At 39.1% G+C, this 71,186-nt stretch overlaps 2 protein-coding genes and 1 non-coding gene across 7 annotated transcripts in view; 1 reads left to right on the top strand and 2 right to left on the bottom strand.

Annotated features, from left to right (window-relative positions):
• Window positions 1–34,802: 34,802 nt before the first annotated feature.
• On the bottom strand, window positions 34,803–42,963 carry LOC141626350 (putative methyltransferase PMT5). 4 transcript variants are annotated; one of them, XM_074440212.1, is made up of 10 exons: window positions 42,495–42,963; window positions 40,827–41,455; window positions 40,489–40,624; window positions 40,158–40,398; window positions 39,070–39,295; window positions 38,515–38,676; window positions 38,098–38,401; window positions 37,511–37,643; window positions 35,458–35,660; window positions 34,803–35,000 (listed from the first exon to the last, which is right to left on the bottom strand). In XM_074440212.1, exons 2-7 carry the CDS (start codon window positions 41,351–41,353, stop codon window positions 38,377–38,379), a joined length of 1,317 nt encoding a protein of 438 aa, XP_074296313.1. In that variant the 5' UTR covers window positions 41,354–41,455; window positions 42,495–42,963; the 3' UTR covers window positions 34,803–35,000; window positions 35,458–35,660; window positions 37,511–37,643; window positions 38,098–38,376. The 4 variants fall into 4 exon arrangements, with proteins under 4 accessions (XP_074296313.1, XP_074296315.1, XP_074296314.1 ...); XM_074440214.1 differs by having other exon boundaries at window positions 40,827–41,452; window positions 42,495–42,954; XM_074440213.1 differs by lacking the exon at window positions 42,495–42,963 and adding an exon at window positions 41,564–41,658.
• Window positions 42,964–67,368: 24,405 nt separating this feature from the next.
• On the bottom strand, window positions 67,369–67,475 carry LOC141635227 (small nucleolar RNA R71). The gene has a single exon (XR_012539927.1). It is a non-coding gene; the product is annotated as a small nucleolar RNA R71 (small nucleolar RNA).
• A 2,445-nt stretch (window positions 67,476–69,920) lies between these two features.
• Window positions 69,921–71,186, top strand: part of LOC141626887 (uncharacterized) — a 5,646-nt gene continuing 4,380 nt past the window's right edge. The window contains exons 1-2 of one of the 2 annotated variants that reach the window (XM_074440480.1): window positions 69,921–70,178; window positions 70,955–71,186. The exon at window positions 70,955–71,186 is cut by the window's right edge and continues 146 nt beyond it. In XM_074440480.1, the coding sequence (XP_074296581.1) occupies window positions 70,996–71,186 (191 nt within the window). In that variant the 5' untranslated portion in view covers window positions 69,921–70,178; window positions 70,955–70,995. Of the gene's footprint in view, window positions 70,179–70,885 lie in introns of those variants that run through there. The other variant, XM_074440481.1, reaches the window with a different exon arrangement.

The raw sequence follows: 71,186 nt of genomic DNA, 5'->3' as shown, positions 1-71,186 counted from the left end.
TAAAGCGTGCTTAAATAGCAAAGTAAAAGAGTTTAGCGAAATAAACATTCACACGGGCTGATTAAAGCCCATAACCATCAAAACCACTCGATCGAGTGGATTAAAACCACTCGATCGACCAAATCCTCAGCCAAATCTACTCGATCGACCAGAAAGTCACTCGATCGAGTAGATGGTCTTTCTGCAAGTTAAGGGTCGAGTACAAAGTGCTCGATCGACCACTCTGGGATGTAGAAACCACTCATCGAGTGGTAAAACAGCTCGATCGAGTACTTTGACTTCATTTCAGCTCAAGTCCTCACCTAAATGCCTCGTAATGCGTGCCACGACGCTTCCAAATGCAGTATCTCACTCAGGAAAATCCCGTCTCCTCTAAATGCATGCAAAAAGGACGAAAAAGGGTACGATTCCACTACTTTCGCGTTCATTTCTACAAAATGGACAAAACGAACCAAAGTAGCCAATTCGGGGCAAAATACTATAAAAACAGTATAAAAATGCATAGAAATACGTGCTGAAATAGGCTAAAAAGACTATATAATAGGCACGTATCACCAGTCACTCCGAGCCGACCTTAGCTTCTATCCCACAAGGATTTAAGCTGCCCACTACTACCAATGGAACTTTTGAGATTCGGCCATCTTACATCAATTTGGTGGAACGAAAGATGTTTGGAGGGACAGCTGCTGAGGATCCTGCGACACATATGGAGAAATTCGACACCTACTGCTGTTCTATTCCATTAACAGTTGGAGTGACACAAGATCAGGTTAAGCAGGTGCTCTTCCCTTTTTCTCTGAAAGATGGAGCTGCTGAGTGGTTGAGAGATCTGGATATGGATACTGAAGGAGTTACATACTGGAATTCCTTGGCTCTTGCTTTCTACAAGAGGTACTTCCCACCTCAAAAGACTAATGCTTTGAGAAATCAAATTACCAGTTTCAAGCAAGGAGCTATTGAAGATTTGAATGAAGCTTGGACTCGCTTCAAACGTTTAGTCCGATCAATTCCCCATCATGGTTTCCCAAAGTGGTTTCTTTGCAACCAGTTTTATAACGGGTTGTATGACGATCATCGTGCCCTTTTGGATTCTTCTGCTAATGGGAGGTTTCAGGATAACACCAATGATGGTGACGCGTGGAAGTTAATTGATCAGATTTCTACCCATACCGCCAGGTATGGAAATCCTAGAGGAAGCACACGAGGTACTGGTGTTGATAGTGCCCTGGCGGCACACCGAGACTATTTCGCCTTCTTGCCGAGATAAAGACTACCCAATCATTGGGTAGTAAGGAGAGAGTTCATGCCATGAGTCAGCAAGTAGAGGAGTCTTGTACTAGATGTGGTTTAGACGGTCATGGTGCAGCTGATTGCATGATTACATTGGAGTAGGTTAATGCTTTTCAGGCCTACAGACAGGGTGCACAGGTTACACCCTTCTCCAATTTTTACAATGAAAGAACGAAGGAACACCCATTCCTTCAATGGTCCAGACAGAATGTACAAAACCCGCAGCAGGCACAGAAGAATATTTATGTCCCTCCCAACAATCGTGGTAATCAACCACCAAGGGGATATCAGAGGCAAAATCAAGGAGGCTTGCAGTTTAACAATCAATATCAACAGCCTCCTCAGCAAATTCCTCAACAAATTCCTCAGCAAGCTCCAAATAATGAGATGGTAGAGTTGCGCAATCTTTTACAACAAACTTTGTCGATGCAGGAGAAGCAGACGGCTCAAATTTCTGAGCTGATTGCCTATAACAAGATGCTAGATAATCAAGTGGCTCAAATGGCACTTCAAAATCCATCAAAATAGGCCGTAGGTCTTCCTCCTCAAGGTAAACAAGCTCATGAGCAAGCTAATGTTATTCAGCTGAGGAGTGGTACTTCTTATGCGAATCCCGACCTGCAAAGCCTTGAGAATCACATGCCCATTACTGTTGATGAGGTTCCTTATATGCATCCCAAAGGATTGGGTAATTTGAAGCTTAGTGACAATGAAAAAGAACCTGACGAAGTTGAAACACGAGCTGACGATAAAAGCAAAAAAGACGAAGGAGCTGAACCTGCACAGGATCCTCGATTGAGTCAGCCCCAGCTCGATCGAGGAACCAGCCAGCTCGATCGAGTCACCTCTCGACTCGATCGAGGCACTTCTTCGACAACTGACGGTGTTTCAAAAGTTATTTCTAAGGTCAAGCAAGCCGAGCCCATAACTATTGCACTACCTTTTCCTCATCGACAACAAAAATCCAAGCTGGATAAGCAGTTCGGTAAGTTTATGGAGGTCGTGAAGAATCTACAGGTAAGTGACCCTTTCACTGAATTAATTACTCAAGTGCCGGCTTATGCAAAATTCATGAAGGAGATTTTGACAAGGAAGAGATCCTTTGACGCGGTGGAAACTATTGCTTACACTCAGAAGTGCAGTGCCATATTGCCAATCAATTCACCACCTAAATTAAAGGATCCATGAAGTTTTTCTATCCCTTGTCATATTGGTCACCTTGCTATTAGTAAGGCTCTTTGTGATTTAGGAGCTAGTGTCAGCGTTATGCCTTATTCTGTCTGTAAGAAATTAAACATGGGTCCGTTGACGGTTACTAATATGACATTACAGATGGACGATAGATCAGTTAAACACCCATTGGGGGTGTTGGAGGATGTTCCCGTTCGTATTGGGAAATTCTTTATCCATGTTGATTTTGTTGTCTTAGACATGGCTGAGGACAACCAAATCCCTATCATTTTGGGCAGACCGTTCCTTCACACTGCGGGGGCGGTTATAGATGTTAGGCAAGGGATATTGACTCTAGCTGTAGGGGATGATACGATTGTTTTTAACTTGTAAAAAGCATTAAAACATCCCATGATAGAAGAAACTTGTCATAGTATAGATATTGTTGATTTTATTATTGATGAGTATCTTCCTATGTGCTTGGACAGGGATCCTCTGGAGATTGCCATGGTTTCGGATCCAGCTGATCAGACGGGTTCATGGAGTCCAGAAGTTCATCGGATTGAGAGGCTTCTAAGTGGAGAGGAATGCCCACATCAAAGGGTATATAGTTTGGGTACTACACCTAAGGTAACTGAGGTAAAGAAACCTGAATTAAAACCTCTTCCCTCTCATCATAAGTATGAGTTTCTTGATGACTGTGAAATGAACCCAGTGATTGTCAATGCTAGCCTAACTGAAGGTCAACTATCTGCTTTGTTGACTGTTTTGAGAACTCATAAAAAGGCAATTGGGTATAGCATTGATGATCTCAAAGGTATTAGTCCTGATTTTTTTATGCACCGTATTCATTTGGAAGAAGGCCACAAGCCTAGTGCACAGGTCGAGATTTACTAAATCCTCCAATGCAGGAGGTGGTAAGAAAAGAGGTACGAAAATTACTTGATGCCGGTATAATTTTCTCTATATCCGATTCTAAATGGGCCATCTGTCCAAGTTGTACCTAAGAAGGGAGGTACTACAGTAGTAAAAAATGATAAGAATGAATTGATTGCTACTAGACTTGTTACAGGGTGGAGGATGTGCATTGACTATAGGAAGTTGAACACGGCCACTAAAAAGGACCATTTCCCACTTCCTTACATTGACCAAATGTTAGAGAGATTATCGTGTCATAGTTATTTTTGTTACCTAGATGGCTACTCCGGTTTCTTTCAGATACCCATACATCCTGACAATCAGGAAAAGACCACTTTCACATGTCCATATGGTGTATTTGCATATAGGAGGATGCCCTTTGGTTTATGTAACGCTCCTACTACCTTTCAGCGTTGTATGATGGCCATATTTTTTGATTACATAGAGTCTATCATGGAGGTCTTTATGAATGATTTCAGTGTATATGGTACTGATTTTGATATTTGTTTGAGAAACTTGACTAAGGTTTTGCAGCGCTGTGAGGAGAGCAACCTAGTTCACAACTGGGAGAAGTGCCACTTCATGGTTATTGAAGGGGTGGTACTCAGTCACTTGGTGTCAGGTAAGGGTATTCAAGTGGACAAAGCTAAGGTTGAGGTAATTGAGCAACTCCCGTACCCGATTAATGTTAAAAGTGTGCGTAGTTTTCTTGGTCATGCAGGGTTCTATCGCCGCTTTATTAAGGATTTTTCTAAAATTGCTCAACCTCTAACCCGGCTACTCCATAAAGATACACCTTTTGTGTTTACTGACGAGTGTGTTAAGTCCTTTGACAGGATTAAACAAGCTCTTATCTCAGCTCCCATTATCCGATCTCCGGATTGGAGCCTTCCTTTTGATATTATATATGTGCGACGCCAGTGATTATGCAGTTGGAGCTGTTTTGGGGCAGCGAAAGGACAAGGTGTTATATGCCATTTACTATGAAAGCAAGACTCTTGATGATGCACAAATTAACTATGCTACTACGGAGAAGGAGCTTCTTGCAGTTGTCTATTCTTTAGACAAATTTAGAGCTTATCTTGTTGGTTCTAAAGTTATTGTTCATACTGACCATGTAGCTTTGAAATATCTTTTAACCAAACAAGAGGCTAAACCTAGACTTATTAGATGGATTTACTGTTACAGGAATTTGATTTAGAAATCCGTGATAAGTCTGGTGCTGAAAATGTTGTTGCAGATCACTTGTCTAGGCTGAGATTTGCAGGAAGAGAGATCTTGCCCATTGATGACTCTTTTCCAGATGACCAACTGTTAGCTGTAGCTGCAAATACTCCATGGTTTGCAGATTATGCCAATTATTTGGTAGGAGGTATGCTTCCTCCTGATCTATCCTATCAGTAGAAGAAGAGGTTTTTGCATGACGTGAAGCGATATTTCTGGGACGACCCATATCTGTTCCGGGAGTGCGCAGACGGTATCTATAGACGATGTATTCCAGAGGGTGAGGTACGTGCCATCCTTTCTCATTGTCACTCTTCTTCTTATGGAGGTCATCATGGTCCTTCCAGGACATTTGCTAAGGTAATGCAATCGGGTTTTTATTGGCCTACTATCTTGAAGGATGCTAATACTTTTGTCCGTTCTTGTGATGCATGTCAAAGGACGGGCAATATCTCGCAAAGGCATGAGATGCCTCAAACTGGAATCTTCTAAGTGGAGATTTTTGATGTTTGGGGCATTGATTACCAAGGGCCATTCCCTACTTCTCATGGGAATCAGTATATTTTAGTAGCTGTAGATTATGTTTCTAAATGGGTGGAGGCAATTGCCACCCCCACTTGTGATGCTAAATCTGTTGTTAAGATGTTTCAGAAGATTATCTTTCCACGGTTTGGAGTGCCTCGCGTAGTGATCAGTGATGGAGGCAAGCATTTCAATGAGCGTCATCTTAATTCTCTTTTGAAGAAATATGGGGTTACACACCGCAGAGGATTGGCATATCATCCTCAAACCAGTGGACAAGTAGAGATTTCCAACAGAGAGCTGAAACAAATCTTGGAAAAGGTAGTAAGCAAGAACAGAAAGGATTGGAGTCGGAAGCTCAATGACACTTTGTGGGCTTACCGTACTGCATTCAAGACACTGATTGGAGCATCACCGTACCGTCTAGTCTATGGCAAATCTTGCCATTTACCTGTGGAGCTCAAGTACAAGGCTATGTGGGCCATAAAGGAGCTGAATATGGATCCCTCACTGGCGGGTGAGAAACGACTGATGCAGTTGAATGAGCTTGATGAGTTTCGACTGCATGCCTATGATAGTGCTCGAGTGTACAAGGAGCGAACGAAGAAATGGCATGACAAGCATATTTTGCCAAGGGAATTTCATGTTGGTGAGAAAGTTCTCTTATTTAACTCTCGTTTGCGTTTTTTTCCAGGTAAGCTGAAGAGTAGATGGTCTGGACCGTTCACTGTAGCTGATGTGAACAAGTTTGGGTCAGTTACACTGCAAAGTGACAAAGGGGAAATCTTCAAAGTGAATGGGCAACGATTGAAGATCTACCATGAAGGAGCGTATGTCGGGGTAATAGAGGTTGTGGACCTCTTTGCCATTGATTCTTCTCACTGATGAAGAATTACGGTCGTGCGGGACCGCAAAAACCAGCGCTACCGAGAGGCAGCTCGGATTTTGTAACTTATTAGTTTGTAATTAGGATTTCAATTTATGTTTTTGTAATTGCTTTTACGTTTTTCTTGGATTTCGAGAGATGAGCGGAGGTAATTTCACGTATTCCCCAAGTTTTATGTGCAGGATTGACGGAATTTGGAGCTAAGAATGACGAAGAACGAAAAAGGGAGCCATCAGGTGGTTCCTCGATCGAGCCATAGGTGACTCGATCGAGGAACCTATGAGCTCGATCAAGTGAAAGTGTGGCTCGATCTAGGCACCAATGCAGGAATTAAAAAAGCTTAAAACGAAAGTCAGCAAGTCAGGGTTCTTCCTGCATTATTCCACTTATATTGCTCTTCCTCTCTTCATTCATCATCAATCATCATCAAATCTCTCTTATAAATTGGGTTTAATTGCTTATTAAGTGTTTGCATCAATCTCTTGTGCTTATTTTCGCAATTTCATTGCTATATTTGCTAAGGTAAGTCCCGATTTGTTCTATTTTGTCCCGGAAAATTCTGAAATTTCTTGCTTAAAACTTAAGTTTATTGCATTGAATCTTCCATTGCTAGTATACAATTGCTATTTCCTTGCTTTCTAGCCCCTTATTTGTTGAAATTCATGCCTAATTTGCTAATTTCGGAATTAGGGTTCTTCAAAATCCGGGTAGAAATTATGCATTAAATTGGTTAGAAATTGTGTTCTTATGCTTGGAATCTTCATTATTTGATACATACTCATGTTCCCCTAACTTTTTAGATGATTTAATTATGATTTTGAGTCTTAAAAATTGATTTTTTGACCCATATATTTGCCAAAAAACGGGACTGTTTTGTCCTATGGTTGGAGTATGATTGTATACTTGTCTATTTTGCAGACAATGTCAACTTCTAGGCAAGGAAACAAGAGGACTCGTGAAAGGAGAGCCCCGGTCCAGCAACCCGAGGTGATTCCCGAAGAAGTGGTGTCTTCCGAGGAGGACTTATCTCCTTTGGATGATTACCCTTTCATTGAATTCCATGACAAGGCACAAAAGGACAGGTTCGAGTATTTGTTAACTAAATCCATGAGTACTACTCGATGCGTGGATAGGAAAATTTTACGGACTTTGAAGATAGTTGAGATTATGCATGGCATGTATGTTGAGATCGGGTTACAGGGTCTTTTTCTACTCCATGAACTATCTTACCCTGCTTTGACCCTTGAGTTTCTAAGCTCATTTACTTACTTTCCCAGTGACCACCTTATCAAGTTTCGATTGCTTAACGTAGAACGGTCCTTAACCTTTGACCGTCTGTCAGAAATTCTGGGAATTGATAAGCATACAGACGGAGATTTATACACTGTTGGTGGGTTGTCCGCCATTCGATACTTTCCATTGTTTACCGGTTATGCGGATGCGGATGTCAGTGCTATGTCTTTGTTGGATGTCCAACATGTTTGTCTTCGATTATTTTTTCGGTATTTGAGCTATTTACTGTATGGGCGGCACGACAAGAGCAAGACCTCCACCATTGAGGTCTTGATTCTTGCTAGTTATCTGAACCCTTATCGGGAGGAGCCATTCCAGTTATCTCCCTCTGCTCTTGTGTGCTCGGCCTTTTACAGGATGATTGGGAGGTATGGGGATCTTGATTGTGGTGCTCTTGTCACCAAGATATCCCGGGCTGTTTGTGATTTTGAGGGTGATGACCCCTACGAGCCCATGGATGACCATGAGCCACTTGTCGATGATGACCACCTACGTTATGACATCTCTTATATTGACATCAAGAATGGGAAGGACCATTACTGGAAGGTCCAGGGCAAGTCTTACATGCTTCTACCTTGTGACCGTTTACCTGTTGTAGACCCCCTTGAGGAGAGTACGGATGTGGTGCGACCCCCACCCGTTACTTATCTGATTCCTCAGGACCTTCTGATCACTTTTCCAGGTTCTAATACTACTACCACTACCGGTGGGCGCCGGAGACGTCGTCGGCCCACCACCCATCTGCCTGGCTCATTCCAGCCTGCTCCTCCTCCACCTCCTATAGCCTATCCGACTCAGGGCTACCATTTTGATCCGGTTATTGCACGAGAGGTGAGATTACATGAGGGCATCAATACCGCCTTGACAGAGCGGCGGATGTGGGAACAGATGGAGGCCATGTCTCTTGCTTCGGGGGGACAGTATCGGGGTGTGACACCTAGCTACTACACTACTCCTGGTGACGACAGCCGTGTGTTCCATCTCTATGGAGTGACTTCTACGGAGTTCGGACAGTTTAGTACTGACTATGGTGCCTTGGGCCGTCCCTTTTACACTCTAGTCCGCCCCACTTAGCCTACCTCTGTTTTTCCTGAGGATGTCGGTGTCCCTTGCTCCCAGAGGGGACCGTTTGGTCAGTTTAGCGCTTCTACTTCCGCTGCTGCTATTCCAGGATTCGGCTGTAGTAGGAGAGTCGGCCGTGGTAGAGGCCGCAGTGCCCCAGTTCCTGATCCTGAGCTGATGTCCCTGTATGCCGAGATTGATGATTTTGATGATGATCATGGAGCCCAGTAGTGACAGATGGTCACTACATCCCTCTCTTTCCACCGATGATTTAATAAATGACATTGCCACACATCATTATGACATGAGTGTGTTAGAGATTTAAAATCTCTTTCCGTAAGGTTAAAATGAGACCTCTTCGAAATAGGTATTTTGAAGGGATATGATGGGAACATATATGGTTTTATCTTAATAACTTGTCAATGAAATTTATATTTCAATTCTTGAAAAGTTTCGATTGAGAAGTCAATTTCGAAATATGTGGAATTGAGTGGGAGTTAGGAAATTATCATGTGAAGACATGGAATTTAGTGGGAGCTATCATCCTTTGAATGTTTACAACTCACCACTCATTGAAGAATGACGAGCTAATACCTTCCTTCATAAAAGAAGTATTTGAGTTTTCAATTCTGGATGAAAATGGACTATGATGAATCCAATTACATCAAGGGATGTTGGATAAGTATTGGGAGATACACATCGGATCAAAGGAAACATAGGTTATTCATCTAAATGAAATGGAATTGCCATTAGCAGTCATGGTCGTTCCTTGAACCTAAATATAGTTGATGACATGATTATAAGTTACTAATGTTTCCACCATTAGAATGATCATGCACATGTCCAATGGTGAATCATATGCATAAGAGCATGATGATTCATTGGTAAGCCACAATAGAAACGTCATGAATTCTCAAGTAGAATCCGATGAGCGATTTCGGTGTTTGTCAGAATGCTCTTATATGTGTCAAGAGGTTGCGCATATTAATGAAAATCCGAGCACATGTAAGGATTTATGAGAATCCTAAATCTTTCAAGCCTAGAAAGAGAAATAAGAAGTTTTGGAAAGATACTTAGTTGAATAAGAAGTTACTCAAAACTAATCTTTCCTAACTATGCTAGGACTTGTGAGAAGTGCTAGGCTAATCATCTTGTCAAATTGTTGCAAGATTCTGCAAAACATATACCTAGTGCATTATGTGTGGATGGAGTACTTGATCAGTACAAGTTATATCATTCACCACAAATTCGTTCGTTATGTGATAATCGATAAGGAAGTTCTTTCAAGATAAAGAACCAAAACCGAGGTCGGGAACCTTAATGTGTACTTGGTAAGATTCATGCTATGAGAGAGAACATGAATGTAAAGGAAAACGATTATAAGAAGTTTGAACACATGGACACATGGCATGTTAAACTTCTATTGCAATCAATAAGTGTTTACACTTACGATTTGCATCACAAGGTTGTAATATGGTATTGACTACCCGAGTGTGATGTGGACATTTGTCGTTTGAGTTATTATTAACTCACCTTGTACATTGTTATATCCAAACGGGTTGTGGAGACAATTGAACCCCGTTAAAGTGAACATGGATTAACATTGTATTTGCCCATAGTTACTTACATGAGGTGACGTCTCGAAGTGACTAGAGTGTGATGCGATTGATGGCAAGTTCAAGTGCCATAGAGTCATGTGAGATGACTAGTCGATCACATAGGCAGACTGTTAGGAACATTTTATCGGGCCTAATGACCGCTTATAGAGTTCTGGCAAATTTATATAGCCTGGTCGTGGCGAGGGCTACTATAGTATTCGAATGAGTCGATTCTTTTGACTAAAGACTATTCACCTAAGATGGCACGATTTCAGATTAACTTTGATTTGTGTTACTACGACCTTCGTAAATGGGGTCAAATGGGCATATTTTGGGTTATGATGGCTGTGGCTAGTCGAAGGGAATGAGTGCGATAGGAATTGTCCATCCCTAGTAAGGGTTATAACAATATCTCAGGGCCACTCGAGGAGTAATGAACTGGAAATGCGTGGCCACGCTCGGAAGGTATCTATGATAGATAAATCCGGTCAATCAGTTATTCTCCAGATCGAGGAAACCACTCTCGATATGATCACTTGCAAGTACGGCCTGAAAGACACCTTGCATTGAGTGGGAGATAGTAATAGGACAAGAGAATTGGTGACGCACACTTGTCGAGGACAAGTGGGAGATTGTTGGAATATGTGTCCTCCGACAATAAGGCAATCACGACTGTTGATCATGATGATCACATGTTTAAATCTCATTGTAAAGAATACAATTGGGAAGTAATTTTCTTTCGGTCAACATATATCGGTAATGATTGGTGACTAGAGTTTGACATTACGCTCGTGCGACGGTGGTGATCGATTGACCCCTAGGTCATACCTATAGGGCAACACTCTTAATTGATCATTTAATTAATCGTATAACGTTACGAGTTAATTAAATTACTTGAAAATTGACGGACGATTTTGGAAGTAAAATTTACGTATCACATTGAAATTTGATTAAATAAGATACGGTCTGAGTAATCGAATTGTATCATTGCTCAGATGAAATTATTGTTTAAGGAAACAATTAAATTGAATGAATTATTATAAATACAATTTATTGTGATTTATAATTGGAGAAATATTTTGGTACAAGTAATTATGAATTACTAAGTTGATTTTTGTATATGACGTATTTTTATTAATACGTTGATTTTTAACATGTTAAAAATACATAACAAATTTATGTAACATATGACATGTGACATAAGACAAATTGACAAAAATAAAATGGACTCCATTTTATGAAAGTGCCGAAATTAGGAGGAGGTTTAGGCTAAATATTGTGTTGTTTAAATTAGTGGAAAACACAATCATTTGCTTTACAGACTAGCCTCGCAACCTATTGCTTATTGTAAAGAACAACACAAGCATGCATTGGCTCCCCTAAATCCCCCCCTTCCACCCGGTTTTTGAGATGGAAAAACCATTATGGTTTTTCATCTTATTTACCTAATAACATACTAAATGTTGTAGTGTATCATTCATTCTTTACTCATCCAAAATAAGAATTCTAGAGAGACAAAAAGCTCTCTTCTTCTTCTCTCCCAAAACCGAAAATATTAAGTGTTTTATAATATTTTTGGGTCATTTTTCTACAAGATTAATATTGTATTAGTAACTATAATATTAATTTTAATTAAGAGAAAGCTTTGGGTATAAATCCTTGGGAGAGATCCTACATTTGGGTCTTAGTTCATCCAAAAGGGAAAGCTCAAGAACAAGAGAGAAAGGTGATCTCTCTTGTGCCCATTAAACCGAAAATCACAATGTAAGAACCATGTTTCTTCCTTATTTTGTTTTAATGTTTGCATGCATAAGATCAATCATTAATTTTATGACAAATTAAATTATAACATATATGAATATGTAAGTATATAGATCTACTTTTCCTTCAATTGGTATCAGAGCCATGGTTGTTTGCATGTAAATCGGTTAAAATTTTTTCCGAGTTATAAAGATTAACATATAAAACTTGTAAAATTTGTGTTATTATGATATATCATGAAATTAATTCATGCATGTTAAAATTTCTGGTCCTAAAATATTTTAGGATATTTTGGTTAATTTACGGATTTTTATTGTTCATATTATACAATAATGGCATTTAAATATGATTTTATGAGTAAAAATGTCATTTTCGGTCTAAAATTAGCTATACTTCGAATTTTCCAGTGATTTTTGGATATGTTGTCACATATAGTATTTTGAGATAACCTGTAAAATTTTCATAATTTTTGGACTTGTTATGCTCGAAAATGGATTTTTCATTATTAAATTCGGATTTAGAGGAAAAATAGGTTAATATGAGATAAATTTCGAATCTGGTCATAGAAATTTAATATGTTGTCACATGCAATTTTACAAGATGTGTGTAAAATAATGGGCTATAGTGAAGTCATTTTGCATGATTTATGGATTTTTGAAGAAAAATGGCATGAATAGTGACATAATTAATGAAAAATTAATAAAACATAATCTATGACTAAGGAAAAACGTTCAATGTTGCATTTTATTATCTTTTTCAGATCTAAAATTGAAAATTTAATGAATATAATTTTTCCCATGTTTTTATGATTATTTTGTTAAAAACCGATAAACCGCAACATTGTTTTTCCGGAAAATTTTTGACATTTTTAACCTAAGTTTTTTAACATTATGAGTGTCATGGTATTTTTTCCAGAATGTTCATGAGTTTAAATTTCAAATTTTGAATTTATTTGAAATTTTGTGATTTATTTGAAGTTTATAGCTTATTTTTGTAATTTTTGGTCCTATAATGAACAATTTTAGAAATATGAGTTAATTATGGTCATATTATTAGTGAAGACTAAATTTTGAGTCCTAAATGGTTAGGGTAATTAACTTATGCATAAATATGAATTTATGTAATTTTTGTGATTATAAAATGTTGAAATCACGCAAATCCGTAAAAACCGAGTAATATACGATATTGGCTAATTAAAGGCGATTTAGCATAAAATTGGGCATGTTCATACATATTATAATGCTGCATTTTTCCTTTATGATTGTCATAATTTTATTTATGTAATTTTGAATTATGTAATTTTACTTAGTATGGCCTTAGTTTTAATTGGTATTTCCCGAAATGTATGGGAATATCGATTCGGTTGTAATTTTATTGTGATCTCGTATCACCGTTTTGTAATTTAATAGGTTTATTTTATTTATTTTAGTTACAAATGTATAATAGGAAATTATGTAATTTGTTATGTAATTTAATTTATCTCGGAGTTCCCAAAGACGGATTTCTTCAAGATGGCGATACATAAAGACGATGTTACCTCGAGATGCGTGCCACAACCGAAGTTCAAGGGACCAATGGAATTGGTTTCCGAATATGTAATAGTTAAATAGTTTTTCTATTTTAGGAAAGCCATACTAGGATTTATTTATTTTATGCTTGCATTATTCCACTTATATTGCTCTTCCTCTCTTCATTCATCATCAATCATCATCAAATCTCTCTTATAAATTGGGTTTAATTGCTTATTAAGTGTTTGCATCAATCTCTTGTGCTTATTTTCGCAATTTCATTGCTATATTTGCTAAGGTAAGTCCCGATTTGTTCTATTTTGTCCCGGAAAATTCTGAAATTTCTTGCTTAAAACTTAAGTTTATTGCATTGAATCTTCCATTGCTAGTATACAATTGCTATTTCCTTGCTTTCTAGCCCCTTATTTGTTGAAATTCATGCCTAATTTGCTAATTTCGGAATTAGGGTTCTTCAAAATCCGGGTAGAAATTATGCATTAAATTGGTTAGAAATTGTGTTCTTATGCTTGGAATCTTCATTATTTGATACATACTCATGTTCCCCTAACTTTTTGGATGATTTAATTGTGATTTTGAGTCTTAAAAATTGATTTTTTGACCCATATATTTGCCAAAAAACGGGACTGTTTTGTCCTATGGTTGGAGTATGATTGTATACTTGTCTATTTTGCAGACAATGTCAACTTCTAGGCAAGGAAACAAGAGGACTCGTGAAAGGAGAGCCCTGTCCAAAGAACCCGAGGTGATTCCCGAAGAAGTGGTGTCTTCCGAGGAGGACTTATCTCCTTTGGATGATTACCCTTTCATTGAATTCCATGACAAGGCACAAAAGGACAGGTTCGAGTATTTGTTAACTAAATCCATGAGTACTACTCGATGCGTGGATAGGAAAATTTTACGGACTTTGAAGATAGTTGAGATTATGTATGGCATGTTTGTTGAGATCGGGTTACAGGGTCTTTTTCTACTCCATGAACTATCTTACCCTGCTTTGACCCTTGAGTTTCTAAGCTCATTTACTTACTTTCCCAGTGACCACCTTATCAAGTTTCGATTGCTTAACGTAGAACAGTCCTTAACCTTTGACCGTCTGTCAGAAATTCTGGGAATTGATAAGCATACAGACGGAGATTTATACACTGTTGGTGGGTTGTCCGCCATTCGATACTTTCCATTGTTTACCGGTTATGCGGATGCGGATGTCAGTGCTATGTCTTTGTTGGATGTCCAACATGTTTGTCTTCGATTATTTTTTCGGTTTTTGAGCTATTTACTGTATGGGCGGCACGACAAGAGCAAGACCTCCACCATTGAGGTCTTGATTCTTGCTAGTTATCTGAACCCTTATCGGGAGGAGCCATTCCAGTTCTCTCCCTCTGCTCTTGTGTGCTCGGCCTTTTACAGGATGATTGGGAGGTATGGGGATCTTGATTGTGGTGCTCTTGTCACCAAGATATCCCGGGCGGTTTGTGATTTTGAGGGTGATGACCCCTACGAGCCCAAGGATGACCATGAGCCACTTGCCGATGATGACCACCTACGTTATGACATCTCTTATATTGACATCAAGAATGGGAAGGACCATTACTGGAAGGTCCAGGGCAAGTCTTACATGCTTCTACCTTGTGACCGTTTACCTATTGTAGACCCCCTTGAGGAGAGTACGGATGTGGTGCGACCCCCACCCGTTACTTATCTGATTCCTCGGGACCTTCTGATCACTTTTCCAGGTTCTAGTACTACTACCACTACCGGTGGGCGCCGGAGACGTCGTCGGCCCACCACCCATCTGCCTGGCTCATTCCAGCCTGCTCGTCCTCCACCTCCTATAGCCTATCCGACTCAGGGCTACCATTTTGATCCGGTTATTGCATGAGAGGTGAGATTACATGAGGGCATCAATACCGCCTTGACAGAGCGGCGGATGTGGGAACAGATGGAGGCCATGTCTCTTGCTTCGGGGGGACAGTATCGGGGTGTGACACCTAGCTACTACACTACTCCTGGTGACGACAGCCGTGTGTTCCATCTCTATGGAGTGACTCCTACGGAGTTCGGACAGTTTAGTACTGACTATGGTGCCTTGGGCCGTCCCTTTTACACACTAGTCCGCCCCACTTAGCCTACCTCTGTTTTTCCTGAGGATGTCGGTGTCCCTTGCTCCCAGAGGGGACCGTTTGGTCAGTTTAGCGCTTCTACTTCCACTGCTGCTATTCCAGGATTCGGCTGTAGTAGGAGAGCCGGCCGTGGTAGAGGCCGCAGTGCCCCAGTTCCTGATCCTGAGCTGATGTCCCTGTATGCCGAGATTGATGATTTTGATGATGATCATGGAGCCCAGTAGTGACAGATGGTCACTACATCCCTCTCTTTCCAGCTGATGATTTAATAAATGACATTGCCACACATCATTATGACATGAGTGTGTTAGAGATTTAAAATCTCTTTCCGTAAGGTTAAAATGAGACCTCTTCGAAATAGGTATTTTGAAGGGATATGATGGGAACATATATGGTTTTATCTTAATAACTTGGCAATGCAATTTATATTTCAATTCTTGAAAAGTTTCGATTGAGAAGTCAATTTCGAAATATGTGGAATTGAGTGGGAGTTGGGAAATTATCATGTGAAGACATGGAATTTAGTGGGAGCTATCATCCTTTGAATGTTTACAACTCACCACTCATTGAAGAATGACGAGCTAATACCTTCCTTCATAAAAGAAGTATTTGAGTTTTCAATTCTGGATGAAAATGGACTATGATGAATCCAATTACATCAAGGGATGTTGGATAAGTATTGGGAGATACACATCGGATCAAAGGAAACATAGGTTATTCATCTAAATGAAATGGAATTGCCATTAGCAGTCATGGTCGTTCCTTGAACCTAAATATAGTTGATGACATGATTATAAGTTACTAATGTTTCCACCATTAGAATGATCATGCACATGTCCAATGGTGAATCATATGCATAAGAGCATGATGATTCATTGGTAAGCCACAATAGAAACGTCATGAATTCTCAAGTAGAATCCGATGAGCGATTTCGGTGTTTGTCAGAATGCTCTTATATGTGTTAAGAGGTTGCGCATATTAATGAAAATCCGAGCACATGTAAGGATTTATGAGAATCCTAAATCTTTCAAGCCTAGAAAGAGAAATAAGAAGTTTTGGAAAGATACTTAGTTGAATAAGAAGTTACTCAAAACTAATCTTTCCTAACTATGCTAGGACTTGTGAGAAGTGCTAGGCTAATCATCTTGTCAAATTGTTGCAAGATTCTGCAAAACATATACCTAGTGCATTGTGTGTGGATGGAGTACTTGATCAGTACAAGTTATATCATTCACCACAAATTCGTTCGTTATGTGATAATCGATAAGGAAGTTCTTTCAAGATAAAGAACCAAAACCGAGGTCGGGAACCTTGATGTGTACTTGGTAAGATTCATGCTATGAGAGAGAACATGAATGTAAAGGAAAATGCGATTATAAGAAGTTTGAACACATGGACACATGGCATGTTAAACTTCTATTGCAATCAATAAGTGTTTACACTTACGATTTGCATCACAAGGTTGTAATATGGTATTGACTACCCGAGTGTGATGTGGACATTTGTCGTTTGAGTTATTATTAACTCACCTTGTACATTGTTATATCCAAACGGGTTGTGGAGACAATTGAACCCCGTTAAAGTGAACATGGATTAACATTGTATTTGCCCATAGTTACTTACATGAGGTAACGTCTCGAAGTGACTAGAGTGTGATGCGATTGATGGCAAGTTCAAGTGCCATAGAGTCATGTGAGATGACTAGTCGATCACATATAGGCATATTAGGAACATTTTATCGGGCCTAATGACCGCTTATAGAGTTCTGGCAAATTTATATAGCCTGGTCGTGGCGAGAGCTACTATAGTATTCGAATGAGTCAATTCTTTTGACTAATGACTATTCGCCTAAGATGGCACAGTTTCAGATTAACTTTGATTTGTGTTACTACGACCTTCGTAAATGGGGTCAAATGGGCATATTTTGGGTTATGATGGCTGTGGCTAGTCGAAGGGAATGAGTGCGATAGGAATTGTCCATCCCTAGTCAGGGTTATAACAATATCTCAGGGCCACTCGAGGAGTAATGAACTGGAAATGCGTGGCCACGCTCAGAAGGTATCTATGATAGATAAATCCGGTCAATCAGTTATTCTCCAGATCGAGGAAACCACTCTCGATATGATCACTTGCAAGTACGGCCTAAAAGACACCTTGCATTGAGTGGGAGATAGTAATAGGACAAGAGAATTGGTGACGCACACTTGTCGAGGACAAGTGGGAGATTGTTGGAATATGTGTCCTCCGACAATAAGGCGATCACGACTGTTGATCATGATGATCACATGTTTAAATCTCATTGTAAAGAATACAATTGGGAAGTAATTTTTACTGTCAACTGGTCAACATATATCGGTAATGATTGGTGACTAGAGTTTGACATTACTTGTCGTGCGACGTCTTTGATCGTTGACCCCTAGGTCATACCTATAGGGCAACACTCTTAATTGATCATTTAATTAATCGTATAACGTTACGAGTTAATTAAATTACTTGAAAATTGACGGACGATTTTGGAAGTAAAATTTACGTATCACATTGAAATTTGATTAAATGAGATACGGTCTGAGTAATCGAATTGTATCATTGCTCAGATGAAATTATTGTTTAAGGAAACAATTAAATTGAATGAATTATTATAAATACAATTTATTGTGATTTATAATTGGAGAAATATTTTGGTACAAGTAATTATGAATTACTAAGTTGATTTTTGTATATGACGTATTTTTATTAATACGTTGATTTTTAACATGTTAAAAATACATAACAAATTTATGTAACATATGACATGTGACATAAGACAAATTGACAAAAATAAAATGGACTCCATTTTATGAAAGTGCCGAAATTAGGAGGAGGTTTAGGCTAAATATTGTGTTGTTTAAATTAGTGGAAAACACAATCATTTGCTTTATAGACTAGCCTTGCAACCTATTGCTTATTGTAAAGAACAACACAAGCATGCATTGGCTCCCCTAAATCCCCCCCTTCCACCCGGTTTTTGAGATGGAAAAACCATTATGGTTTTTCATCTTATTTACCTAATAACATACTAAATGTTGTAGTGTATCATTCATTCTTTACTCATCCAAAATAAGAATTCTAGAGAGACAAAAAGCTCTCTTCTTCTTCTCTCCCAAAACCGAAAATATTAAGTGTTTTATAATATTTTTGGGTCATTTTTCTACAAGATTAATATTGTACTAGTAACTATAATATTAATTTTAATTAAGAGAAAGCTTTGGGTATAAATCCTTGGGAGAGATCCTACACTTGGGTCTTAGTTCATCCAAAAGGGAAAGCTCAAGAACAAGAGAGAAAGGTGATCTCTCTTGTGCCCATTAAACCGAAAATCACAATGTAAGAACCATGTTTCTTCCTTATTTTGTTTTAATGTTTGCATGCATAAGATCAATCATTAATTTTATGACAAATTAAATTAAAACATATATGAATATGTAAGTATATAGATCTACTTTTCCTTCAATTGGTATCAGAGCCATGGTTGTTTGCATGCAAATCGGTTAAAATTTTTTCCGAGTTATAAAGATTAACATATAAAACTTGTAAAATTTGTGTTATTATGATATATCATGAAATTAATTAATGCATGTTAAAATTTCTGGTCCTAAAATGTTTTAGGATATTTTGGTTAATTTACGGATTTTTATTGTTCATATTATACAATAATGGCATTTAAATATGATTTTATGAGTAAAAATGTCATTTTCGGTCTAAAATTAGCTATACTTCGAATTTTCCAGTGATTTTTGGATATGTTGTCACATATATTATTTTGAGATAACCTGTAAAATTTTCATAATTTTTGGACTTGTTATGCTCGAAAAATGGATTTTTCATTATTAAATTCGGATTTAGGTGAAAAATAGGTTAATATGAGATAAATTTCGAATCTGGTCATAGAAATTTAATATGTTGTCACATGCAATTTTACAAGATGTGTGTAAAATAATGGGCTATAGTGAAGTCATTTTGCATGATTTATGGATTTTTGAAGAAAAATGGCATGAATAGTGACATAATTAATGAAAAATTAATAAAACATAATCTATGACTAAGGAAAAACGTTCAATGTTGCATTTTATTATCTTTTTCAGATCTAAAATTGAAAATTTAATGAATATAATTTTTCCCATGTTTTTATGATTATTTTGTTAAAAACCGATAAACCGCAACATTGTTTTTCCGGAAAATTTTTGAAATTTTTAACCTAAGTTTTTTAATATTATGAGTGTCATGGTATTTTTTCCAGAATGTTCATGAGTTTAAATTTCAAATTTTGAATTTATTTGAAATTTTGTGATTTATTTGAAGTTTATAGCTTATTTTTGTAATTTTTGGTCCTATAATGAACAATTTTAGAAATATGAGTTAATTATGGTCAAATTATTAGTGAAGACTAAATTTTGAATCCTAAGTGGTTAGGGTAATTAACTTATGCATAAATATGAATTTATGTAATTTTTGTGATTATAAAATGTTGAAATCACTCAAATCCGTAAAAACCGAGTAATATACGATATTGGCTAATTAAAGGCGATTTAGCATAAAATTGGGCATGTTCATACATATTATAATGCTGCATTTTTCCTTTATGATTGTCATAATTTTATTTATGTAATTTTGAATTATGTAATTTTACTTAGTATGGCCTTAGTTTTAATTGGTATTTCCCGAAATGTATGGGAATATCGATTCGGTTGTAATTTTATTGTGATCTCGTATCACCGTTTTGTAATTTAATAGATTTATTTTATTTATTTTAGTTACAAATGTATAATAGGAAATTATGTAATTTGTTATGTAATTTAATTTATCTCGGAGTTCCCAAAGACGGATTTCTTCAAGATGGCGATACATAAAGACGATGTTACCTCGAGATGCGTGCCACAACCGAAGTTCAAGGGACCAATGGAGTTGGTTTCCGAATATGTAATAGTTAAATAGTTTTTCTATTTTAGGAAAGCCATACTAGGATTTATTTATTTTATGCTTGCATTTTATTTATATGTCACATGCATCGCTAAATCGCCATAACTAAAACATGCATCTTCTTTCATCGAGTTTAATTGACCGTGTCAATTAGAATTATCGTAGTTCACCGCTTTAGTTCACTTAAAACGTGATAGATAATAAATTGACATGACCTCTCGCTAAAACAATTAATTGAGACATAGCCTTACCAAATAGTAGAAACCATGAAAACTTATTTCGCGAGGGAGTGCACTCGGCCCTACCGGGGTACAAACCTTGTTACGTAGGGGAAGTGGGTGATAAATGTCTATCCACCGAATTCATGTTGATAAGGGATGAATCGGCCCTACCGTGCCCGAGTTGATGTGGATTTGGATCATGGACACATTTATTTGAAATTTGGATTGAACTCAACAAAAGTTTTTCGATAAGGGTTTCATCGGCCATACCGTGCCCTTGTCGGATGTGTTTTGGGCTATAGATAATTATTAGAGTAATTTTATCGACCAAGAGTTCTAAAAGTAGAATCGATTAAACGTTAATCCACCGAGTTATATTGATAAAGGTTGAATCGGCCCTACCGTGCCTAAGTCGATATGAATTTGGGTCTTGGGATCATTTATCTAGTTGGGTAGAGGTCACTAGAAAAATGCATAAAACTTGTTTAAATTATAATTTTTACGAGTATTATTATTAAAACGACATTTGTTTTACTCCTTTGTTTTGTAGACCACTTCTTTTTCACATAACAAATGGCAACACCAACCCCTATTCCAACGCCTCTCGCTAGTTCATCATGGCTCCGATCCTTCATGGATCGATGTAAACTTGAAAAGAATGGGTCAAATTTCTCCGATTGGGATGCCCAACTCAAACTAGCCGCCCAAGGTGACGACAAGCTTCGTTACCTTACCGAGGCCTCTCCACTCGTACCTACTACTAGGTCGACCGCCGCCACTAGGGAAGCATATGAGGCTTACCAAAAGGAGTCCGCCGCAATGAAAAATGTCTTGATATTTGCGATGGAGGCGGACCTCCAAAGGAGAGCCTTTAAAATGGGCAATGCTAATGAGATTTACTCCAAGCTTGTGACAATGTTTTCACAAACTCCGCGGATCGTCCAATATGAGGCGGCCGCGGCATTCTTTGATCTCGACTTCAAAGAGGGCCAAAAGGTTAGCCCTCATGTGCTCAAACTCATGGAGCTTGTCGATACCTTGAAAATTCAAAAGGTTGAAATCCCCAAAGAACTCATTGTAGATAGGATTCTACACTCCTTGTCCAAAGTCAAAGCGTATGTTCAATTCCGGGTGAATTTTAACATGCAAGACAAGGATGTGTCTCTTGAAGAATTGCACAAGTTACTTGTGCAAGCCGAGAGGGACATGGGGTTAGATGTGAACCCTCCAAAAGATGTGCTTAACATAAGCACTAAGAGTAAGGGGAAGTTCAAGAAGAATGGGAGGAAGGGTAAGAAGCAAACTCCCACATTCACCAAAGCTAAGACTTGTGAAGCTAGCACTTCAAAAATCAAGAAGGGTCCTCTTGATAAATGCCATTATTGTAATGGTATGGGACATTGGAAAAGAAATTGTTCCAAATACCTTGGTGATATTAAGGCTGGAAAGATTACTCCAGTAGGTAAATGACTATCCTTCTTTTATGTTTCTAATTCAACTATGGTATTATGATGCAAAGTTGTGATAATGTATCTCCCTTTTTATTGTAAATAAGGCCTCCACCAAGCAAAGACAAAGGAAAGGAAAAGCAAGCATGAGAAACCATCAAGAAGCTAGGGATAGCTTTCATGGAGCCTTGCTTTTCATTGTCTTATTTTAAATTATGTTTTGGATTTTAGAACCTTAAGTTTCCATGTTCGACATGGAAAGGTATTTTGGATAATGGGTTGTATTTTGGATAATGGTGACTTGGTTTGCAACCCAAGTCACCCGCTTTATCATTTTATCCTTTTGTTCTAAAATTCATGTTTAAATGCTTACTCTTAGAAACATATAACTTAAAGTGATCTAATAGACAAATATAATGACGGGTTTCATTATATGTCCACATGCTTAAGGCTTGTGTATGATCATTTATAAAGCGATTTTGAGTCTATGAACTCTCTTAAAGGAATGTCAATCACCAAGTACACTTACGAAATCTATAACTATTAGTCAATCTATGAGATAGTTCTCCTTATACTTCAAATCATTATTTGTGTCTCATATGCTATCTTTGAATCTATAGTGTATTTATTCTAAAGATAGAGTGGGAGAAAAATGAGGACACAACACACGAGACAAGATAAAAATTGTGTACTTGTGTATATGAAGATCTACGCAAGAAAGAATGATTTGAATGAAGGTATATCTATTTACATAGTATACCAAATAGATGAGATCTATGGTCTCAAGTAAGTTCTATATGACAAAAGAGACCAAGTGAAGTAATCGAAAGAACATATTCTTATGATAACTACACGAGGAGACCAAAAGAAAGTTTTGGAACAAAATGACTAATGTAAAGTCTTAACAAGTTTTTGACTAAGTTTATGATAAATTTTGACCAATAGTTTCAACCTTGAGATTTACTTAAGAACCTAAATGAATCAATGTAACATCCTACTAATAATCGATATTTATCACTAGAAGTTGCAAGGATTGATATACCGATATCTCCAATAGCCAAAGTTTTAAACCACGCAGATGTCATTACTTAACCTCATTATGAAAATGGATTGGTTAAACATCCTTCTAAAAGGGATATTTTGAAGGATGTGTATTAAATATTACTTATATTTAATAAATGACATTGCCACACATCATTATGACATGAGTGTGTTAGAGATTTAAAATCTCTTTCCGTAAGGTTAAAATGAGACCTCTTCGAAATAGGTATTTTGAAGGGATATGATGGGAACATATATGGTTTTATCTTAATAGCTTGGCAATGCAATTTATATTTCAATTCTTGAAAAGTTTCGATTGAGAAGTCAATTTCAAAATATGTGGAATTGAGTGGGAGTTAGGAAATTATCATGTGAAGACATGGAATTTAGTGGGAGCTATCATCCTTTGAATGTTTACAACTCACCACTCATTGAAGAATGACGAGCTAATACCTTCCTTCATAAAAGAAGTATTTGAGTTTTCAATTCTGGATGAAAATGGACTATGATGAATCCAATTACATCAAGGGATGTTGGATAAGTATTGGGAGATACACATCGGATCAAAGGAAACATAGGTTATTCATCTAAATGAAATGGAATTGCCATTAGCAGTCATGGTCGTTCCTTGAACCTAAATATAGTTGATGACATGATTATAAGTTACTAATGTTTCCGCCATTAGAATGATCATGCACATGTCCAATGGTGAATCATATGCATAAGAGCATGATGATTCATTGGTAAGCCACAATAGAAACGTCATGAATTCTCAAGTAGAATCCGATGAGCGATTTCGGTGTTTGTCAGAATGCTCTTATATGTGTCAAGAGGTTGCGCATATTAATGAAAATCCGAGCACATGTAAGGATTTATGAGAATCCTAAATCTTTCAAGCCTAGAAAGAGAAATAAGAAGTTTTGGAAAGATACTTAGTTGAATAAGAAGTTACTCAAAACTAATCTTTCCTAACTATGCTAGGACTTGTGAGAAGTGCTAGGCTAATCATCTTGTCAAATTGTTGCAAGATTCTGCAAAACATATACCTAGTGCATTGTGTGTGGATGGAGTACTTGATCAGTACAAGTTATATCATTCACCACAAATTCAGTCGTTATGTGATAATCGATAAGGAAGTTCTTTCAAGATAAAGAACCAAAACCGAGGTCGGGAACCTTGATGTGTACTTGGTAAGATTCATGCTATGAGAGAGAACATGAATGTAAAGGAAAATGCGATTATAAGAAGTTTGAACACATGGACACATGGCATGTTAAACTTCTATTGCAATCAATAAGTGTTTACACTTACGATTTGCATCACAAGGTTGTAATATGGTATTGACTACCCGAGTGTGATGTGGACATTTGTCGTTTGAGTTATTATTAACTCACCTTGTACATTGTTATATCCAAACGGGTTGTGGAGACAATTGAACCCCGTTAAAGTGAACATGGATTAACATTGTATTTGCCCATAGTTACTTACATGAGGTGACGTCTCGAAGTGACTAGAGTGTGATGCGATTGACGGCAAGTTCAAGTGCCATAGAGTCATGTGAGATGACTAGTCGATCACATAGGCAGACTATTAGGAACATTTTGTCGGACCTAATGACCGCTTATAGAGTTCTGGCAAATTTATATAGCCTGGTCGTGGCGAGAGCTACTATAGTATTCGAATGTGTCGATTCTTTTGACTAAAGACTATTCGCCTAAGATGGCACAGTTTCAGCTTAACTTTGATTTGTGTTACTACGACCTTCGTAAATGGGGTCAAATGGGCATATTTTGGGTTATGATGGTTGTGGCTAGTCGAAGGGAATGAGTGCGATAGGAATTGTCCATCCCTACTCAGGGTTATAACAATATCTCGGGGCCACTCGAGGAGTAATGAACTGGAAATGCGTGGCCACGCTCCGAAGGTATCTATGATAGATAAATCCGGTCAATCAGTTATTCTCCAGATCGAGGAAACCACTCTCGATATGATCACTTGCAAGTACGACCTGAAAGACACCTTGCATTGAGTGGGAGATGGTAATAGGACAAGAGAATTGGTGACGCACACTTGTCGAGGACAAGTGGGAGATTGTTGGAATATGTGTCCTCCGACAATAATGCGATCACGATTGTTGATCATGATGATCACATATTTAAATCTCATTGTAAAGAATACAATTGGGAAGTAATTTTCTTGTCAACTGGTCAACATATATCGGTAATGATTGGTGACTAGAGTTTGACATTCTTTCGTGCGATGGTGGTGATCGATTGACCCCTAGGTCATACCTATAGGGCAACACTCTTAATTGATCATTTAATTAATCGTATAACGTTACGAGTTAATTAAATTACTTGAAAATTGACGGACGATTTTGGAAGTAAAATTTACGTATCACATTGAAATTTGATTAAATGAGATACGGTCTGAGTAATCGAATTGTATCATTGCTCAGATGAAATTATTGTTTAAGGAAACAATTAAATTGAATGAATTATTATAAATACAATTTATTGTGATTTATAATTGGAGAAATATTTTGGTACAAGTAATTATGAATTACTAAGTTGATTTTTGTATATGACGTATTTTTATTAATACGTTGATTTTTAACATGTTAAAAATACATAACAAATTTATGTAACATATGACATGTGACATAAGACAAATTGACAAAAATAAAATGGACTCCATTTTATGAAAGTGCCGAAATTAGGAGGAGGTTTAGGCTAAATATTGTGTTGTTTAAATTAGTGGAAAACACAATCATTTGCTTTATAGACTAGCCTTGCAACCTATTGCTTATTGTAAAGAACAACACAAGCATGCATTGGCTCCCCTAAATCCCCCCCTTCCACCCGGTTTTTGAGATGGAAAAACCATTATGGTTTTTCATCTTATTTACCTAATAACATACTAAATGTTGTAGTGTATCATTCATTCTTTACTCATCCAAAATAAGAATTCTAGAGAGACAAAAAGCTCTCTTCTTCTTCTCTCCCAAAACCGAAAATATTAAGTGTTTTATAATATTTTTGGGTCATTTTTCTACAAGATTAATATTGTACTAGTAACTATAATATTAATTTTAATTAAGAGAAAGCTTTGGGTATAAATCCTTGGGAGAGATCCTTAACTTGGGTCTTAGTTCATCCAAAAGGGAAAGCTCAAGAACAAGAGAGAAAGGTGATCTCTCTTGTGCCCATTAAACCGAAAATCACAATGTAAGAACCATGTTTCTTCCTTATTTTGTTTTAATGTTTGCATGCATAAGATCAATCATTAATTTTATGACAAATTAAATTATAACATATATGAATATGTAAGTATATAGATCTACTTTTCCTTCAAATAAACCGGTCTCATTGTTATTTAAGCTGAAGAGTGTGGTCTCCTTGTGGAATATGTAATATCAAACTGCATAAGTGTGACATTAGTTTCTTAGCTTTTGCGCGTTCATATGATTAAGTACATGAGGAAAGGCGGTTCTTTTTGTTCAAATATGTCATACATTACCCAGTTTTTGTTAGCCCGTTTGAACCATGTAGCCATTTTATATCCTATTTCTTAGCTATATTCCAGAATTTGCCTACCTTTTTCGGGACAGTCGCAGTTGCTTGAGTCCTTACTATTATAGCTACTTTAGTTGGGTTGGGACTTTTATTGTCATGTGGGTAGTAGCTATATTTTTGTAGCAATTGTGCGACCTCCTATGTTGAAAAAGAGAAATATTATGAAGCAAAGAAAAAAAAAGAAAAAAAAACAAAGAGAAAAAAAAAGTTTCGAAAAAAAAAAGAAGAAGAAAAAGAAGAAGAAAAAAAAAGAAAATAAAAGAAATAGAAAAGAAGAAAATTGCTTGCTTCATTGAGTTTTGTTAGGAGGTCGAGAGTGGTAATTACTGGAGTCTAATGCACATTTGGAGAGCCTTTTCATTTCTCTCATATGTTGTCAAAGTTGAGATAATTTCTCCAGTTGGATGATTGTTTTATTTCTTATTAGATTTGGCTATTAGTCTAGTGCTGCGACTACCGTCTGAGCCTCACATACTCATACGTGCTTTTGCACAAGCCACTTCTATACCTATGCCACTTTACCACCATTTTGTCCTTGATACATGTACTTGGTCTGTTTTGTGAATGCGTACTAGTTGGAGAATCTCTTATCACATTAGATTGCATGCATATTTCATAAGTTGAGTGAGAGTCTTTATTCTTTCTATCTTACATATATCTCACCCCTTATGAGTGCATGAGTGAAACCGCGAGAATCCAACAAAATTGTCTTGCAAGGTTGAAAAGCATTTGGCTGAGTCTCGGTATCATGTCACATCTTGAGTAAGAGCTGCGTTAGTCTATTACCCGTGCTTTTAAATTTGTTTTATTGGCACAACTTTGGTCATTACTTTGTTATAGATGTGGACAGCTGGGATTTGTATGTGCCTAGACATTTGCTCTGAGCTATTTATTCACCATATGTTTGCTGTTCTTTGTTTGGCCTGACTGCTTTGCTTGAGGACAAGCAAAAGTTTGGTTTGGGGGAGTTTGATGTATCACTTTTATATATACTTTTATAGCTCCCTTTATACCATTTTACATACCGTTTTCGTGCCTTTATATCATTTATATGCCTTATTTCAATGAATTGTCGATACTGCCGCTATTTTGTGTTTTGATCCAGAAATGACTCGTTATGAGTATGATCAAGCTAAGATTAGTGTGGCGGAGACGGCATAGTAGAATACACGAAGCATGGCACGAGGAACGAGGAAGCACGAAGGCTAGAAGTGAAAGAAAGGAGGAAGCCGTCTGTGAAGCAGGATCCTCGATCGAGTCAGGGAGGACTCGATCGAGCAACTGTCCTCGATCGAGTCACTTCTGGCTCGATCGAGGAACCTTTGTGGCGGATTATTTTCCGAATTTTCCAAAAACGATTATCTTTTGTTATAAATTAGAAACTCGTACTTTATGTTAGGTTACGTTATTATTCACCTTCATACTGTTGAATACTCTCTTAGAACCCTAATCTTTCCTTGCTACGGTACTAATCTTTCCTTAATAATTAATCATTCATTGTTTTATGTTAATTGATCATTGTTAGTTCATGTTTTTAATTTTGTCTTCAATCTTAATTATTGTTGTTGTTATTATCATCATGAGTAGCTAATTCTCTCATCTAGGATGAAGGGGATCTTGGTTAATTAAAAGGGAAAATTGATTAATTGCTAGTGATATCGCATAAGTTGTTGTTTGATTATTGTCCTTCTTCTAGTTAATTGACTTAAGGCCTGAGTTATTAATTAGTGTAGCGAATTAATCCTTTCGCCGACCGGGTTAGAATTAATATAGGCTGCGATAATCAAATAGTTTGTATCTAATTATAGCGACCGCATGTTGAAATCGATCTAAAGGGCATAATTGAGTCGACCGATCTTATGACCTTAAACAGCTTGATAGATCTAGCAATTGATTAATAATCCCCAAATAATTGACCTAGTGAACCGGAAATCCTAGACCTTTCATATTATTGTTTAAACCTCCTTTTAATTACTTGAAACTAGTTGATTAGATAAATAAAAAAAAAAAAAAACCTAGAAAACGGTTACCTTTAGACAATTTAAATATTTACAGACTTAGCTTTTACCGCCTCCCTGTGGATTCGATACATGTCTTACTGCTAGCTATTCTTGTTAGTCCTGAGATAGTTTTACTTTGATTTGGTGATACGACTTTAGCCACATCAGATAGCCAAGCCATCACCAACATCACCGTTAAGTATAGGTTTCCAATACCTAGACTTGAAGATATCTTGGATGAGCTTAGTGGAGCTCAAGTGTTCTCAAAGATCGATTTAAGACAGGGCTACCATCAAGTTAGAATCAAAGAAGGAGACGAGTGGAAAACAGCCTTCAAAACCAAGCATGGCTTATATAAGTGGCTTGTCATGCCATTTGGTCTCTCTAATGCACCAAGTACTTTCATGAGGTTGATGATCGAGGTCCTTAGACCTTATTTGGCCGATTTGTGGTGGTATATTTCGATGATATTCTGATTTTTAGTCCATTCAAAGAAGAGCATCTCAAGCATCTACAAGTGTTGTTTGAAACACTTAGGGAGCACAAGCTTTATGGAAAGTTGGAGAAATGTTCATTCATGCAAAAGGAAGTCCAATTCTTGGGTTTTTTCATTAGTGATCAAGTAATTCTAGTGGATCAAGAGAAGGTCAAGGCTATTCAATCTTGGCCAAGACGAGCACCATCACCGAAGTAAGGAGTTTCCATGGCTTAGCTTCCTTTTATAGGATGTTCATCAAAGATTTTAGCACCATTATGGCTCCTATTACCGAGTGTATGAAGAAAGGGAAGTTCTATTGGAATGATAGGGCCGAATCAGCCTTCAACAAAGTCAAGGCCTTAATGTGTGAGTCTCCTATTCTTGCATTACCCAATTTCAACAAGTTATTTGAAGTCGAGTGCGATGCTAGCGGAGTTGGAGTTGGGGTCGTGCTACTTCAAGACCATAAACCAGTAGCATACTTTAGTGAGAAGCTCAATGGTTCCAAGCTCAATTACTCAACTTATGATAAGGAATTCTGTGTCATTATTCGAGCTTTGAATCATTGGAGTCACTACTTGAAGCCAAAGCCATTTGTTTTGCATTCCGATCATGAAGCTCTCAAGTATATCAATCGCCAACACAAGCTCAATCATAGGCATGCTAAATGGGTGGAATTCTTACAATCATTCAATTTTTCAATAAAGTACATTGAGGGCAAGAACAATGTGGTGGTCGATGCTCTTTCAAGAAGGTTAACCATGTTGAGTTTTATAGAACAAAGAGTACTAGGGTTTGAACACATGAAGGATTTGTACATTGAAGATCCGGATTTCAAAGATGAGTGGCAAATGCTACAAGAGGGCCGAGAATGTGAGGAGGGCAGAAGGAGTAAGTATTCGAGTCAAGAAGGGTTCTTGTTCTTCGGTAATCGATTGTGCATACCTAAGGGACCTTATAGAAACATGTTGGTCAAAGAAGTTCACTCAAATGGCCTTGCCGGTCATTTTGGCATCCAAAAGACATATGATATTCTCCAAGAGCAATTCTTTTGGCCAAAAATGCTTGGGGATGTCCAAAGTGTGATCAAGAGGTGTGCTCCTTGTCATCAAGCCAAGTCTTCCTTCCAAAAGGGTCCCTATACACCCTTACCCGTCCCAAATCAGCCATGGGAGGATGTTAGCATGGATTTCATTGTGGCCTTGCTAAGGACACAATGAGGCAAGGACTCCATCATGGTCGTGGTTGATCGATTTAGCAAAATGGCTCATTTCATTGCTTGCAAAAAGACCGAGGATGCTTCAAGTGTTGCTAATTTATATTTAAAGGAAGTGGTCAAGCTCCATGGTGTACCCAAATCAATAGTTTCTGATCGGGATACTAAGTTTATGAGTCACTTTTGGAGGTCCTTATGGAAGTTGCTCAAAACAAGGCTTCTTTTTAACACCTCCCATCATCCTCAAACCGATGGTCAAACCGAGGTTACTAACAAGACCTTGGGCAGAATCTTAAGGGCCACGGTGTGCAAGTATTTGAAGGATTGGGATCTCAAACTATCACAAGCTGAGTTTGCATTTAATCGAGCTCCTTCATCAAGCACCGGGAAATCTCCATTCGAGGTGGTTTATGGCATTAATCCACTTATGCCTACTGATTTAGCACCTATTAAGAGGACTTCCATCGACTATGATGCCAAGAAAAGGGTCGAACAAATGCTCCAAATCCCTGCCCAAGTGAAGAAGCAAATTGAGAAAACAAACGAAGGGTATATGAACCTGATATGTTCATTTTATATATACTTTTACCCCTCATTTTAGCTCGGTTTCTATTATTTATCATATTTTAATTAGTATATATATTTGAGCTAATCTTGTGTTCTAGGTGTATTGTTGTGTTTGTTACGGTTTTGTAGGAATCTAAGCATTTAGAGGCTTTTTCCTATGATTTTGTACACCAAGTTCACTAAGCTAAACAAGACCAAATATTGGACTAAGTGTGTGAAGTTGCTTGAGTTTTGCATGAAGATTTAGTGGATTGAAGTAAGGAATTACAAATGAAGCCAAATGTAAAGTCAACCCCAAAATGAAGGTCCATATTAAGGTGCAAGCATTGGATGCCAAGAAAGCTTAGGATGCTAGGAATTTAGAGCATTACCGGGTGATTAAAGAGCATTAAAACACGAGCATAGAGATTCCTCACGTAATTAATCAAGGAATTAAGGTAATTAATCAGGAAACACACGACCCCGATCGGGGCCGCCCAATCCCGATCGGGGCCATATGCTCATTGATTTCTTACATTTTGCTCTTCCTCTCCTATAAATAGGAGAGGTATTCCAAGACTTTAGGCATCTCATTTTTCACGTCTAAGTTTACTTACAATAGCCTCAAGCATTATATTTTCTCTCATTAGTTTTCTCATTTTAATTTACAAGTTGTTAAGCATTCCATTAGTTAATATTTCAACATTTGTACTACAAACTATTGTTCAAGCATTTGATATTCAAACATTTGGTTATTGCTATTTGTTCTTCCATATAAGTTCTCTTCCCTTAAGGTATTTCTAATTCTAAGTTTGCAATTTCACATTACTAATTTAGTTACCACATAATTTATAATTAAGTACTTCATTTTACATTAGCATTATTCCTTTTACATGTTATATCATCTAATCCATATAAATCATACAACCATGTTTAGCATTTCTTATAATTTAGTTTGCAATTTACATTTTAGTATGAGTAGCTAAATTTCCTAGTCTAAAGGCTAGGGGAGCCATGCAAAATCAAATATATAACATGTTTAATAGGTTGATAATAATATTGTTCAATTATTTTCACCACATGTTTGTATTGTTACGTTTAATCTTTGGTTATCGGCCGTAATCGTAGATTAAGTTTGTTCATTCGTTCTAAAGTCGAGAGGCGCGGAATTGAATTAGACTAAGCATGTGTGATAGGACGACCTAGTCATGGACGAGAGTTTCTCTAGGACCCGGTCTAAGGTTGATACTAATGCCGTAAGGTGGGTATCTCTAAGCCTAATCAATTGAAAAAATTATTAGTGCTGAATTTACCATGTTCATATGTTCGCCTTTGCATGAGTGACCCGAACCCTTTAGACTCTCTTTTATTATATAATTTACATCATAATTTTTATTAATCATCAACCAAACAAACCAAATCCAAATCAAAGTCGACCTTGATAAAAATCTACCCATAGCAATTCACGACGTAATTCTCGTTTCCTTGTGTTCGACCCCTATTACTACATTAATTTGTGTCTAGGGAAATTGTCTTTGCATAGGTACGTGATAAGCCTATCAGAACCGTGTCAAGAAACCGAGTCATCCAAAGCGCTTTGAACCCGGAGACCTTGTTTGGGTTCAGAGTAATGAGAGGTTCCCACAAAAGAGGAAAAACAAACTCATGCCTAGGGCCGATGGTCCTTTCGAAGTTGTGGAAAGAATTGGTCTGAGTGCTTACAAAATAAATCTTCCGAGTGAGTATGGTGTGCATGGAACCTTCAACATTGGTGACTTGATTCCGTTTTATGAAGACCTCAAGGGTGAAGATGTCGAGGATTTGAGGGCAAATCCTTTTCAAGAAGGGGAGGTTGAAACGGGAGAGGAGACCGAGCTAGGCCACGGATTGGGACCTTCATCCAATTTGAGGTCTAACTCAAATTCCGTCTAAGAAGACATGGTAATTTTTGTCACGCCTCAATTCTATAATGAATTTTGAGACTTTTTGCCTAGGGACTTTTATTTAAATAAGGATCCGAGCTGAGATGATTTCACAAGATAAAACCGAGTAACGAGTTTATCGGTTTTCAACAATCGAGCTTAGTTTGCCTCCAATCGGTCCCATCCTTTTTATTAAACAAATGAAGACAATCCTAGGACAAAATCAGCTGCTTAGACCATCCAAATCAGTCCTAGGAGGATGTTTTATTATTTTTCAAATGAGCTCAAATGTCACTTTCAAGGAAGGTCCAAAATGTCATTTTCATTCTTACAATTGTGTAAGAGCTTTGGGGGCTGCTCTCAATGGACTACATCAGGTGGAATATTGACTAAGGAAGCTCCAATTGTGTGTTTTCTAGGTAGCTCTTATATCCCTATTGTTGTAAGACCTTGAGAAGACCATTTGGATTGTTCTTGTTGGGATGAGGCTCACGGCTGCCTAGGAGGGATTTTCAGCATCTTTTTCTTATTTTCTTACTTGTTTAATGCTAGCCATTGGATGTAAAATAAGTGGTTAAGATTAGAAGGCTTGGTACTATATAAACCAAAGCCCTTGGTTGTAAGATTTCAGATTTGGTTAAGTTAAAAACCAAGTAAGAAACATGAGTTTTCTTCATTAAAATCTCTTCTTTGCTTTGTGCTTGAAGAGCTCCTTTGCTTTGTGCTTGGAGTTGATAGTTTACTTGCTTGTGTGCTTTAAACTATCGAGTCTATTCCTATTGCTTTGTGTTCGAGTCTAGACATATCAACCAATCGTCCCTCAAGGACACGCCTAAAACTTCAGTTTGTTTCATGCAAACTTAGGCTCATTTCCTTAGTTTTCCACTTAAATTATCGAGTTAGGAGTTACACTCCAAAGAGAAACGAGCCAAGGTTACCCGAGAAGCCACGGTTTTGACCCCGTCACGCAAAACGAGGCCAAACTTAAAATTCGTCTAAGAACTCGTGTCAAAAAACGCTACTACTCAATTCTAGGGAGAATTTGGAGTATTTTTGTTTAGGGACACTTGCCTAGTAGAGCCACCAATCATGAATCAAAATGTAACAAAATCGAGTGATAATGACATCTACACGGTTTGTGAGGCTTTGCAAGGGTCACTTTCAACCTTCCTCTTTTGCCCAAACAAGTTCTAAAGACACCTTTGGAAGGCTACCAAGAGCATGTGCCGGTTTTGTGAGCTTCCAAGAGGTCCATTGTAGTCATAAATAAGTCAATAGAACAAACCAAAGGAAGGTTGTACTTTTATGCTTTTTACTTTATGTCATTTTCTTGTGTAAGAGTGTGTAAGTCATGTAAGGCCTAGAGAGCCGTTTTCCTTTTTGTTTTTTCAGCTCATTTGTGAGCCTTTGATCTTAGTTAACTTTTGAGGGTCAAGATCGTATGGCTTGTAGTATAAAAGCCAAGGTTTGGACATGAAAAATTCAGATTTTGAATGACAATTAAACCCAAAGTTGAAACCGAGTTTTCTTCTAACTATATTCATTGCTTAGTGCTTGAATAGCCCTCTTTGCTTAGTGCTTAATGTTGGACGAGTCCTTTACTTAGTGTTGGGATTAGTCTTAGTTTTAATCTAGTGCTTCGTGTTCGGATTAAAACATATCTTGTTCATTTCACGTCATTCAAACGGTATTTGTCAAGTGCAAAGCCGAGCTTAAGTGATTTGTTTTCTTTTAATTTTCAGTAAGAATTGAACACTCATTTCGACTGTTTAATTCCTCCCTTTTTCTGTCCAAAAATCGTGAGCCTTGAGGGATTATTTTCTTTAATTCGTCCAATCACACGGTTTTACTTCACATCTGTTCTGGAATCAGACTCACTGAAACTCTGCTTCATTGTTTTCACGCATAATAGAGAGAATCTGTTACATTTTGTGTTACGTACCTTCACCACAGAGACCATTATTGAAAATAGTAGAAAAGTAAATTAAACAGATTTGAAACCAAAAAGAAAAATTAACACTTGTGGACAGATCAAGAAAGAATAATGAGATGAATGAATTGCTACAAAAATGTTGCTCCTAAAGTAGAAAAATAAAATTGCAGATACTTCCTGCAATAAATAACCTAATGTACAACTTCCACCCTGCCTGTAATTAAGAATCCACATCTTCAACATCAATCAAGAATCCAAGCTCCTCTTCTGTATGATCCCTCGTGTAAAGTATTCCTGAAAGTTTACAACAAGCAAGTCATGAGTCACGCAAAATGTCGACTCTTGTTGTCTTCATACATATCCATCACAAAAGAGAGGGTAAAACTGAAATCACATAATAGTTCCATAGCAACAAATGCTAGATTTCACAGATCAATCTAAATCATTGTTTACCTTCCAAGTTCACTTTATTAGATAATCCCTGAAAGCCTAAAAATGCTCAAACTCAAAAAAGATAGTCTCTATTGATTGCTAGTGACCTACTTCAAAAAAAAATGTAAATGTTGCAGATTATACACATTACTTGAAACACGATTTGCAGAACCATGGATATATATATATGGCAAAGCAAAATGCTTAATTATATCTGTGGTTTTGAGGAATCGATCTAGTTTCTACCTTCATTCAATTCGAAACCACTTGCACAATAAGGTCCTTACATGTCATTTACTTGAAAAATGTTACCACTTACCAGATGTGGAATTTCCGGGGTGTTGCTTTGTGAAACCCGTGCAACCAAATTTATTATTTTCTCAAGAATGGCTTTTGGCAAACAAGAAGCCGCTGATCGCTCCCATTCTGAGGATCAATCACCCTTGCTTCCCACCTAATCTGAGCAGCATGTGTCCGTGCCATCTCTATTGCCCCAACATTATCAGAAAGGACTACCCAACCCTAGAATGAAATACATGGGTTGTAAAAGATACAATTTGTGTCACATAAAATAAGTTCTCATAAATGTCAATATGTGAATGTGTCAAAAATTTAGACGAACAAAGATAAACTTATAGCTATAGTTCACACTGTTGCCATATTAACTAAGGGTAAGATTATTTGGTAGTCTTCAGACAAGACTCACTCAAGACTACCAATAATCTACCTAAGTCTTAACAAAGTCTTAAGTAGAGTCTTGGAAATACAAGACTCAACTTAAGACTTTGGGTGAGTCTTGACTCCATTTTCAAAGAAATTATCCAATGAGTGGATCCCATGCCTCATTTTTTTTTGTTCTTTTTGTTCTTTTTTAAATTTGTAAAAAGAAGTGAAATGGAAAAGTAGAGTATGAGGTGAGTCTCACTGATAATGTATACAGTCTGAGTCTGAGGTGAGTCTGAGCGATATAAAAATAATAAAAGTTAGTGGAAAGCTGATGTGGCAAAGTTGTACGACTTTGGCGAGTCTGACTGATAATCTTACCCTAAGTATTATATTCTGAATTTGCAATCCTTTCAAATTTCTGTATTCTTGGAGTGAAACCTCTAACTCGACAATTTAAGCGAAAAACTAAAGTAACGAGCCTAAGTTTGCATGAAACAAACTGGTTGTTTAGGCGTGTCCTTAGAGGACGGTTTGGTGATATGACTAGACCCGATCACAAAGCAATAAGACTAGTTTCGTTAATTCAAAGCACACAAGCAAATGAATTACCAACCCCAAACACAAAGCAATTGAGCTCTTCAAACACAAAGCAAAGAAGAGATTTTTTTTGAAGAAAACACTTGGTTTATTTCTTTCTTTTAACTTCATCAAATCTGAATTTTACACTGGGAACTTGGCTTATATATAGCCCAAGTCCTTGTAATCCTAACCATCCAATTTACATCTAAGGATTAGCAAAAGATAAGCAATAAACAAGGGGAAAAAAAAAAAAAAAAAAAAAAAGGACAACAGCCCTAGGCGCTGTGTGCCTCTAACAACAAGAACAATCCAAATGTTCTTCTCTAGGTCTTACATAAGTCTTACAACAATAGAGACATAAGAGCTACCTAGAGAACACAAAATTGGAGCCTTCTTTGGTGAAGATTCCAGCTGAAATAATCCCTTGAGAGCAACCCCCAAAGCCCTTACACAAGCCTTACACAAATGGTGAAGATTCCAGCTGAAATAATCCCTTGAGAGCAACCCCCAAAGCCCTTACACAAGCCTTACACAAATGTAAGAGTGAAAGCGACATTTGGACCTTCCTTGAAAGCGACATTTGATCTTCATTTAAAAATGATAAAACAGCCTCCTTGGACTGTTTTGGCCGGCCAAAGGTTTATTATTTTATCCTAGGATTGTCTTGATTTATTTACTAGAAAAGATAGGACCATTTGGAAGCGAACTAAGGTCGATTGTTGAAAACCGATAAACTTGTTACTCGGTTTTGTCTTGTGATTTCATCTTAGCTCGGATCCTTATTTAAATAAAAGTCCGTAGGCAAAAAGTCTCAAAATTCATTATAGAATTGAGACGTGGCAAAAATTACCATGTCTTCTTAGACGGAATTTGAGTTAGACCTCAAATTGGACGAAGGACCCAATCCGTGGCCTAGCTCGGTTTCCTCTCCCTTTTCAATTCTACTCCAAAAGAAGATAAAGACACAAAAGGAAAAGGAACAAGAAGGAAAGTAAACAGCCAAATCCAAATGAACAGCAAAAGAGAGATATAAAAAAGCATATGGAAGAAGCACTATAATAAGAATACATGGCAAGTGACTCTAAATAGAACCAAAAGCAAAGACTCTATTGGTCTGTAAATCTTACCTCTGGCCTTAGAATTCTATCCATCTCAAAAAATAAATCCATCATTCTACATTTTTCTGAACTGAGATGAGAAAGAAGCCCATTGGCATGAAGCATGTCATAAGTCCGAGGATAAGTGGGAAAAGGTTCACACCTGCAATTAGAAGATTGGCAACAGTGAGGATTCCCCCTTTTTACAGAATGAAAGTGAAACGTGTCTATTCAGGATATCTATTTGAAATCAAATAATAGAAGAGTGGCGTCTAACTATGGTATACAATCCAGGAATCCAGGATACCATAAGTCCATAACACCATAACAAAAACAAAAGTAACTCAATTCTGCTACAAAACTGGATGGAGAAGAAATCAACTTCAGGATCTTCCCACCTTAGACTTTAGGCTATTATATCCATGTTCAATCAAGAGTAGGCAATGCAACCACCTATTTGATAAATATATTATAAGAAGTTTTAGTTTGGACTTATGATGACTGCATGTACACTTGTCTCATGCATAATTACTTACAATGACTCTCGCGCACACATACTCCGTGAAGAAAAACAGATGTTATGGAAAAATTACACTTGCTTTGGCATGAAACCTTACCAGTCATGAAGAACACCAGCAAAACCTTGATCTAGTATCAGGGGAAGCGTGTTGCCAGTCCCGACAGGAACTACATTCATAACCCACGTTGATTTCTTTACCTCCAAAAGAGCGGCACTAAAACCACCATAATGAGCATTCATGTCCATAACATTGCGTACCATGTTATATGGAGGCAATGGATCTTCATCACCTGGCCGTTTTGGATGGTCAGAAAATATCAAGGGAGTAAGCAATGACCAATAATTTCTAATTGCTGATTTCCAATTATCCCTGTCTTCATAAAAGTCCCAAGATTGAACATCTGGAGAATGAAAAATGAAAAGCATAAGCAACAAAGCCACCAGCTCTGCCTTACAGCTATATAGAAATCCATGTGACACAATGAGGAAAAACTAAAGAACACCGAAACAATACTTTCCATGAAGTTCAAGCTCATGAGAGGTAAGCCGAGAGCTATTTGACCTATTGTGAATAGAAATCCATCTTTTATTATTCGCTCCAGTGATGCAGCTGACGAGGGGGCGATAATATGGTTTGCTTTCATTCTCATCCTGACAAAGAGGCAGCCCCTTCTTCCTATAACACAAGAAAATAAGACTGAAACCTTTAGATAAATACCAAGGAGTACTCTGTATCATCAATTTATCGTGCACAATGATAAGTGAAGGAGTTTATGTCACAGTATGAAGGACAAATTCAAATAAATCAAAATTAACAAGTACTCCCTCCGTCCCAGTCATTTGTTGTCCTTTGGTTTTGGCACAGAAATCAAGGAAAGAGGAGAGGGTCAATTACTAAATGACATGCGGACCAAATTGAGTGTAATGACCAAATTGTTCATCAAATGCATTCCTAAAATAGAAAGGACAACAATTGACTGAGACACCCCAAAATGGAATAGGACAACAAATGACCAGGACAGAGGGAGTAATCCGCAATCAATAAGGTTTCTGAAGCTGTTTTTCTTACCTTGCTGCATAGCAATTTGCATCAGCAGTCTTCTGCCATACAAGAGTTTCATCTTGTTGATCAAGAAGACTCCAGCAAATTTTTTGCGTAAAATCTTCAACTGGTGTCAACATGTTCCCTTTCTTTGTTGCCAACAAGCTCCCTTTAGGCTTTATCATAGGAGAAGTAAGCACAAAGTAACCTCCAGGCTTGAGTACCCGATCGACTTCAATAATAAACATCCCATCTGTATCAGAAAGCCATTGTTGCAACTTACGTTAAAAAAAAATATAATAGTTGGGGAGACCATTTAACCAAGGTCAAATTTCCAATATACTGAGTGCATTTTATGCAAACAAGTCAAAAAAGTTATCTGTAGTACACAATTTTTTTTCCATCACGAAATTTTAGCACTGTTTTTTAAATATCTCAATAGCCCGTACGAATATACTATGGAGTATGTATCATACAAAAAGGAACCTCTTCGATTCATAAAGGGATATGTGGCGAAAAACTTAACATCTGAATTCTTTTCTTATCGTAAGGGGCAAGGGCAACCTGGAGTGGGGTCCCTGCTTGGTGATAGTTTTGTTGATATAAAAATTCACCTAATTTTCTACTAGCTACATAAGAGTGTGATATTAATGGGAGAGATTTTAAGGGGAACCCCCATGCACATTCACTCTCTTCTTCCCTCCCTTCCCCACCCCCCATCTCCCTCCCTTTCTAAGATCCTATTCAAATAACCCTAAATATATTAACAGCCGCGCTATTTCTGATTCAAAATGTCCGATATACTAACCGAACAGCAGAATTATCATGTACCCAATAAGTACATTAATAAATAGGAAAGCTATATGAGACTTCATTTATTCTGATTTAAGGTAAACAGAAAGCAATGATCAAGAGACTAGTCAAAATTCCTCACATCTTTCAAAACTTGAGCCTCATGACAGAGCACAGATACTGAATAACTACAAGTAAGACCTCTTTTAAGCAATTGTTTCCCTCACATCAGGTTCAATATAGAGAGGAACTCACCATTTCCCGCAAAGTGGAATAAGGTGAACAAATACAATACAATCATTTGTGCAATGTGATCAAATTACCTTTTCCATCCCAGTCAATACCACATTGAGCACAATGAATCATGTCAAAAGACAACGCTGGATATGGAAGTTGCCTGGAAATAAAATTGCCGATCATGGCAGGTAAACCTCTTTCCAGGGCTAACTGAGCCTGGCCACCTGTCAACTCATATGCCGCAATACACACAGGCATCACTTTTAGTGAGACTAAATGTGCTCCGAAACTTCCAAACCCACAGCCAATGTCGAGCATAGTTTGTACCTGTAATTGCAGTAGAAACATATCAGCTCACACAGCAGAAATTCCTGCACAGTTCTTGATAGAATTGAAGGAAAGCAGCAAAAAGCTTACACCAGCTTGAGGGAAGTCAAGATCACTGCCCAGGCCGATCATTTCAGCAAGTTGGTGAGAATAATCTTTAACGCCATCAAAGATCAGCCCATCATCATTGTGGAAAGCAATTTGGTTCTCTTCCAGTAACATCATCCTAGTAAGCATGGAAAGCAATTTAAGTGGTTCTCTTCCAGAAACAGCCTCTTTGTGTTGCTAACACAAGGGTAAGGCTGCGTACATCCGACCCCCCCTTACCCCGCAATTTGCGGGAGCCATTGAGGCACTGGGTAATGTTGTTGTTGGTGTATTCAAATGATTCACAAGAGCATCCAATAGTTCCAAAAAATGAGGTATACCTCTTCGTCATACTTCCAGAAGAAAGGAATTGGTCTTTAGTGATCTTGACATTTCCACTCCAAATCACGTCTCGACCAGCAGGCCACCTTAAGGGAATCTTATACTCCTTAGGAGCTCGAACCAAACAATGTTCTTCATCTCTCGACAATTCACAATGACGATCAAACTCCTCCCCATCTTTAAACCCCGCTAACAAGTTTGCACTCACATTATAACATGGCATATAATTCTCCCTCTCCTTTCCACAAAGGGGCAATTCTTTTTGCCTAGGATTAGTCCCTGAATTAAGAAACCTAAGGTCGAAATAATCTACCACAGCTTGCTCCTTCAACTTCCTATAATTGGTAAAAACATTGGGCAAGCGAGGGCCACTTAAGGGATCAAAATAATCGCTTGACGGTGATGAGGATGACGACCTTAAAAGAGCAACTAATGCAACGATACTAAGGAGGCAGAAAAGGAACCAATTATGCCGTATTTTATGGCCGAAAATTAGTGACAATTTATTAAACCAGTAGCTTCTCATGACCAATTTCTACCACTCCCTTTCTTCAGTTCGTCTGAAACAATTGAATTATCCCAAATCTCCAAGAATTGCGAAAATCATAACACCAACAATTTCCAGCTGCTGCAATGACAACAATTATAACAACTGATGATAATTAAAAGAACAATTAAGACAATTATAGAGGTAAAACAAAATTGATTTGGGAGAGATCAGAATATGAAATAGCACCGTTAAAACAGGTTTAGGGTTAGAGAGAACAAATTACGATTTCCGAATTATAGGATCCAATATTTGATGAATTTACTCTCAATGTTAAAATGTGCAACAACGAACAAACTAACTAATTAAATTAATTAATATTAATATTCGGGGAAGTAGCAAATAAAGCTTGACACCATGTGTATATTAGCCCCATTTCTTTCAACAAGTGCAAATTAACCCCACTACTTTGTCATATGGTGCATTTCAATCTAAATATTAAACTTTTGTAATATAAAAATATAAAAATGGAGCTAACATAATTAATGGATACTTTGGGTTATTTCATGAGAATAATCCATACTATACCCCCTCTTCTCAGAATAATCTATCATCGTGTTTAACTGATAATAATCTCATCTTTGACGTCATTTAACTCATAGTGAACTGAGCTCATAATTGACCTGTTAATAACGGTTTCCCAACAGGTCAATTTTTTTTTTCTGGTTTCTTCTTTATACTTTCTTCATCTTCATTCTCATGAAATAATCGATCTTATTGACCTTCATAACCAATCTTATAGACTTTCATAATTAATAATCATCATCTTCATTCCTATCGATCTCTAGAATAATCATCCTACTATTTTAATCATCAATAAACCCAAATAATCCCCCAAAACAATCGATTTTCCCACCATTCATTCCTTCCACTGCAATCAACAAATTCAAGATAAATCATGGGCATTAAAGCCAAAGAGAAGAACATGAACTACAACACTAGAACTTTCTGCGTCTAAAGAAAATTCATAGCAAGCATGTCATTCTTCTTTTATTCCCTCCCAAGGTTTCACAATAGTAGAGCGAAAATTAACAATAAACAATCATATCATCAATTGCACATAGAAAACTCTTCCACCTGCTATAGAAAACACTTAAAGGCTATAGAATTTGCAACGTACTCCAAACTCTATCTGAACAAACACCTCTAGATCAGAAGCAGGAAACTTCGAGAAATTTCAACAATACAATTCAAATAATACCATATTTAATCGATTTCAATCGATTTTAATTTCAACAAACTCAACCCATTTTTTGGAGGGGCGAACCCAGAAATCTTTTGAGTGAACCTAGATTTTTTGGTGGTGTTAAGGGAGGATGAAGTGTTCTTATACACTAAGGAAGAAGGTGGAAAATGGTAGTGTATAGTTGGTGTTAAGTATGAGTGAACCTATGCTTTGATGTTGAAGGGGATGAACACTTGATGTTGATATGAGTGAACCTATGTGTAGTAAGGAAGAACACATGTTGATATTGATGTGTAGTAAATGGTAGTGTATAGTTGGTGTTAAGGGAGGATGAAGTATGAAGAAGTACTAAGGAAGAAGGTGGAAAATAATACTGTATACGTTTTTGATTGTTGAAGGGGATGCAAATTTTAAGTGATGTTTAGAGTTTAAGAGGAAAAGTAACTGCGGTTTTACCGGTATCCCTTCCAAGGGAACAATATAAGGTAAATGATGTTAAATATGAGATTATTCTCAGTTAAACACTAGAATAGATTAATTTGAGAAGATGAGGCATAAGATGGATTATTCCCGTGAAATAACCCTATTATATAACCATTACTAAATTATTAAAACCCAATTTTACCCTTTTCTCGTCACCAGGCCTTTACCTGCCCCCTCGAACCATCACACCACCATCTTCACCACTTCAAACCACCACAAACCTCCTGAGTTTAATTCAAAAACATAATCAACCACCAAGAACTTTGCCTCTTTACCTTCAATCACCCTTACCACAACCCCATTTCCATTGAAACCGACCCAACCACACGAACCACCACCCCTCACCCCCGAAAACCTATAATCTGCCCAAAAATCCTCATCCCAATCATTGAAAACCTTCGCCAGAGTGGGTGGATTTGAGGGCGATGGGTGGCATGTGCGTAAGGTCGACGTAATGCGGGTTAGATGGTCTAGTGATGTATGTTGGTGTAGTTAGTTGATTGTGACTTGTGGTGTAATGGGCTGTGGAGGGTTGTTACAGGTGGTGGTGGTTGTGATTGTGGCATATAGTGGGAGAATGCAGTATGTAGAGTAAAGCATATTGAGAAGAGACTGTTAACGGTAGATGGGTCTATAAACTAATATAAAGGAGAAAAATCAAATTGGAAAAAGAAAAAAAAAAGTTGTAAATTGAATATCATTAAAAACAAAGAAAATGGCGGTAAGTTGCAACAAAAGCTAAAGTAGTGGGGTTAATTTGCACTTGTTGAAAGACATGGACTAATATACACATAGTGTCAAACGTATTTGGGTTTATTTGCTACTTCCCCGATATTAATATATAAAAGATAAAAGACAGACTGAGATACAGAAAGAAAGAAGAATGTATTCAGAGACAGTAGAGTAAAATTGGAAAATTCTGTTCATCTTATTCACTATCAAGCTAATCCATCGTCATCTTCATTTCTCTCTTCAGTTTTTTTTAAAAAATTTAAATAAATAAAACCAAAAAAAATGAGTCTTCTTCAATATTTTTCGGCCAAAACCCCAACCATTCATCTTCATCTTATTGGAGCTCATTCATCTTCATCTTCATCTTCATATCACCATAAATCATAAAAATAACAAGAAACACACGAAAAAAAAAGGGTGACATTAGTACATGCAAGAGATAAAATGGTTGACGGTTATTTCAATTTTTGTGTTCTACAATTTGTTTAAATTTTTTTGGTGAAGGTGACTTTTTTGTTGTCTAAAAGAGAAGAAGAAGGTAGTAATTAAGGAAATAAATAAACAAACAAACAATCATTATCCGTTTAATTTGTTATTTATATATGTGTGATGTGTATGTACGGAGTATCATATTCTTTCTTAACTTTGCATGTTTTTGTATGTTAGATGAACACTATCACATTTTGGATAATGTATGTATTTTTGAAATGCTTAATTTATTAATATTTCCATAATTTATTGGTTTGTAACAAATTATTTGGTTTTATTATGGTTCCATAATACTCTGTAATTAATTTTTTTTTTGGTTTCATAATTCATTACCATATACTTCGTATCATTAATTTTTTTACCATTCATTTTGAAATTTAAGTATAAAAAGGGTTACCATGCATCATTGATGTGTCAAATCAGTATAAAAAAAATGATCACACACTCATAATGTGGAGGAGGATTCCTCTCCATTTCCTAAAAAGAAATGGAGAGTCCATTACCTATCAACGGACGAGATTGAATTCTATCGACATCGAACGGTTCACGATTTATGCATAAAAATAAAGGAGTAATAGAGTATGGAGAGGATAATATTATTAAATGAGTTTGTGAGAGGAAATGGAGAGAAAGGAAATGGAGAGAATCCTAATTGCATAATGTGTTAACATGTTTCGTTAATTTGTTGGAGTACCATTTATCAAATACGTATTTGTGTTTAACATGTTACCATGTGGAATTTTTTGGATTATGAGGGTTAATTAGCAAACTAATTAGAGAATTAGCGGCCATTTTAAACTATTTTGGACCAATGGGTCTACGGTTTTTTTTTTTCCAAGTTTTTATACAAAGCCGCTGAACTTCTTAGCGGCTTACCCTAATTGCACATAAAATTTCACACCCCTCAAATCCAGTTGCTACTGGAGTCTCAAAATTTTAGAAAACTAGTAAGCCGCTGAAACTCTTAGCGGCTTCATCAAGTTTTTTTTTTTTTTTTTAAAAAAGCACTGGCATACAAAGCCGCTATTAATCTTGGCGGCTTCTACTGAATTTTCAGAGCCCAGGTATCCAGTAGCTACTGGAGTCTCAAAATAGCCAACAACCTATGAAGCCGCTGAAGACATTAACGGGTTTCTTGAGTTTTCTGTAATTACCTGAGAAGCCGCTGAATATCTTAGCGGTTTGCCTAGTTACTTCATCAAAAAGACGTGTAAACACCACTGCCCAAACCTGCAAATACAACAAACACAAACTCCATTACATACACACTACAACAAAAACGCGGCATAGTGACGGTCATACCGACGGAAAAAATAAGCCGTCAGAAAACTCGGGATACTAACGGATTTTTGACGGAATTTCCGTCGGTATCAATTACTGACGGATTTCCCGTCACGAGTAATTGGCGCGTTGACAAAGTCAATGGCGCTAAAAAACATGTGACGGAATATCCGTCGATTTCAAAAAAGCGACGGAAATTCCGTCATTGGTCGCCACACCCAACGATTCATGACAAATTTGTATAGCAATTGGGAAAAGCGGCGAAATTCCGTCGAAAAACACAAAACCGACGGAATTTCCGTCACATGTTTTATTTTTGAACACAAAGTGTGACAACTGTCACAATAATTGTCCCGATGACGGAAATTCCGTCAGGATTTTGAAAAAACTGACGGAATTTCCGTCAGTAGTCTAAATTATATGACGTGTAAAATTGATGCATTATTGGTCTGGTAAAGTGCGCCTATGACGGAATTTCCGTCAGTTTTTTAGAAATACTGACCGAATTTCCGTCAGGAATCCTATTTAACTGACGGGATTTCCGTCAGTCCTTCCTTTTATCTCAAACACGGGATCCATTAATATCAGTTTACCAATTTTCCCCCAAAATTACAAATCGCCAAACCCTCCTCTACCACCTTAAAACCCGACACCACCACCACCCTCCTCCACTTCCGGCGCCGCCACCACCACCAACAACACCAGCACGCCGTCGCCATCATTATAAAGTAATTTTTTATGTTTTTCTTCTTTTCTTCTTTTCTCCTTTCTCTTTTTTCCCTTTCCTTTAATTGTTTTTAATTTTTTTTTTCTCCATAGCCTCCCGCCGCCACCTTCTGCTGCCGCCACCCCTGCTGCCGTCACCTTTCCTCTTTCTCATCCTTCTTTTTCATTTTTTTTCTTTGTGGAGCTAATTAGGTATTTGTCTTTAATTTTTTTTTTTGTTTAATTATTTTAATTGAATTAGAATATTAGTTATTGTTTTAATTATTGTTGAATTATTGTTGATGTTGATGCATGTTGACTTAGGATAGAAGCCAATTTTGTTTAAATGTTGATTGTGATGGTTTTAATGTATGCATCTAATTTTTTTGTTAATTAGATTATTGTTAAATTTTGTGAAATGTTAATGTTTTTAAAATGATAATTAGACTAGATATGTAAATTGAAAAATTATTCATGTTAGTTTTTAAAATGATAATTAGACTAGATGATACATAAAATGAAAAATAAATCATGTTAGTTTATGTTAATTGAAAAAGTAGTCATTGTTGTATGTTTTGTTTTTAATATTGTTAAAATTATTGTTCATATTGACGTAGTACCCATTCAAAAATTACTCACTAGGAGTAATTTTTGAATAGTCCCCGTTTTGGGACTGTCTTTGTACGTTTTAAGTCACTTAGGTAGTAAACATGTGCTTGTGATTTGTTAATGAGAAAAGAGTTTGGTGACAATTCCTTTAATGTTCTCTAAATGCATATGTAGAGTAATTATTTATTCTACATTGTGTATTTGGAGAATGGATGGGAATTGCCGCCGAATTTTTTTTCCTCATTAATAAATCACAAGTACATGTTTGCTAGTGACTTGAAACGTACATTGATGGGTTTAGGTTGGAGTGATAAGGACCCAATTCAAAGAAATACAATATTTATATTGGTTAAAATGTTAAATTATTGTGTATTATTCTTGATTTTGATTGTTGTTAGGTTATTTTTTAATGACATATATAAATGTGTAGATACATAATAACATGAAAAGATTAGAACGACAATGGATGTATGAAAGATTAGACGAAAAAAAGAAACCCAATAAAGCATTTGCAGAGGGGGTGGGAAATAGTTTATTAAATTTGCGGAAGGAAGTAGTGAGTACAAGAATTTAGGTGAAATTAGGCGGTGTCCGTGTAAGAAATGCAAAAGCCTAGGTTTTAAAAGGAAAACAGATGTTCAAATTCATCTTTGGTCGTATGGTTTCGCCGATAATTATTATGTACGGACATATCACGGTGAGAAACTACCTAGTACAAATGCTAGTGAGAATCCTTACCGTGAGTTCGTGGAAAATGCATTGCGTGATACTGTTGACCAAATTTTGGAGGATCGACTTAATCCTGATGACCTTAACGATGAAGAAGTGCGTTATGAAACCCCGAACCCCCAAGTTTCTTCGTTCTTTAAAATGTTAGAGCAAGCCGAACAACCGGTGTTTGAGGTAAGTGATATGAGTTTGTTGCAAGCAGCTGCTAGGTTGTTATAACTCAAATGTGAGAACAACATATCTCTTAGATGCGCTAATGGTTTTGTGTCGTTCGTTGGTGATATAATTCCAAAGGAAAATCAAATGGCGCACAATTTTAATGACATTAAAAAAATTCTGAAGGGACTCCAACTTCCCCATTGACGCGGATATGGACCCAATAGAGGAAGTTGTGCTCAACTTAGAGGACCAAGCAGAACCAAGCCCGAGTAATACATTTTTTATGCACAAAAATTGGATGGGCTCAAATAAAAGAAAGGAAATATGTGCGATTGAGGCTCAAGACCCGCGAGAACCTTGATGCCGTGTGGGAACAAGAGGAATGCCGTGTGGGAACAAGTGGAAGAGTCGAAATGTAGCGGCACCAGGGAGGGGGGGGGGGGGAGGGAATCCAATTTTATATTTTTGCATTTTCAACCTAGTTTGAATAAAAGTTGACAAAAAGGTCTAGGTTGTAAGTTCTATGTATTCATTCATCCTAGAACTTACAAACTAGCATTAAATGTTTGCTTGGAGGCCAAGGCTTTTGTCCTATATAAAGGACCTAGCCTCCTCATTTGTAATCCATCAAAGAATTAAAAAAAACCTTTAGAGAGAGAAACTTGTGTTTCAATCTTTTTCAAAGAGTCGATGCTTTCGAGTCTTGCCTTGAACTAAGGACGCGCTCCGCAGTTTAAGTTGAATTACTTGACGCGTTTTCGAGTAATTCCCCATTGTTATCGCTATAGGTCTAGTGATAGCAAATATCCCATTGGTTCGATCTCCTCACAAGAAATCGAAGCAAATATCCTTTCATTCCTGCACAACATAAACACAAAAACAAAACAAAAAAGACTTCCGCTTCGCCCAAAACGCCGCAAGTGACACGATCAGATCGGGTTGCATCTAGTGCATTCGGATCTCCCGCTTCACTTGAATTCATAATTAAATCTTCCGCTCCGTATACGCATCAAGTGGTATCAGAGCTTTGGCTCTTGATCACCCCAAAAAATCAAGATGGTCCTAAGAAGGTCCCAATCAATTAGTAGTTGAATATCCAACGCGATTGGTATTCAAAGGTTAAACTCAACGAGGTAGTTGAGGTTTAATCGATTGGATCTTGAAGGCACGGTTTGAACAAAAAAAAAACACACACACACAAAAAAAGTCACTGTTCACGGTACTGTTCACCATAAAAAAAAAAGGAGTTTCGAAATTTCAAACAACAAACATCAAAAATGAATTTCGACGATCCCAACTTTCTCAAGTATCTTCAAAAGGCTTTAAAGAATTTACAAGAAAACGATCCCAAGTGGATGCCGAGACGAGAACGAGCCGTTGAATAGTTCAAGGTCAGTGAACTACCCGAGTTCACGGGAGGCACGGACCCCGAGGCTTATCTCGAATGGGAAAGACAAATAGATCGGATGTTTGAATTTAAGGATCTCGACGATGAACAATGCTGCAAGTACGCCATCTTAAAATTAAGGAATGGGGCTTCATTATGGTATGAAAGCTTTAAGACCAGGAGAGTTCGAGCCGAGAAAGCAAAGATAACATCATGGCACGTGTTTAAACTCAAATTACGGAAAAGATATGTCCCCATCACACATAGGCTCACGACCTATCGTAAGATCACCGATCTTACCCAAGGAAGGCTAAGTGTCCTAGAATACATCAACGAATTTGAAAATCTAGCCTTGATGGGAGACTTGGTGGAGGATGAGGACATAAGAATGGCGCGGTTCCTACGCGGTATAAACCGCAACATTGCCCACGTTGTTGAATTGCAGAATTACTCAGATTTCGACACATTGTGTAGTATGTGTCTCAAAGTGGAGACACAAGGAAAGACGAAGGTGACGACCACCTATGGTGAGAGTGGCCGGAATTGGAAGAATGAGAACAACTCGAGGACAAGCGCAACGGGAAATACCACCGAACGCAAAACCATTTCCGCCTCCAGTTCTGCCATTAAACCAACCGCCTCAAAGGAAAATAGCTACACACAGATTCGGTGTTTCAAATGCCAAGGGTTTGGGCATTTCAAAAACGCGTGCCCAAATCAACGGACAATCACACTAAGAGAGGCCGTGGAGTGTCGTGACGAGTTGTTTGAAGAAGAAGAAAGAACCGAGGGCATTTTTAATCTAGAAGGAAAAGAGGAAGAGGCGCACGCCGAGAACGCCGAAGATTACATCGCGCCTAGTTATGATTCACTACTACAAATACAGGCTATAACAATGGTCAAAAACCGTTGTTATATAAAAAAGCGGACGTTGTTAAAGCATCCGTTGTAAAAGGTTTCAACAACGGTTGGTTTTCTTAAGGAAACCGTTGTTAAAAATATTAACAACGGTTTTAAGTATAAAAACCCGTTGTGGAAAGTGTGACTCAATTTTGGGGGGAAAGTTATAACAATGGGTTTTAATATAGAAAACCGTTGTTATAACTAAAGACAACGGGTTTTTTTTATAAATAACCGTTGTTGTTTGTTCTTAAAAAATAAAAAAAAAAATTAAATTAAATATTACTAGATGCATGCATAATTACGACCCGTTAGAATTCCGATGCATGCATTATTACTGACATCACTGTGCATATGAACGGACAATATGGAATGAGAAGGGTTAGTAATAAGATTTGAAGCAGCATTGAGAGATATGATGATGATTATGGCACAACTTCCTAACATATATATTAATTAAAAAACAACTCAACCCACACATTGCTTAGTATAAATACATTGCATTATCTCAACTAACATTTCCATTATCTCAATATATACATCTCCAAACCCTAACTGCTAAAACAAACTCTACTTAATCTTTCAAAACAAACTCCAAAAAACTCCAACAAAATGAATGATTTCATCCTTAAGACTCTTACCATGATCGAGAACAACAACAGCTTCATCCGCCGGTTCCTCCATATTGAGGAAAGTTTCAGGACCTACCTTGCGGATGCTCGATCCGCACTGAAGCACGCCAAATAAGATGGCTTGATGGAGCAGCAGCAGTTGCAGCTATATGACGATATAGCAACTGCTGAACGGAACCTCCAAATAGCCAAGGAGGAGAGGACGGATACGATAGAGCAGAATAAGATCCTCTATGAAAATATAAGAATTGCATTTTTATATATGTAATTTTTTTTTAATTTATGTATTTATAAATATATATATATATATATATATATATATATTAATTATGTTTATCTTGCTTCTTCATCTTGCTTCTTCATTGTTTTACTAACTAATTATGCGAACAATACTTAAACAAATAACATAATGGTCGATAAAAACACATACATGCAAAAGAAATAAATTGAAAAAGAAAATAATGACGATGAAACTAACGGTGGATGGCGAGATTTACCTGATAAATACAGAACGTAAGAGACGATGAAATCAACAGTGACGGCGAGAAGATAAAGCGACGATGAGAAAGAGAGAAAGAGAGAAAGAGAAAGTGTGTATTTTGTGTTTGTTTGTCTGTTGTGTTTGTGTTTGTGTATTAAGGGTTGTGTTTTGTGGGCTCAGCAGACTTACTTTTGTGTGGTTTATAGTATGGAAGGTATTGACAACGGTTATTAAACAACAACCGTTGTGAAATATGTTTTAACAACGGTTGTAAAAAACACCCGTTGTCAAATATGTTTTAACAACGGGTTACAAAAGTAACCGTTGTGATTACTTTTCACTAACTTTGCGCCAATTTTGCGCCAAATTATTAACAACGGTTGTGCATGTGTGACCCGTTGTTAAAACTAATAACAACGGTTTTTATAACCATACCCGTTGTAATTGATTTTAGTAAAATTCGCGCCATACATTCTACAACGTCTATTGTGATTTTCGTGAATAATCGTTGTTAAAGGGGCGTTGTAGTTGCCTGGATTTGTAGTAGTGATTGTGCTTTAGTTCTCCGAACCTTGCAAGCCCAATCTTCGCCCAATGAAACGGAGCAACAAAGTCAAATATTTCACACCAAGTGCCAAGTGAAAGACAAATGGTGTAGCCTAATCATTGACGGAGGCAGTTGCACCAACGTCGCCTCGAATGAAATGGTGGAGAAGTTAAAGCTACCCACAACGCCTCACCCAAAGCCCTATGCCCTGCATTGGTTTGATGACGGGAATAAGGTAAAAATCACCAAGCAAGTGAGGGTGGCACTAACCATGGGATCTTACAACGACGACATCCTATGCGATGTTGTACCAATGGATGCCTGTCATGTCCTATTAGGACGACCATGGCTGTATGACCAGGATGTGGTACATCGCGGTCGAAGCAACGAATACGAGTTGGTAAGTAAGGGTAAAAGGATTACCTTAAAACCAATGGCGCCTGGTGAAGTGCGTTCCATGAGTGCCAAGCGTGAAAAGACCGCTAGTATGGCCATGCTTGCTAGTGAGAAAGAAGTGGACGAGGCTATTGTCAATGGCAACCAGGTTTACCTGATGGTGGTCAATGAGACTCCTAGCGATGGAAGCAAGGATGGACGATTAACCTCGCTCTTGGAGGAGTTCAAGGATGTTTTACCCGAGGAACTACCCGCTGGTTTACCACCTATTCGTGGGATCGAACACCAAATCGATCTCCTGCCCGGAGCTCCTTTGCCAAACAAAGTCGCCTATCGGTGCAATCCGATGGAGACTAAGGAGTTACAACGGCAAATCGAGGAGCTAATGGAACGAGGCTATGTGCGCAAGAGCATGAGCCCATGTACCGTCCCTACGCTACTTGTTCCAAAGAAGGATGGAACGTGGCAAATGTGCATCGATAGTCGAGCCGTGAACAACATCACTATCAATTATCGGTTTCCAATTCCGAGACTCAATGATATGCTCGATGAATTACATGGGTCTGAGATCTTCTCTAAAGTTGATTTGAGGAGTGGCTACCACCAAATTCGGATGAGAGAAGGAGACGAGTGGAAAACCGCGTTTAAAACTAAGCATGGATTATACGAGTGGACGGTTATGCCATTCGGCTTGACAAATGCTCCAAGTACCTTTATGCGACTCATGAACGAAATACTCAAGCCTTTCCTAGGCATATTCGTGGTCGTTTATTTGGACGACATTTTGATCTACAGCCGGAGCAAGGATGATCACTTCCAACACCTTTGCAAGGTGTTCAACACACTTCGTGAACAACAACTCTATGGCAAAAAGGAGAAGTGCTCGTTCTTAGTCGAGAGCGTTATCTTTCTTGGCTACAAGGTTTCTAAGAACGGAGTTTCAGTCGATCAATCCAAGATTGAAGCAATCAAGTCATGGCCTATTCCCAAAACTGTAACGGAAGTCCGATCCTTTCACGGACTCGCATCATTCTATCGGAGGTTCATTCGGGATTTTAGCACCATCGCTAGTCCTATCACCGAGTGTACAAAGAAGGGAACTTTTGTATGGACCCCGGCTGCTCAAAAGGCGTAACGATTATCCAAAAACTTTGTGAGGCACCGTTATTGGCACTCCCAGATTTCACCCGACCATTCGAGGTGGAATGTGACGCAAGCGATGTTGGAATTAGAGCCATGCTAGTACAAGGAAAGCGACCCATCGCTTACTTCTCCGAGAAATTGAACGGGGCCAAGCTCAATTACTCGACATACGACAAGGAATTCTATGCGATTGTGAGAGCTCTTTAACATTGGAGTCTATCTTCGGCCGAGTCATTTCATCCTACATTCGGACCACGAATCGTTAAAACACATCAATGGACAATAAAAGTTGAACTCAAGACATGCCAAGTGGGTGGAATTCTTACAATCCTTCCATTTTTCCTCAAGGTACAAAACTGGCAAGAGTAATGTGGTGGCCGACGCTCTCTCACGACGATACACATTATTGACTGTGCTCGATGTCCGATTACTGGGATTTGAGGCATTAAAGGACTCCTACGAGCACGATCCCGACTTTGGGGGAACCTTCGAGCTTTGCAAGACCGGAACTCATGATGAATTCATTATCCAAGATGGCTTCCTCTTCAAAGGTAATAGACTTTGGGTTCCAAAACTTCCAACACGAGAGCTCCTTATTCGAGAAGCCAACGGCGGTGGACTTGGAGGACATTTTGGGGTAAATAAAACCGTGGATATCCTCAAAGAACATTTTTATTGGCCGCAACTGCAAGGAGACATACAAGCGATAGTACGAAAATGTGTCACCTGTCACGTGGCCAAAAGCAAATTCCAACCCGGGTAATACATACCCCTGCCTATCCCATGCCGACCTTGGGAGGATATATCAATGGATTTCATTGTGGCATTACCTCGAACCCAGAGAGGCAAAGATGCGATCATGGTGGTGGTCGACCGATTTTCTAAGATGGCCCATTTTATCGCATGTCACAAGACCGACGACGCCAGCAATGTGGTAGATTTGTACTTTCGAGAAATTATGCGTCTCCATGGAATCCCAAGGACGATCGTTTCCGATCGAGATTCCAAGTTCCTAAGCTAATTCTGAAAACGCTGTGGAAAAAAGTTGGAACCAAGCTCTTGTTCAGCACCTCGCATCATCCTCAGACGGACGGAAAACGGAGGTGACGAATCGCACTCTTGGGACGATACTGCGAAGTCTTGTGAGCAAAACTCAGAAAGATTGGGACTTAAAACTTGCTCACGCCGAGTTCGCATATAACCGCTCCCCAAAGTATGCGACAAAGCACTCTCCATTTGATGTCGTATATGGCATCAATCCGTACTTACCACTAGACCTCATTCCCCTACCCAAGGATGAACTCATTCACAAGGATGCTGAGTCCAAACTAAAATCAATGATCAAGCTGCATGACCAAGTCCGGGCGAGAATCGAGAAAATTAATGAAGTATACAAGCGCAAGGCAAACAAGAACCGCCGACCAAGATCTTTCAGCGAAGGGGACCTCGTGTGGTTACACCTAAGGAAGGACAGGTTTCCGAACAAACGCAAAAACAAACTCATGCCACGTGCGGAAGGTCCTTACAGGGTAATATCAAAGGTAGGCGACAACGCATACAAGATCGAACTACCCGGAGAATACGGAGTGCACGCTACCTTCAACGTCGGGGATCTATCTCCTTATGTCAATGACGATGGAATCAAGGAATTGAGGGTAATTCCTTTTCAAGAGGGAGGAGATGACGCGGATATGGACCCAATAGAGGAAGTTGTGCTCAACTTAGAGGACCAAGCAGAACCAAGCCCGAGTAATACATTTTTTATGCACAAAAATTGGATGGGCTCAAATAAAAGAAAGGAAATATGTGCGATTGAGGCTCAAGACCCGCGAGAACCTTGATGCCGTGTGGGAACAAGAGGAATGCCATGTGGTAATAAGTGGAAGAGCCGAAATGTGGCGGCACCAAGGGGGGTGGGGGGGTGGGGGGGGGGGGGGGAGAATCCAATTTTATATTTTTGCATTTTCAACCTAGTTTGAATAAAAGTTGACAAAAAGGTCTAGGTTGTAAGTTCTAGGATGAGTTCTATGTATTCATTCATCCTAGAACTTACAAACTAGCATTAAATGTTTGCGTGGAGGCCAAGGCTTTTGTCCTATATAAAGGACCTAGCCTCCTCATTTGTAATCCATCAAAGAATTAAGAAAAACCTTTAGAGAGAGAAACTTGTGTTTCAATCTTTTTCAAAGAGTCGATGCTTTCGAGTCTTGCCTTGAACTAAGGACGCACTCCGCAGTTTAAGTTGAATTACTTGACGCGTTTTCGAGTAATTCCCCATTGTTATCGCTATAGGTCTAGTGATAGAAAATATCCCATTGGTTCAATCTCCTCACAAGAAATCGAAGCAAATATCCTTTCATTCCTGCACAACATAAACACAAAAACAAAACAAAAAAGACTTCCGCTTCGCCCAAAACGCCTCAAATGACACGATCAGATCGGGTTGCACCTAGTGCATTTGGATCTCCCGCTTCACTTGAATTCACAATTAAATCTTCCGCTCCGTATACGCATCACCCATGAAACGATTGATGCATGTATCATTGGATGCATGCTTTTCTGGGAGGAAAATTCTAATCTTGAAGAATGTACAAAGTGTCATGCATCTCAGTATAAAGGTAAAAAGAATTCAAGTGGGAGGCGAATTCCATGTAAACCAATAACTTATTTCCCGCTTGCGCCAAAGTTACAACGACTATATGCAACCAAGCACATAGCAGGTGAGATGAGTTGGCACTACAAAAACTCTCGATTAAGAGAAAGGGGAACAATGGCACATCCAAGTGATGGAGAAGCGTGGAAGCATTTCGATAGAGAGCATCCAGATTTTTCAAGTGAACCCCGGAATGTTAGGCTAGGTTTGTGTACGGATGGATTTCAACCTTTTGGGCAGTTTGGGACGAAATACTCTTGTTGGCCCGTGATTGTGACTCCGTACAACTTACCTCCTTGGTTATGAATGAAGAGACAATTTCTGTTCTTATATGTACTAGTTCCCGGTCCTAAGAACCCTAAGTCAAATTTAGATGTTTTCCTCCAACCGTTGATCAAAGAGTTGAAACAACTTTGGGAGACCGGCGTGGACACCTACGATGTCTCTAAGAAACAAAATTTTCAATTAAAGGCTGCATTAATGTGGACGATCAACGATTTCCCGGCATATGGCATGCTTTCTGGTTGGTCCACAAGTGGATATCGTGCCTGTCCTTATTGTCCAGAAAATGATCATAGATCTTTTTGGCTTAAAAATAACAAAAAGGTTTGTTGGTTTGATTGTCACCGTGAGTTCTTAAGACCTGATCATCCTTTCCATGACAATTGTAAGTAATTTCTTAAAAACAGAAAAACTGAGAATCGCATAGCCACTGTAGATACCCAGTATCTGCTGAGACTCCAACAAATACCTGATGATTATCGGACTACAACATGTTTTGGAATCGCAGCGTTTGATCGACAGTTTGTGTACAACTTTACGTCGGAAAACTTAAAACGATTTCGAAAATAAAACATTTCAAAACATTTCAAAAATACCTGGAGTGTTTAATGCACGGCGACGGGGTCGCAATGACACTAACTAGAGTCAAAACCGACACCGGACCAAAAACCGACTCGAAAATTCAAATCCCGACTCTAACAACGAGTCAAACCGAGTCAAACACAAAAACAAAATATCTCAAAGCCTTCTATGCTAAGTTTTCCCGGATTCATGTTGGTCAAGTACCAAACACGTGACTACAAAACCTAGGATAGAACAAATCATGATTGCGTTTGTTGTGAAAGCGACAACACAACTCGAAGACCCGCGGCATGGCTTGCGCCTCTTTGAGCAGCCCAGGTGGCCACGTCGCTCAAAACTCACACAAGCACTCATTCTCCTATAAATACCCCTCAAATGTCGCCCATTTGAGACTTACGCGAGTGTCCGCCCCCTCTTTTCTCCCTTAAAATTCTCGACTCGACTTCTAAAGTCACAATCCGACGCGTATTTACGACCTACCGATCGTAAACACGAGCCTTACACATTTTTTGGTACCGTCATCGTGCATTAAACCACTTGACCTACCACTTCGACCACTACACCATCACTAAACTTTTAAAACACTCTTTTTACTTACCAAAACGGTTTTAAACTGAGTTTTTTCCGATCAAACGAGTTATTACACTTACGTCGGTCACTCGCCATAACCAAACATGTAAGTATGAGGGTGTAAAAATCCTATTTTATTATGTTTTCATTTGTTTCATGACTCTAACATGCTAAAACATGCATAACATAAACCAAAACATGGAATAAACGAGCTAAAACTGATTTTTGGTCTGAGGCAGAAGCCCCTTAGGTCGCCAAATGGCTCGCGCCTAAATGGGGTGCTCAGACCAGGGATCAACCGTGTTTGTTCTCGTCATTTCCTTCAACCCATTTTTCATATTTGTAATCGGTTTTTACCATTTCAAGTATTTTCGAAACCTTTTTGTTTCATTTCACATGTTTTAACCATAAAACATTTTTCACCCTTGGTTCTTCATACCATGACGGTTAAATCCGTGTTTCGGTGATAATATTTGGTTAATGACATTTAGAAGGTATTTTAAAGCCTTTATTTCATTTCTTCACATTTTTCAAACAAACATATTAGTCACCAACACAAAATCATCCTTGGTTCTACATACCATGCCGGATTTTAACCCGGGTACGATGACGAGTATCGACTAATTACATTCGAAATGGACTTAAAACAATTAGTCCACAATCATTTGTCAAAACTATTCATGTCAAGTTTGTCAAATCGAACCCGACATCGAATATTATCAAATAATGATGATTATTCGGATCTAGTTCTTCAAATCAACAAATGCGGTCTAAACGACCCTTTCAAAGTCAAACCGGGTTCAAACACCCATTTTCAACACGTTTATAACGTTTTCTAAATAGTCAGAACACGGCATACAACCGTTGGCTAACCCGCGCCTCAAGCAGGCTCCTCATTTCTCACTTTCAAAACCAGAGGGAGGCCCCTTACACCGCCGGCTGGCTCGCGCCTCTTATAGCCGTCTGGTACAGGGCCTGTTTCCTTCCAGCATTAGTCTAGGACGATCCCGACTCCGGTTAACCCGGATATAGGATGGATCAGATGACTATTCAATTATTCAAAACCATATTTGCAAAATGCCTTACTAAGATAAATGGATCATGTTATGCACCCTAAACCTAATACGGTAAATGGATGTTTAATTTCCGGCTTGCATGCAAATCAACCATTAATCCAACTCGACATCTTATACTTGATATTTGGATTAAATCAACCGACTTAGAAAGCTCTCACATGTTAGGTTTAAATTATTGGATGCGCATTCATGCATTTTAACCGTTTTATCAATTTTTGCATTCAACCAACCAAGATCGATCAGTAGAGGCCGCTAAACGCTGGCGGGATTGGGTGTCTGATTAAAGGGCTTCCCAATACGTACCTTCACCTCTTACTCAGAAACTTTGGATAGTGGACGACCTTACCCAGGGCGTACGAGAGTCATTCTAGAGATAGGATGCTAAAGAGGGACGATTTCCTTATCTTTAGTACCTATGTCAAACGCTGCTTTGTGCTTCGATTTGACCGAGGTATAAAGTGGAATTCGAACGGGTTCCATGCATCCCACAAATGCTTGGTGGCAACTCCGAACATCTCTAATCTTTTCGAGACCCTTACCGAGACGAAACCGACCGATCTAAAACGATCCGGTCGAAGGCATTTTTACGCCGCCGAGCGTGGCTTTCAAAAGACCGCTATACGTCCGCATATTGGCTAGGCGTGTAGGTGGGCCATGTCCACAGATTGGTGACTCTGCTGGGGAGAACTAGGACACTTACGTCTTTGTGATCCCTGGATGGTGAGACTCGAACGAGGTCTTGGTTGGAATGCATTAATTGATATTACGGTCACGGTCGGGTTCCTTGTCCGGGCCCACAACCTAACCCTTTTCGACCAATTGGCTCGTCCCGTCGGTGTGAGTTTTCTCATCCCCGCGTTTCGAATCCCGATTGAGTCAAGCATACCATTGACGTTACACATTTCTGTTTCGTCAAAGAGCTTTCATCACTTTCGAGCAGGAGGCTAGGGCACCCTCCTTACACATTTTGTTTGGATTGGTATCCCTCTCGCAAATCGGGGTTTGATTGCTTGGTGTGTAACCCACCCTTCTAAGCCAAAACCCGTGTCAACATGATGCATAATATAATGGACTGTGAGTGCTTATGTGCTATCTGATCATAAGTCCTTCCGTGTCATTTTCAAACTTTCAAAAACACTCTTTTTGCGCCGTTATAATGGCCATTTCAAAACTCGGTCTTTCGCCGACCGATGCACGCCTTTCTAGGCCGTCGTAATGACGATTTTCAAACCCGGTTTTGTATAACCATTTTAACACGCCTTTCTAGGCCGTCGTAATGACGATTTTCAAACCCGGTTTTGTATAACCATTTCAAAACGCCTTCCTAGGCTGTCGTAATGACGATTTTCAAACCCGGTTTTGTATAACCATTTCAACACGCGTTTCTAGGTCGTCGTAATGACGATTTTCAAACCCGGTTTTGTATAAACCATTTCAACACGCCTTCCTAGGGCGTCGTAATGACGATTTTCAAACCCGGTTTTGTATAACCATTTCAACACGCCTTTCTAGGCCGTCGTAATGAGGATTTTCAAACCCGGTTTTGTATAACCATTTCAACACGCCTTTCTAGGCCGTCATAATGATGATTTTCAAACCCGGTTTTGTATAAACCATTTCAACACGCCTTTCTAGGCCGTCGTAATGACGATTTTCAAACCCGGTTTTGTATAAACCATTTCAACACGCCTTTCTAGGCCGTCGTAATGACGATTTTCAAACCCGGTTTTGTATAACCATTTCAACACGCCTTTCTAGGCCGTCATAATGACGATTTTCAAACCCGGTTTTGTATAACCATTTCAAATCACCTTTTCACGCCGTTATAATCGCCGCATCTAGACACGGATTTTAACCCGTTTGGCGCCGACAATGACTCTTTCAAAACCCGAGAAAAGCACACACCCTTTTCTCGAGACACTTTCGAGATCCCGAGGACCATGCACCGTCCCCGAGACCTTTTCAAACATTTCAAAATTCGATTTTCAAAACATACAATTTTGAATTTCAAAACCATCTTGGGAAACAATGCACTGTCTTCCGAGCCGACTCAAACTCAAACCGTCTTCTGCAAATAAACTTAAGACAACCCTTTTTAACTGATCGACTTGCGGAGATTTCTATCTTCGGAAGCCGCCCATTAAAGCGACAAATGAATCTTTTTGAAAATTTCTATTTTCGAAAACTTAAGTCCACCATTCCAATTCCGCCCCGTGTCTATCGAGTTAAAGCAAACGTACTTATGGGTCTTTACTTATGAGTCGTCTCACCACGAGACCCGTCCAATGGCGTCGCGCCGTCATGATTGGACTAGTGTCAAAGGTTCGGTCAAACACCGTCACGTCATAAATCGATTCAACACCGAGGGACCACACACGGTCACCCCGTCTTATTGAGTCGATCTTTGTCTCGTCCTTTGTGTTGTCTGCGTTCAGTCTTGGAACCGTGTCGGATTGAGTTGTAATGTGACCCATTTTTCTGCCTCAGAGCCATGGCCCCGTCTTCAACTTCGTATGTCAACCACAACAATAATGATAACAACAGAGATGTCACAACTGATCAGCTAGCCAGCCTGCTTACCGCTCTTAAGGTCACCCTGGATCGCGTCGAGACCCGTATCGACGCCCTCGAGAACAAGGAAATTGGGGAACATAATACCCCACCTCTGATTGAAACTGAGAAGAGGCTGAAACTCTTGGAAGAGCAGCTCCTAGCCCGGGGCAACAATATCCACCTTGAAAATAACCGAAGGTTCGAACCTGTTGGGGACCAGTTACCTGACAACTTCACCCTGACCGATGTGCCTAAGTTCAAGGGAGTGGAGGACCCACTCAACCACATCCGTGCTTTCAAAGACTACATGGCCATTAAGGGGGTCAAACAGGAGCTCTTTACCCGGATCTTCCCATCCTCTCTGGAGCCGATTCCTCGCCAATGGTACTACTCCTTGGATCCGAAAAACTTTACCACTTGGGATGAGATCGCAGTTGAGTTTGCCAAACAGTATGCCGACAATGTCGAAATCCAGGCCAACACCCGTACTCTCGAGGTGCTAACCCAAAACGACAAGGAAGGGTTCACTGAGTTCCTAACCCGTTGGAGGAGAGTGAGTACTCAGCTGGTCAGTAAGCCGAGTGAGTCAACTCTGGTGGAAAGCCCCCAGAGAGTGTTCACCAACATAGGGTCGACTTATGCAAGTGCCTTGAAAAGGCTCATGGACCAAGGGAAGCTACAACCGATCAGACCCACCCCGGATCCGACCGATGCCAAGAAGTCCCGATTTTGGAACCCCAACGCCTACTGCCAGTATCATCGAGGGAAAGGGCATGATACCGAAAATTGCTTCAAACTCAAGCACCTCATTCAGGACATGATTGAGAAAGGAGATTTGCCATACCCCCACCAACTAAACCGAACAACAAGACGAATCCCCTGGGAATTCACGCCATCTCTGACGATGAGCCGACCCTAGATTGCTCTCATCTCATCTCGCCAATTGACGACGAGGTGAACGTTCTGGAAAAAGATCCTTCGGACGGAGTGTTCGTGTTCAGTGCTGCCACCATGCTCACTATATTTCAGCAAGTCGAAGAGGCCGTAGCCAGCTTCTCTGAGAGAATCACCCGACTCGACGACGCCTACCGTCGACTCATCTTCAATCCCCCAACACCGCGTCCAAGGGAGAATTCCCCAAGAATTCAAAACTACCCACCCCAGGACGGATTGCTCCCGCGACCATTCTGGCATAGACCTCACAAGAGCTACCCTCAAAATAACTACCCTCAAAATAATTACCCTCAAAATAACTACCCCCATAAAAATCGCCCTCACAAAAATATTCCCCACAAGAATTACCCACCGAGGAATACCCCTCCAAGGTATCCTCGAGACCCTGAAATTAACGGCATATGGCGGGATGATGTTGAGGATGTATATATCATCCCGGGGAAGGAAAAGCGGACGAAGGAAATCGGACATCTCACCCGATCCGGACGTCCCTATCAGAATCCGAACAACCCAGCGGTCGTTGCAAAAACGAATGACCAAATCGTCCTGGAAGCGGACACTCAACCAAAGGCTCCCGAGAACTCAATCCTGAGACAACTCCAGAAGGAAAAGGCCGAAATCTCAATTTAGCAACTGATCGCAACGTCTTTTGAGCACCGATAGGCCTTACTGCAGGCCTTGGGGAAATTAATCGTGCCCTCCACCTCTTCCCCATAAGAAATAGTGGCACACATGACGAGAGACGCCCCTGATCTGAGTAACCCGGTCGTCTTCTCCGACGAGGATATCCCCCTATTCGGAGCCAATCATAACCTGGCTCTGTACATCACCGTACAATGCCTCCAGAAAAATATACCAATGGTCCTCGTGGATGACGGTTCCGCCGTGAATGTCATTCCTCTCAAAACTACCCACAGGCTGGGTATCAAGGAATCTGATTTAATCCCAACGAATCAAGGAGTACGCGCCTACGACGGCACTCGTCGCAAGGTCGCTGGGCTAGTCACTTAACCGTCGCAACCGGGCCACTGGAAACGCAAACCAGTTTTCTAGTGGTCGACATCGACGCGTCCTTCAACATGCTCTTGGGACGTCCCTGGATTCACGCCGTCAAGGCGGTCACATCAACGCTCCACCAAAAGATCAGGGTCCCCTTCAACGGGAAAACGATCACGATCCCCGCTTCCCCAATCAAAGCAGTTATGAGAAGGGGGATAGCCTCCCAAGCCATTGAGGAGGACGGCAATGAAATGTGGGGTTTCCAAGCCGTGAACGGCATAACTGATGAATCGGCGACCTCTGAGTGTGACCCGTTCACCAACCTCACGGTCAACCGTATTATGATGCGCCAGGGTTACTTCCTGGGTTTGCCGCTCAATCCACTAAAGGACCCATTGCCTCCCTTGAAACAGGCTGAGGTCCCCAGCATTCCCTTTGGGCTGGGATACGAACCTACTGACAAAGATATCCAGGAGATGAACCTCCTAGTCCGAAAACGCAAGAAGCACGGAGTCATCCTCTATCCATACCACATGACTCTCAACGGATACTTTGTCCCCGAGGGAGAGTCTGAACTCTACCACGGCTTTCCAGAGCCGATCTATGACTCTGTGGCAAAGGCTAGATACCCGGGAGTGGAAGTCTTCCAGGATTTCTACTTTATCCCTGACAACATCGAAGCTGCATCAACTGAGTCCAAGCCGTCACCATGCCTTGACGGACAAGCTATCACACTCCTATTTGGGGAAGATAACGTCAAGCACCTCGTCTATGAGGACATTATCAACATCGCCCTGAAAGACAACCAGTTTGATCCAACCGCCTTGATCTCCGATATTGACCCGGAGAAAGCTACCCAGGGCTGGAGGAAAACCATCAAATGGACCGATCGCCAAGGCCGCATTCTCAAGATAACAACTGGAGAAGGCCCTATGTTCAAGGAGGGAAGTGAGGAAGAGTCTGAGTCTGAGTCGGAGTCAGAGTCTGTCATAGCTCCTAACACTCCGGATGTCCCAGTCAAGGTCCCCTTCCCACTGTTTTATCACAAAGTCGTGGCTGATTCAGAGGCTGAGTCTGCTAGGGTCACCCTCATTCCCATGAAAGGTGACAACCTGGAGCCTGTTCCAGGGGCCACTTCCTCTATTGTGTCGTCTCTGACTGACCACGAGATGTCTGTCCTTTCCGAGCTTTTCGCTCGTGTCAACTTAATGAACGCAAAGTTTGCTTATGACTCGTCTCAATTTAACTGCAATGCAATTCTGAACGACTATGAGGAATTTGACTTGAGTGACTACCCACCTCACTTAGCCAAAGAACTTGACAAACGGGAAACCAGAACCACCATCATTGAGGAAACCGAACCTATTAACGTAGGAACCGACAATACACCTCAAGAACTTAGGATATGGACAACCCTGGACCCCTCGGAAAGACAACAGTTCATTGACTTCCTCCACGAATACAAGGACGTGTTCGCCTAGTCTTACAGAGATATGCCTGGGATTGACAGAGAAATTGCAGAACACCGAATACCCATTAAACCCGGAGCTAAACCTGTGAAACAGAAGCTACGCCGGATGCGTCCTGAATGGGCCCTAAAAATCAAGGAAGAGGTGGACAAACAGTTTAAGGCTGGGTTCATCAAAGTTTCCGAATACTCGGATTGGGTGGCCAACATTGCGCCGATACCAAAGAAAGACGGAAGAATTCGGGTTTGCGTCGACTTCAGGGATCTGAACAAGGCGAGTCCAAAGGACGACTTCCCTTTGCCACATGTTGACATTCTGGTGGACAACACTGCCGAACATGCTCTCCTATCATTCATGCACGGGTATGCCGGGTACAACCAGATTAAGATGGCTGAGGAAGACATGCACAAGACTGCGTTCACTACACAGTGGGGTACATATTGCTACACGGTCATGCCTTTCGGCCTCATCAACGCCGGAGCGACCTATCAAAGAACCGCTACCACTCTCCTACATGATATGATGCACAAGGAGGTAGAGGTATATGTCGATGACATGATCGTCAAATCAAAAGAACGGGACGGCCACATCAATGCCCTTCCAAAATTCTTCGCTCGTCTGCGAAAATATAACATGAGACTAAATCCTCAGAAGTGTGCATTCGGGGTCACCTCCGGAAAACTCTTGGGACATGTCGTCAGCAAGAGGGGCATTGAGATTGATCCAACCAAAATCAAAGCCCTTCAACAAATGCCTCGGCCTAAGAACGAGAAGGAGATTCGGGGATTTCTCGGTCAGGTCCAATACATCAGCCGGTTCATTGCCAAGCTTACTATGATTTGCGAACCGATATTCAAGAAGCTTCGTGCCTCCGATCACACCGATTGGGACGACGACTGCCAGAAGGCGTTCGACAGGATAAAGGAGATCCTATCTAAACCTCCTGTCCTCATGCCACCTCAACCGGGGATTCCTCTATCCCTATACCTGACTGTTACCAACACAGCCATGGGAGCAATGCTAGCACAAACAGTTGGCAATGAAGAGCGAGCCATCTACTACATCAGCAAAAAGTTCATTGAGTACGAGACGAGGTATACCCAACTGGAAAAGACGTGCCTTGCCCTAGTATGGTCAACAAAGAAGCTGCAACATTACATGTGATACGTGCATATTCTATACACTTTATCTGTGGTTTTGGCACGTATTTCCATGCATAATTGTTAGCTTAAGGCTACTATTTCTCCCGAAACGGTTTACTTTGCAATTTCTATGATTTATTGTAGGAATGAATGGAAGTAAGCTAAATCAAGCCTAATTCGTCCTCCGGAGGCAACTTCAAGGAAGCCCAGAAGAAGGAGATTCGTACTCACTCACCTCGGGATGCGTGCATTGGAGTGAGGAGCTATTTTTGAAGAAAAGAAGTGTTTCTGCACAGCACCATCAGTCGATCGACTATGCTTTGTAAAGTCGATCGACCACCAAGCTCATCGACGCTCATGCTCGCATTTACCAGTCGATCGACCATGCTGACCGGTCGATCGACCAGTCTTCGAGCTGAGAATTATTTTCTTCGTGTTAGACTTTTAAAAGCCCAACTTGTAATTAATTTTTGGTATCTCTTTATCAGTAGAACGCAACAACTTTTAGGTTATGCTTTTCATTATTGAAGAACTCAGTTTTTAGATCTAGCTTTGCAGACGGAAACCCTCGATTTCGATACTTTGTTCTTGAATTCAATTAGTAAGTTTTTATGCAATTCCTCTCTTCTTTTAATTCTTGTTATTTCAATTCTTGTTTTATCAATTTAATTCCAGAAATTCATCTCTTGTCCTTTATCTTTTATTTAAATTCAATCATGTCAATCTTATTCTTTGTTATCAATTTAGAAATTGTTTTAGTTTTAGTCATGCGTAGCTAATTATTTTGATTGGGAATGAGGTGAACCATGGCATAAATTAGGATTGTTTGTTAGCATGAATTCTACTATTTAGATTTTGTCGTCTGTTGATATGCCTTTTTGCTAGATTGAAAGATTAGTAATTAGAACTATCATTAGATTGGAATTTCTCTTGAGTGAAAGCTTTGAGAAATTTCGGGGAATTAGAAGACCGCAAGGTTAATTTGAGCATAGATCGAAAGGCTTGCTTATACCCCTGAGACCGTATTATAGGATTTCTGTTACCTCATTGTCCTGACCATTGCCATGGTGAACCGAATTTCCCGATCCCCTTTTTATCTTGTTGAGAAATTTCATTTTAGCATTTAGTCAATTTAGTCAACCAATCTCAAAACCCCCCAATTAATTGTTACTTTTATAGACTGAAAAATAGCAAACAAAATCAACCTTGTCTCTCTGTGGTTCGACCCTTACTATCACTAGCTATAGTTTTAGTTTGGAATTATAAATTTAATTTTGATACAAAACGACGGTATCAAATTTTGAGGCGCCGTTGTCGGGAGACGGTGTAATTCTGTTTGCTTTATTTTAGTTTATTTTTCTTGTCTCAAGGAACTTTTGTTCCTTGAGACCGTTGCTTACCTTTGCTTCTAGTTTTGCTTTTGCACAGTTAGATGACAGGTTTTTGAGAGGAAGACTTGAGTACTCTCATTTTGGCAATTATGGCTACAATATATGATAATCTACAGCCAAAGGAACACCATCTTCCAAAGGGGCATCAGTTACCTACCCCTACTATGGGTAACTTCGAATTTCGTTCCTCTTATATCGATTTAATGGAGCGAAATCAGTTTGCTGGTCTACCAGATGAGGACCCCTTGAAGCATATGGAGATTTTCACAGACTACTGCTATTCCATACCTATACCAGCTGGGGTGACTCAGGATGAAGTAAAGGGGTTGATGTTCTTATACTCCTTGAAGGATTCGGCGCGAGATTGGTACCGCTACCTTAATAGGGTAGCAACTGGAGTCACTGACTGGACATCTCTAGCATTTGCCTTCTACAAGAAGTACTTCCCACTTTCAAAGACTGACGCCTTGAGAAGTAAAATCACAAGTTTCCAGCAAGGAGCTGATGAAGGTTTTTGTGAAGCATGGGGACGTTTCAAAAGTTTGGTCCGAGCTATCCCTCACCATGGTTTCCAGCAATGGTATCTTTGCAACCTATTTTATAATGCTCTATATGATGATTACAAGGTCATCCTGGATGCAGCTGCTAATGGTAGGTTCCAAAACAATACCGGTCAAAGTAAATGTTGGAACACTATTGAGGAGATGGCAGTCCATAGAGCTGAGTTTGGAAGTTCACGTGGAAACTCACAAAAGCAAAGTGATGAAATGAGTGCCGTTGTGACACTTATAACTTCTATTACTGCCCGTCTCGAGAAGCTCGAGATCTCTGAAGCTTCCAAGGAGAAATTTGAAATACCTGTTCAAAACTCAGATGAGACCGAGAAGTTGAGAGAAATGGTCCAACTCCTTTTGGTTCAAGTGGCGAATATGGAAGCAGCCGGGATTGAGTCCTCAAGGAATTTTGTGAAGCAATTGGAGAATATAGAGGCTAAGCAAGTTGCTAATTCTTCAAGCAAATGTGAAGGGCCGATTGAAACCATTAATGCCATTAATCTCAGAAGTGGCCTCTCTTATGAAAGTCCCGACAAGCCAACGGAAGACTCGGGAAATGATGAAGAAGCTCGTTTAAATTCTGGTGCAAAACGAGCACAATTGCCGATTTTTCCGTCGATCGACCAACATTGTCAGTCGATCGACCGAAGCGTCAGATAAAATAGTTTCTGATCAAAAACTATTCACACCTAGCACAGTCAGTCGATCGACCAACATTGTCAGTCGATCGACTGGATCACCTGACGAAATCAATTCTGAACAGGAACTGTTCACGCCCAGCCAAGTTGGTCGATTGACCACTCATATCAGTCGATCGACTGGAACTCCAGAGCAGGATGCAAATCCGTCAACTAGTTTGCATGATTCTTCACTCATTGATGATTTGACGGGGGTTTTAAACTTACGGAAGCCGAAGGTTACTGATCCTACGGCCAGTGTTGCAGTCCCGTATCCGGAGCGTTTGAAGGCTACTAAGCTGGAGCATAAGTTTGGTAAGTTTCTGGAGATGGTCCAGAATCTCGAGGTAACGGTTCCTTTCACTGATCTAATTACCCAGGTACCCTCTTACGCTAAATTCATGAAAGATATTTTAAATCGTAAGAGAAATTTTCGTGATGATGGTAATGTTGCTTTTGTGGAAGAGTGTAATGCTCTTTCGCAAATTAATGTGCCACCTAAATTAAAGGACCCGGGTAGTTTTTCAATTCCTTGCACTATAGGTAACCACGTAATTGGAAAGGCCCTTTGTGACTTAGGCGCCAGTGTCAGTGTCATGCCCTATTCTGCTTTTGAAAGGTTAAATATTGGTAGACTTAAGGTGACCGATATTACCGTTCAAATGGCAAATAGATCGACTCAGAGACCTATAGGTGTTCTAGAGGATGTACCCGTTCGAGTGGGTAAGTTTTTTATTCCTGTCGATTTCGTTGTTTTGGACATTGCAGAGGACAGTCAGATATCTATTATTTTAGGCAGACCATTTTTACATACAGCTGGGACTGTAATAGATGTCAAACGTGGAACCATCACCTTAGAGGTAGGGGATGACACCATTGAGTTCAGTCTTGCTCACAAGGCGACTGAACCTGCTGATGAGGATACGTGTTATTCCATTGATATTGTTGACAGGGCTGTTACTTGTAATTGGAGGGAATCCTTAGCCAAGGATCCCTTAGCTGATCTAACCCGTTTAGGTGAGTGTGCAGGTAATACAGTGGAGAATGCTGAGGAGCCAGATGCTTTGGTAGCCTCAATGGAGAGCTACGAGCTCAATGAGGAAGAAGATGAGGTGCTCTTGAGCTTGGCCAACGAGAACTTGGTCAACACTTGCTACACCATTGAAGCTGATTCTGTCTATGCTGTAGAGGTAAAGGTGCCGGAGCGTAAGCCACTTCCTCCTAATCTTAAGTATGTTTTTCTAGATGATACGGAGCAGTACCCAACTATTGTTAGCTCTAAGCTTAATGATGACCAGCTGTCTGCTTTGATGTGTGTGCTTAAAAAAAACAGGAAGGCTTTGGGTTACTCTTTGGATGACATTAAGGGCATCGCCACGATGTTTGTATGCACATGATAGAGCTGGGGAAGGCCACAAGCCTTACGCATGGGTCAACGCAAGTTGAACCCGAAGATGCGAGGAAGTTGTTATGGCCGAGGTGATGAAACTACTCGATGCGGTATTATTTATACGATTGGCAACTCCAAGTGGGTTAGCCCAGTTCAGGTAGTCCCGAAGAAAGGAGGGACTACCGTGGTTAAAAATGATAAAAACGAATTAATACCAACTCGAGTACACTACAACAAATCCCTTACATTCCCGACGCTTCATGGTCGACACTTTTAAAGGCGTCGACCCATTTCCCTCCTCATAAATCATTTTAGTAATTTAATAATAATTTTTAATTAAAAAAAACGCAAACTCAGCAAGAATATTTCATTCTCGCGCTTGCTTCTTAGCTCGTATACCGCCATTCACCTTATTACCCTACAATTATTTTTCCCCAAAACCGCCTAAATCCTAATTCATCTCCTCAATTTTTCCCCCAAAAAATTCATTTCAAACCCTAATTCAATTGCAGACCTACTATTCTCCCCCAATTTTTGTAATCAATTAATTAATCAAATTCAGTTACTATTCGGTTGTCGTATATTCTTCATATCTCGCAATTGCTAATCGATCGATCGGATTCTCATTGATGATCATCGTCATCACCGAATAGGTACGTAATGAATCAATTTATTATTGCTTTCAATTGTTGTTTTATCGTCATCGCAGGTCTTTGTGTATTGCTCATCCTTGTTGTCAGGTTATCATATATTACGGGGTTTATCAATTTGTATTCTTTGGAATATGAGATGCCTACTAATTTAGGGGATTTTTGATAAGCAAAGTAGCAAACTGTCCCCTGCCTAGTAACATATTTTGTGAACAGGTTTTAGTTTGGGCTTATGAAAATTTCTTTCATGGAGGAATTCTCCAAAGTTACTAGTGTTTATTAGTAGGGTTATCTTACAATTTGGGAAGTTTGCACTTGGACGTGCGAGTGGAAAAAATGGTGGGGAAATATGGATTTATGAGAGTATTCCCTTATCCTTGTTTTCTTTGTGTACTTTTCATCGTTGTTTCATATTAAGAACGATGATATCGAACACGGTTAGTCGGGTTTATAATTGAAAATCAGATTACGATATTATATTCTTCGAGTACCATAGAGAAGCCCTAGTTGACGTTTACTACTTCACCCAAATACCCATATTCATCAGATATGAAAAATTACTTACTTTTTCATGGAGCTTTATTGTTGAATGTTTGAGTATTTTTCTCTTCTGTTGAGAGCCTTATGAATTGTAGCATTCAAAGTGCATAAGGTTAGTCTTTATTATAGGGTTGGTTAGTATTTTATCAGTTTGCGCCTTTGTCAATAAGAAATCATTTATTTTAGAGGAGGTGAAATTGGTTTTGTTACCAATTTGCATGAATCTGCTAATGGAAAAGCCCCTCAAGTTTTTGCCAAACAGCCCGATGCATCTAAAAAAATGGGGGAACAAGCACAAGAAGGACCATCTGATGTCGTGTGGAAAAATCCTCCTACTAACTCGTCCCGGGTTTTGACACTGAAATCCACTAGTAGTGTAAAGCCTGCATTGTCACTTTCTCAACCCGCTCGGCATCCGCTACCATCTGAACTTGTTGGCAGAACTAATAATGGGTCTAATACTGTTGAGTC

Source organism: Silene latifolia, chromosome Y (genome assembly GCF_048544455.1).
Source record: "Silene latifolia isolate original U9 population chromosome Y, ASM4854445v1, whole genome shotgun sequence".
Classification (NCBI taxonomy): Eukaryota; Viridiplantae; Streptophyta; class Magnoliopsida; order Caryophyllales; family Caryophyllaceae; genus Silene; species Silene latifolia.
The sequence above is the reverse complement of the archived record's forward strand: the minus strand, read 5'-3'. Positions and strand labels throughout refer to the sequence as shown.

Bases quoted from the DNA above. Each gene is read 5' to 3' on its own strand.
- LOC141626350 (XM_074440215.1), bottom strand. From the start codon at position 41,353: ATGAGAAGCTACTGGTTTAATAAATTGTCACTAATTTTCGGCCATAAA. The intron at 39,296-40,157 runs GTAATTTGATCA...TTTCTGATACAG, and splicing joins TATTGACTGGGATGGAAAAG to ATGGGATGTTTATTATTGAA. The intron at 35,661-37,510 runs GTAAGATTTACA...ATTTCATTCTAG, and splicing joins ATAGAATTCTAAGGCCAGAG to GGTTGGGTAGTCCTTTCTGA.